Source organism: Hordeum vulgare, chromosome 3H (assembly GCF_904849725.1).
Source record: "Hordeum vulgare subsp. vulgare chromosome 3H, MorexV3_pseudomolecules_assembly, whole genome shotgun sequence".
In the NCBI taxonomy this organism is placed as follows: Eukaryota; Viridiplantae; Streptophyta; class Magnoliopsida; order Poales; family Poaceae; genus Hordeum; species Hordeum vulgare.
The window spans coordinates 501,047,658-501,119,746 of NC_058520.1; the positions used below are offsets into that span (position 1 = coordinate 501,047,658).

At 43.2% G+C, this 72,089-nt stretch overlaps 1 protein-coding gene across 1 annotated transcript; it reads left to right on the forward strand.

The window, feature by feature from the left end:
• Nucleotides 1-17,577: 17,577 nt before the first annotated feature.
• Nucleotides 17,578-27,819, forward strand: LOC123444507 (DExH-box ATP-dependent RNA helicase DExH6-like). The gene is made up of 15 exons (XM_045121237.1): nt 17,578-17,950; nt 19,022-19,112; nt 19,289-19,592; nt 19,721-19,795; nt 20,157-20,201; nt 21,401-21,491; nt 21,635-21,693; nt 22,198-22,350; nt 23,437-23,489; nt 23,576-23,609; nt 23,786-23,875; nt 23,959-24,957; nt 25,170-25,728; nt 26,283-26,782; nt 27,208-27,819. The coding sequence occupies exons 1-15, from the start codon at nt 17,593-17,595 to the stop codon at nt 27,601-27,603; spliced, it is 3,807 nt and encodes a 1,268-aa protein (XP_044977172.1). The 5' UTR covers nt 17,578-17,592; the 3' UTR covers nt 27,604-27,819.
• The last annotated feature ends 44,270 nt before the right edge of the window (nt 27,820-72,089 follow it).

The following is a 72,089-nucleotide window of genomic DNA, read 5'->3' on the forward strand; positions in this document are numbered from 1 at the left end:
TCACATGGTCTAATATTTTTTTATTGTACAATATAAACTTCCAACATGCGAACATCAAAGACATCCCAACTAGTAATAAGACATCATCGTTAGGATGCTTTGAGAAAGGAAACAAGTACTACAAGAACGAATCAAGAGATTCATGCCATGATGCAACCTGCAAAGAAAAGACACGGGCCTTTGCAAGAAAAGAATGCATGAAGTAGATACTTGTTACCGAGACAACATTGGATTGATGTAGTAGATAGTTGTTCTTTGATCATCCTAACTTGGCTCCAATAATCAGATGGTCTCAACACCTTCCTTATAGGTGAGCCGTGCATCCAATGCATCTCCAATTGTTCCTGGAACAACAAAACAAACAAAATGGTGCCCAAACTCATTGGGACCAAAGAGTTAGAAAACCAACAATACATAGGACAAACTCCACATACATATGTGCAAATAGATATGAATTTGAATTTCATGCACACGTTAGCCATTTTATGACAAGGTGGAGTTTCCCCTATATATTGGGTCAAAGAAAGAAAGCATGCCAAAGGAAATACATATAGTAAATATGCATGCTCAAGGCTTTCAAGAATCCAATCAACATATAGTTGATAAGATACCAAAAGACAAGGTATCAAGTGATAATAAGATAGCAGATGAAAAACTATCACTTGAGGGATATCAATTAAAATATACAACAAGGAATGAGATATCCATTGACACATGCCAAATAAAAAGGAAACAAGATACCAATTGAAGAAAAACAGACACGAGGTATTTAGTTTCCAAAAGAGAGTTAGGTTCCAACAAACCAAACCTCGACAAATTTTCATGATGGCACAAAGCATCATAAAGAGCAAGACTTGCCTCCCATCAACATACACTTGATGGGGATCAAAAGATTTTATGATGGGCGAATAAAGAGAGTGTTCTAAAGAAAATAGGATAGCTCCCCCAAGGGTTGTGCATTATATAGAATTTGCATTTAACTACAAAATGCACAAGATGGGATCATCACTTTCTCTATATCTATAAAAACACTAGACAAGTTAAAATAGATCCACAAGAGGCAAGGAAGACAAACGAAACACAAAATCCAATGTAAAGACGATTAGCAATTCCTACCACATGATGGGAATACCAATTGTCAGGGACAAGAAGTATTTTGGAAATGATACTCATTGGTAGATCGAAAATATATCCAAGATCATCTTTACCCATAAAATGCAAGCAAATGACACTTGTAGAGCAAACATGCCACCTAGGAACAAGATAATTTACAATATCAACACTAAGTGGCAATACCTCAAATGTACACATTCTCTAGGCTTGTAATATGCACATAGCATATTACTCCCCCATAGTGTGATAACCCAACAATATTAAAAAGTGGCAAACGAAAAACCAACAAGAGATAATTAATGGACCATTTAGAATTTGAATTTCTCATGAGTAAGACATACCACATAGAAACTAGATAATCTTGAAATATCAATACTAAGTGGTATTCCCCATGTATACACATTTATAGGATCGTGAGGTGTGCAAAGCACATCACTCCCCCATAATGAAATAATCCATTAATCTCTCACAAGAGTCAATCAAAGATACAAACAAGATGCAATAAGGCTCAATACAAGACTCACATGTACATGATATACAAACCAACATACACATACTTGGTTATTCAACATAAGCAACTTGGAAGCATAACATGTACAACCACATGCAAGGTACAAAACCCGCAGTCGAATCGACAATTTGATCGATGCGGGGGAGCGGAAAATGGTCTTTCGGGCAGACCTTATTGAGGTGCTTGAAGTCGATGCACATTCGGAGCGACTTGTCCTTCTTGGGAACCATGACAACATTGGCGAGCCACTCGGAGTGGTGAACCTCGCGAATGAAGTTGGCTGCCAAAAGCTTGGCTACCTCTTCTCCGATTGCCTTCCTCTTATGCGCGGCGGGCCGTCGCAGGCGTTCTCGGACAGGCCGAGCGGTGGGATCCACATGCAGTCGGTGCTCAGCCAACTTCCTGGGTACACCTGGCATGTCAGAGGGTTTCCATGCGAAGATGTCCCAGTTCTCACGGAGGAATTGGGTGAGCTCGGCTTCCTATTTAGGATCGAGGGTGGTGGAGATGTTCGTCGGGGCAGCAGTGTCGTCCGTCGGGTGGATGCTGACCTTCTTCATCTCTCGCGCCGACTGGAATGCAGACTCCGAAGCTGGCTTATTCGAACGCATCAAGTCAGCGGGGTCGACTGTTTTCTTGTACTCATCAAGCTCGAGGACGGCCATCTGCTGGTCGACGATTCTTGATCCCTGCTGCAGATACTCTTCGGCCCGCTGTCGATTGCCCGTGATGGTGATCACACCTTTCAGGCCTGGCATCTTCAGCTTCAGGTATATGTAACACGGACGGGCCATGAAATGCGCATACGCTGGGCGGCCCAGAATTGCGTGGTAAGCGCTCTGGAAGTCCACCACTTCGAACGTCAGCTTTTCCTTGCGGAAGTTCTTGTCGGGGCCGAAAACGACGTCCAACGCGATCTGGCCGAGTGACTTGGCCTTCCGTCCAGGGACGACTCCATGGAACTGCATGCTGCTCTCGGTGAGTTTGGACATCGGAATGCCCATCCCCTTGAGAGTGTCGGCGCACATGATGTTCAAGCCGCTGCCGCTGTCCATGAGGACTTTGCGTAGTCGGACTCCTTCCACCACCGGGTCGACGACCAGAGCCTGTCTCCCTGGGGTGGGTACGTGTGCTGGATGATCCGATTGGTCAAAGGTGATCGCAGTCTGAGACCATTTGAGGAACTTGGGGTTGGTAGGGGTGGCCATGTTCACCTCCCTGTTCACCAGCTTCAGTCGACTCTTGCTCTCAACGTCAGCAAAAATCATTAGTGTTGCATGGACTTGGGGGAACGGATCCTCCTTATCCTCCTCATCATGTTCATTGTCCTTTTCACTCGGTTGCCCTTCGCCGAACCCCTGGATCAGGAGGCGACACTGTCGAGTGGTATGCTTTGGATATATGGGGTTGCCCTCTTCATCCATCTTCGTATGAACCGGACTTGGCTGGTCCAGGATGGGATTATTGAACTGCTTCTTCTTGGGGGTGAACTGAGCCTTCCCTTTGCCCTTGAACTTGGCATTGGTTACGGCTGCAGCTTCTGCCTGCGGAGTGGACGGAGCTTTCTGCTTCTGTTTCCGAGTGTTACTCCCATCTCCATCGGCGAATGTTTTGTGCTTGCCGCTTCGGATGCGGTCCTGTTCTTCGCCATTTGCATAGCGTGCTGCTATCTCCATCATCTTGCTCATGGAGATGTCTCCTGTTCGGCCGAACTTCAGGTACAGATCCCTGTACCGCACGCCTGCCTTGAAGGCGCAGACTGCTTGATGCTCTATGACGTTCTCCACCGTGTGGTAGAGAGTTGTCCAACACTGAATAAAATCACGCAGGGGCTCATTCTGCTTCTGGACGCAGTGCTGGAGTTCCACGAGGCCAGCAGGGCGCTTGCACGTCCCTTCGAAGGTCCTGATGAACACTCGGGCCAGATCTGCCCAGCTGTAGATGCTTGAGGGGGCCAACTGGTTCAGCCACGCTCGCGCCGAGTCGTCGAGCATTAGAGGGAGGTGCTTCATGGCGACATGGTCGTCTCCTCCTCTGATCTGGACTGCCACCCGGTAATCATCCAGCCACGTTTCTGGCTTGGACTCTCCTGTAAACTTGCTAATTCCCGTCGCCAATCGGAAGTTGGGAGGGATGTCAGCCGATCGGATGGCTCGACTGAAACACTCGGGACCAGAAACGATGGTCCTGCTTCCACTCGGACGGTCAATATCATAACCATCGCGGTGGGCTCGGCCCCTGTCGACCCTCCGTTGGGCGATATGCCCTCTCGCGTCGGGCCTTAGGTCCTAAGTGTCACCGACTGAACGCCGATCATCATGATGTCGGGGCCCGTAGGGCCCACCCCGCGGAGGGGTGCGTGAACGGCGACGATCTTCAGGATTTATGGAACGGCTGCCTCCCCTGTGTCGCTGACGAGAACCAGGGCTGTGAACTGACGATGCGTATTCGCATGAACAGAACTATTGTAGATCATGCTGTGCGATTGGGTGACAACCGAATTCTGTTGCTGCGCCGTGTGCAACAGGGCACGGATTTTCTCGATCCCCCTGCCAGCTTCTGAATCAGTCGGCTGAAGGGAATCGGCTATCTTGGCAGCCGCAGCCAAGTTGAGGAGGGGTGTGCGGAACAACTCCACGTTGCTCCGCAGAGTGTGCCGACTGGCAGAACAGTGAGGCGGACGACGCGCGCCGGACGTTTCGCCGATTTCGTGCTCGTTCCGGCCAGCTTGACGGGGATCTTCATGGGAGTTGGCCATGTGTACTTCTGTTGCAGGCCCGCGGCCCGCGTACTCGGAAGGAAACTCAGTAGGAACCGAGTCCGAGCGCTGGGACGGCGGGGCAACCACAACCGACTCTAGAACCGCCACTTGTGAAGACGCGTTCTGGCGCGCCTGGGCGTGTTGCACCCAACGCTGGAGCCGCGGACGGCGGGACCGCTTGTTGCGGCGCGTGACGGCGGTGCAGGTCGACACCGGAGCCGACTGCTGGAGAAGAAGAATGTCGCGGGTGCTGGCACGGAAGTGCGTAGCCCCGCGGCGGGGAAGCGCCTCGACGTCGAGAGGGGCGTCCCGAAGCCATGCCGAATCGTCGACGATGAAGGAGAGAGCGCCGAATAAGATCTCGTGACCCATGCTCGAATCTCCACCGGATGACGTGACGAACTGATGTAGTCGCAAATTCGCAGGAAGTCGCTTAGACGCCGGCCCCATGGTGGGCGCCAACTGTCGTGGGTATAAGTGTGACAGTAGATGTGTAGGGTACGAAAAGGATGGGCAGAGCCTTAGCTACGGCGAGGTTGTATGAGTTCAGGCCTCTCTGCGGTGGAGGTAATAGCCCTACGTCTCAGTGCTCAGGGAGCTTGTTGTCGAGTGGAATATGGAATACAATGAGTTGCTAACACCTGCACCAGTGGGGGAGGGTGGCTTATATAGAGTGCGCTGCCCTCTACAACGGTGCGGTGCACAGGGGTGGAGTAGTGGCGAATAAATGCCTATGTTACAGGTAACGTACGTCTTTAATGCTAATAAAGGCACATGGAAATGTATGACCGTTTCCCTCCAGGGGGGTTACGATGCACAGAGTGGCATCCAGTCAATTAGTTTGATAAACTCCGAATGCTAATCTCCGACTGGATGGTCGAGGATCTGTTACCGACTAGATGAAGGGAACTCCTTAGTTCAGTCGAAACTGACTAAGGGCCTTGTCCCTTATGAGGGGTAGTCCTTGGGTTGGACCTACAGGGCAGGCCTATGACCCTATCCTAGGACTATGACCCCATCAGAGGCGACGGTTGCTCGACTTCGCGAGGTAGCTATTCAGGCAGTGGATGCAGCACTCCCGTATAACACCCATTATGACTTTGGGTTTCGCCAGGATCATCCATGGGAGTAAACCAAGCTAGGCCAAAAGCCTAAGCTTGGGGGAGTACGTTATCTCACCGACTTTACATTCATGCTTATGCTTTCACTTTGTTAGCCGGTGTTTACACTTTGCCACTGTATTATCCATGCTAGTTTCTTTTTGTTTTCTCGTTTTCTTGTTTTGTGTCCTTTTGAGAATACCCAAAAAGATTTTTCTTTCTTCTTTTGCTTGTTGGGAACTTTCCAGTGTAAATAGTTTTCTTTTTCTTTGTGTCAAGGTAGAAGATATTGGTTACAATGTTTATTGGTTCTTACATGCTTACCTGTTTAGCTTTCAAAGAACCATATTATTTTGTCTTCTCCTTTGTTTTTGCCTGCAGATTCAGCTTAGTCCAATGTGCTTATTACCGTTTTCGTCGTTCGATCGTGCAAATGAAAGGCAACAATGATGGTATATGATGAAGTGACTGAGACTGAAAAGCTGGTATGAACTCTATCTATTTTGTTTTTGTAAATATGACTAGCTTGTCGACCCGGATTTAGCTTTGTTGTGAAAGAACCATGTTTGTAATGACAACTTAGAGATCATAGTTTCTGATGCCATGCTTATTTAGCTGAGAGCTTATAATGGTTTGTCTTGAATGCCAACATAGATTTTGAGATGACTATGATGTAGTATGATAGGATGGTATTCTCCTTTGAATGTTTCAAGTGGCTTGACTTGGCGCATGTTCATGCATGTAGTTGGAACAAAATCAACATAGCCTCTATGATGTTCGTGTTCATTGTGATTTATATCTTGTTCATGCTTGCATTCAATGTTAGTCAAACTCATTGCATCTTGATGACTGTTGTCGCTCTCTAGTTGGTCGCTTCCCAGTCTTTTGATAGCCTTCACTTGTACTACGTGGGAATAGTGCTTGTGCATCCACTTCCATAAACCCAAAAGTTTTTCCATGAGAGTCCACCATACCTACCTATTTGCGGTATCTACCTGCCGTTCCAAGTAAATTTGCATGTGCCATTCTCTAAATCTTCAAGAAATAATCTGTTTTGCATGCCCGAACCGGTCATGTGGTGACAGAGGGCTATTGGTATCTTCCATGCTAGGAGTGTTATCCTCGACATGTGTTTATTCACAGTCATTCACCAGAAAGGGGACGGTATTTGGAGTGCCCAGTTCCACGCTTAAATCAAAAACATAACTGTAAAACAAAACTCCCCCCGGATTGATGTTAGTATGGACGGTACCCGAGGATTCGGCTAGCCGTGGAGTGTGATTGATTGGTGGTGGGGGAGTTAAAACTTTACTTTTCTGTTTGAGAACCGCCTATGGCATGAGTAGCATGGAAGATATTGAGAACTCTTGGTCATTGCGTTGACAATGAAAGCATGCCACCCAAAATTATTATCTCTGTTTTCAAAGCTTGAGCTCTGGCACCTCTGCAAATCAATGCTTCCCTCTGCGAAGGGTCTGTCTATTTATTTTCCTGTCGAGTCATCCTCCTCTTATATAAGCACCAATTAGAGAGCACCTCTGACATTTTTATGCTTTGCTTTTGGTTGATATTGAGTATGACTATGACTGGATCTTTGTTGCTATGAATTACAATTTTTAGTCAGCCTTGATCTTTGAAAGTGCTCTGCATTTATGTTTTGCGGTCTCACAAAGAGCTAGCGAGATACCAACTCTTCATATTGCTTCATGCTTGTTTTGATTGAAGTGTTGGTATTTGAAACTCATTATTATTTGCTCGTTAGCTGATTATGCCATTGATATTAGTTTACCGTCAGACCTTTGTGTCATTTGCTTATGTGGTTAACTTGTGATCTTGCTGAAATTCTGGTTATGAGTTAGACATAGTTGCAACAACAAGATCAAACAGATTTTGTCAAAGTTTTTCTTTCTCTCTCAGTTTGTCGACTGAGTTGCTTGGGGACAAGCAAGGTTTTAAGCTTGGGGGAGTTGATACGTCTCCATCGTATCTACTTTTCCAAACTCTTTTGCCCTTGTTTTGCACTCTAATTTGCATGATTTGAATGGAACTAACCTAGACTGACGCTGTTTTCAGCAGAATTGCCTTGGTGTTATTTTTGTGCAGAAATCAAAGTTCTCAAAACGTCCTGAAAATTTACGGGGAGCAGTTTTGGAAAATATCAAAAATATGTGCGCCAAGTTCCACCTAAGGGGGTGGGTCAGTGGGCCACAAGCCCCTGCTCCGCCACCACCACCCTAGTGGCGGTGGGCAGGCGTGTGGGGCCCATAGGCACCTGCCGCCCCCAACTCCGGCTCTATAAATTGTCTTTCGTCCCAGAAAAAATAAAAAGAGAAGTTTTCGTCGTGTTTTTGATACGGAGGCGCCGCCACCACCTGTTCTTCATCTGGATGGCAGATCTGGAGTCCGTATTGGGCTCCGGAGATGGGAAATCGTCGCCATCGTCATCATCAACCTTCTTCCCTCTCCAATTCCATGAAGCTCTTCGTCGTTCGTGAGTAATCTATTCGTAGGCTCGTTGGGCGGTGATGAGTAGGATGAGATCCATCATGTAATAGAGTTAGTTTTGATGGGGATTGATCCCTAGTATCCACTATGTTCTGAGATTGATGTTGCTACTACTTTTCTATGCTTAATGCTTGTCACTAGGGCCCGAGTGCCATGATTTCAGATATGAAATTATTATGTTGTCACCAATATATGTGTGTTTTAGATCCGATCTTGCAAGTTGTAGTTACCTACTATGTGTTATGATCCGGCAACCCCGGAGTGACAATAACCAGAACCACTCCCAGTGATGACCATAGTTTGAGGAGTTCATGTGTTCACCAAGTGCTAATGCATTGGTCCGGTTCTTTATTAAAAGGAGAACCTTAATATCTCGTAGTTTCCTTTTGGACCCCGCTGCCACAGGAGGGATGGACAATAGATGTCATGCAAGTTCTTTTCCCTAAGCAAGTATGACGACACACGGAATGCATGCCTACATCACATTGACGAACGGGAGCTAGCCACATATCTCTCCGTGTTATAGCTGTTTATGATGAATATCATCCAAACAAATCACCGACCCATTGCCTACGAGTTTGTACTACTGTTGCTACTGCTGTTAATTGTCTTGTTTTGTTGTTGCTGCTACTACTGTTGCTACTGCTTCTACTTGTCTTGCTCTGCTGCTACTGTTGCTACTACTGTCGCTTGCTACTGTTGCTACTTGCTATTGCTGTCACTATTGTTGTTTCTTGCCACTGCTATTGCTCGTTACACTACCGTTACTCGCTACTTTGCTGTTACTACTGTGCTTGCAGATACTAATCTTTCAGGTGTGCTTGAATTTGACACATTCAGTTGCTAATACTTGAGAGTATACTCTCACCTCCCAACGTGCAAACCAACAAATTGGGTTGAATACTCTACCCTCGAAAACTACTGCGAACCCACGTGATGGTGGGCCGTCAACAACATTCTTCTAGTTTCCTTACTCGGGAGTGCTATCAGCATTCTTCTGGTGCCGTTGCAGGAGAAGGTTTGTTGTTATAAGCATTCGTCTAGCTAACGCCAGAGATTGCGCGATCAATCACCATGATAGGTATTGCGTGTGCGTAGGAAATTTTTTGTTTTCCGTACCACGTTCCCCAACAGTGGCATCATGAGATAGGTTCATGCATAGACGTCATCTCGAGTAGAACAGAAAAGTTTTTGTGGGCGGTGATGTGCGATTTGCTGCACTCCTTAGTATTTTCTTGATTCCGCGGTATTGTTGGATCGAAGCGGCTCGGACCGACATTACTCGTATGCTTACGAGAGACTGGTTTCATCGCTACGAGCAACCTTGTTGCTCAAAGATGACCGGCGAGTGTCGGTTTCTCCAACTTTAGTTGAATTGGATTTGACCGAGGAGGTCCTTGGAGAGAGGTTAATAGCAATTCATACATCCCCGTTGTGGTGTTTGCGTAAGTAAGATGCGATCCTACTAGTACCCATGGCCACCACGTAAAACATGCAACAACAATTAGAGGATGTCTAACTTGTTTTTGCACGGTATGCTTGTGATGTGATATGGCCGATGATGTGATGTGATATATTGGATGTATGAGATGATCAAGTTGTAATAGTTAATATCGACTTGCACGTCGATGGTACGACAGCCGACATGAGCCATAGGGTTGTCTTTAAACTAATGTTTGTGCTTGCAGATGCGTTTACTATATTGCTAGGACGTATCTTTAGTAGTAATAGCATGAGTAGCACGACAACCCCGATGGCGACACGTTGATGGATATCATGGTGTGGCGTCGGTGACAAGAAGATCGTGCCGGTGCTTTGGTGATGGAGATCAAGAAGCACATGATGATGGCCATATCATGTCACTTATGAATTGCATGTGATGTTAATCCTTTCATGCACCTTATTTTGCTTAGAACGACGGTAGCATTATGAGGTGATCTCTCACTAAATTTTCAAGACGAAATTGTGTTCTCCCCGATTGTGCACCGGTGCTACAGTTCGTCGTTTCGAGACACCACGTCATGATCGGGTGTGATAGACTCAACGTTCACATACAACGGGTGCAAAACAGTTGCACACGCGGAACACTCGGGTTAAGCTTGACGAGCCTAGCATGTGCACACATGTCCTCGGAACACATGAGACCGAAAGGTCGATCATGAATCATATAGTTGATATGATTAGCATAGGGATGCTTACCACTGAAACTATACTCAACTCACGTGATGATCGGACTTGAGCTAGTGGAATTGGATCATGAACCACTCAGATGACTAGAGAGATGTACTTTTTGAGTGGGAGTTTAGCAAGTAATTTGATTAGTTAAACTCTAATTATCTTGAACATAGTCTAAGTCCACTTTGAAAATATTTGTGTTGTAGATCAATGGCCCACGCGACAGTCACCGTGAATTTTAATACGTTCCTAGAGAAAGCTAAGTTGAAAGATGATGGAAGCAACTTTGTAGACTGGGCTCGTAATCTTAAGTTGCTCCTGCAAGCTGGGAATAAGGATTATGTCCTTAATGCTACGCTAGGAGATGAACCACCCGCCGTGGCTGACCAAGATGCTAAGAACGCTTGGTTAGCACGCAAGGAGGACTACTCAGTAGTTCAATGTGCAGTCTTGTATGGCTTAGAGCCGGGACTTCAACGTTGCTTTGAGCATCATGGAGCATATGAGATGTTCCAGGAGTTGAAGTTTATCTTTCATAAGAACGCCCGGATAGAGAGGTATGAGACCTCCGATAAATTATATGCTTGCAAGATGGGGAAGAACTCGTCTGTCAGTGAACATGTGCTAAAAATGTCTGGGTACTCAAACCGTCTAGCTGAGCTGGGGATTGAACTCCCGCAAGAGGCTATCACTGACAGAATTCTTCAATCACTGCCACCAAGCTATAAGAGCTTTGTGTTGAACTATAACATGCAAGGGATGAACAAGTCACCCGGCGAGTTATTCGCGATGCTGAAAGTCGCAGAGTCAGAACTCTGTAAATAGCATCAAGTGTTGATGGTGAATAAGACCACTAGTTTAAAGAGAAACGACAAAGGAAAGAAGGGTAATTCAAAGAAGAGTGGCAAGCCTGTTGCCAATCCGACGAAGAAGACCAAAGCTGGACCTAAGCCTGAAACGGAGTGCTATTATTGCAAGGGTATGGGTCACTGGAAGCGCAACTGCCCCAAGTATCTGGCTGATAAGAAGGCGGCCAAGGAAAAATCAGGTATATTCGATATACATGTTATTGATGTGTACTTAACTAGCTCTCGTAGTAGTGCCTGGGTATTCGATACCGGTTCTGTTGCTCATATTTGCAACTCGAAACAGGAACTACGGAATAAGCGAAGGCTGGCGAAGGATGAAGTGACGATGCTCGTGGGAAATGGTTCCAAGGTTGATGCAATCGTCGTCGGCACAGTTTCACTTCAGTTACCATCAGGATTAGTTATGAACTTAAATAAATGTTATTTAGTGCATGCGTTAAGCATGAACATTATATCTGGATCTTGTTTATTGCGAGACGGTTACTCGTTTAAGTCAGAGAATAATGGTTGTTCTATTTCTATGGGTAATATCTTTTACGGTCATGCACCCAATGTCAGAGGATTGTTCATATTGAATCTTGATAGTGATAATACACATATACATAACATTGAGACCAAAAGAGTTAGAGTTAACAATGATAGCGCTATGTTTTTATGGCACTACTGCTTAGGTCATATTGGTGTAAAGCGCATGAAGAAACTCCATACCGATGGGCTTTTTGAGTCACTTGATTTTGAATCACTTGACACTTGCGAACCATGCCTCATGGGCAAGATGACTAAGACTCCGTTCTCCGGAACAATGGAGCGTGCAAGTGACTTGTTGGAAATCATACATACCGATGTGTGTGGTCCGATAAGTGTGGAGGCAGCGGCGGATATCGTTATTTTCTCACCTTCACTGACGATTTGAGTAGATATGGTTATGTGTACTTGATGAAGCACAAGTCTGAAACATTTGAAAAGTTCAAACAATTTCAGAGTGAAGTCGAAAATCATCGTAACAAGAAGATCAAGTTCTTACGGTCTGATCGTGGGGGTGAATATTTGAGTTTCAAGTTTGGTGCTCACTTAAGACAATGTGGAATTGTTTCACAGTTGACTCCGCCTGGAACACCACAACGTAATGGTGTGTCCGAACGTCAAAATCGTACTTTATTAGAGATGGTGCGATATATGATGTCTCTTACCATTTGCCGTTATCATTTTGGGGTTATGCATTAGAAACAACTGCATTCACTTTAAATAGGGCACCATCGAAATCCGTCGAGACGACACCATATCAGCTGTGTTATGGCAAAAGACCAAAGTTGTCGTTTCTTAAAGTTTGGGGATGTGATGGTTATGTCAAAAAGCTTCAGCCTGAAAAGCTGGAACCCAAAGTGGAAAAGTGTGTCTTCATAGGTTACCCAAAAGAGACAGTTGGGTATACCTTCTATCTCAAATCCGAGGGCAAAGTGTTTGTTGCTAAGAACGAAGCTTTTTTCGAGAAGGAGTTTCTCTCGAGAGAAATGAGTGGGAGGAAGATAGAACTTGATGAGGTTGTCGAACCTCTCATCCCTCTAGATGGTATCGCAGAGCAATGGAAACCCCTGTCGTTGCGACGCCGGTTGAGGAGGAAGTTAATGATGATGATCATCAAACTCCGGATCAAGTTCCTATTGGACCTCACAGGTCAACGAGATCGCGTACTGCTCCAGAGTGGTACGGTAATCCCATCTTATTAATTATGTTGTTGGACAACAATGAGCCTGCGAATTATGAAGAAGCAATGGTGGGCCCGAATTCCAACAAATGGCTGGAGGCCATGAAGTCCGAGATAGGATCTATGTATGAAAACAAAGTGTGGACTTTGGAAGTACTACCTGAAGGCCACAAGGCTATTCAGAACAAATGGATCTTTAAGAAGAAGACGGACGCTGAAGGTAATGTGACCATTTATAAAGCTCGACTTGTGGCAAAGGGTTTTTCACAAGTTCAAGGAATTGACTATGATGAGACATTCTCACCCGTAGCGATGCTTAAGTCCGTCCGAATCATGTTAGCAATAGTTGCATTTTTCGATTATGAAATCTGACAGATGGATGTCAAAACGGCGTTCCTTAACGGTTTCCTTAAGGAAGAGTTGTATATGATGCAACCCGAAGGTTTTGTCGATCCTAAAAATGCTAACAAAGTGTGCAAGCTCTAGAGATCCATTTATGGACTGGTGCAAGCATCTCGGAGTTGGAATAAATACTTTGATGAGGTGATCAAAGCATTTGGGTTTATACAGGTGGTTGGAGAATCCTGTATTTACAAGAAAGTGAGTGGGAGCTCTGTGGCGTTCCTAATACTATATGTGGATGACATATTACTGATTGGAAACGACGTGGAGCTTTTAGAGAGCATAAAGGATTACTTGAATAAAAGTTTCACTATGAAGGACCCAGGAGAAGCTGCTTACATTCTAGGCATAAAGATCTACACGGATAGATCAAAACGTGTGATAGGACTTTGGCAAAGCACATACCTTGATAAAGTTTTGAAGAGGTTCAAAATGGAACAGTCCAAGAAGGGGTTCTTACCAGTTTTACAAGGTACGAGATTAAGTAAGACTCAGTGCCCAGGAACTGATAAAGATAGAGAGCATATGAGTACCGTCCTCTATGTTTCAGCCATAGGTTCTATCATGTATGCAATGTTGTGCACTAGACCGGACGTTAGCCTGACCATAAGTATGGCAGGCAGGTTCCGGAGTAATCCAGGAGTGGATCACTGGACGGCGGTCAAGAATATCCTGAAGTACCTGAAAAGGACTAACGAGATGTTTCTCGTATATGGAGGTGACAAAGAGCTCGCCGTAAAAGGTTACGTCGATGCAAGCTTTGACACAGATCCAGACGACTCTAAGTCGCAGACCGGATACGTATTTATTTTTAATGGGGGTGCGGTAAGCTGGTGCAGTTCCAAGCAAAGCGTCGTAGCTGATTCTACATGTGAAGCGGAGTACATGGCTACCTCGGAGGCAGCTAAGGAAGGTGTTTGGATGAAGCAGTTCATGACGGATCTTGGAGTGGTGCCGAGCGCAGTGAATCCAATAACCCTGTTTTGTGACAACACGGGTGTCATTGCCTTAGCAAAGGAACCACGGTTTCACAAGAAGACGAGACACATCAAACGACGCTTCAACCTCATCCGCGACTACGTCGAGGAGGAGGACGTGAATATCTGCAAAGTGCACACGGATCTGAATGTGGCAGACCCGCTGACTAAACCTCTTCCACGGGCAAAGCATGATCAACACCAGAACTGTATGGGTGTTAGATTTATTACAATGTAATTCGCATGACGATGTGAGGACTAGATTATTGACTCTAGTGCAAGTGGGAGACTGTTGGAATTATGCCCTAGAGGCAATGATAAATAAGTTATTATTATAATTCCTGTATTAAGATAATCGTTTATTATCCATGCTATAATTGTATTGAATGAAGACTTATATACATGTGTGGATACATAGACAAAACACTGTCCCTAGCAAGCCTCTAGTTGGCTAGCCACTTGATCAAGGATAATCAAGGTCTTGTGACTATGTACAAGGTGTTGTTGCTTGATAACTGGATCACATCATTGGCACCGTAGGAATGCCTTGTGTGTATCAAACGTCACAGCGTAACTGGATGACTATAAAGATGCTCTACACGTATCTCCGAAGGTGTCCGTTGAGTTAGTATGGATCAAGACTGGGATTTGTCACTCCGTGTGACGGAGAGGTATCTCGGGGCCCACTCGGTAATACAACATCACACACAAGCCTTGCAAGCAATGTGACTTAGTGTAAGTCATGTGATATTGTATTACAGAACGAGTAAAGAGACTTGCCGGTAAACGAGATTGAAATAGGTATGCGGATACTGACGATCGAATCTCGGGCAAGTAACATACCGAAGGACAAAGGGAATGACATACGGGATTATATGAATCCTTGGCACTGAGGTTCAATTGATAAGATCTTCGTAGAATATGTAGGATCCAATATGGGCATCCAGGTCCCGCTATTGGATATTGACCGAGGAGTCCCTCGGGTCATGTCTACATAGTTCTCGAACCCGCATGGTCTGCACACTTAAGGTTCGGCGATGTTTTATGCGTATTTGAGTTATATGGTTGGTTACCGAATGTTGTTCGGAGTCCCGGATGAGACCACAGACGTCACGAGGGTTCCCGGAATGGTCCGGAAACGAAGATTGATATATAGGACGACCTCATTTGATTACCGGAAAGTTTTCTGACATTACCGGGAATGTACGGGGAGTGACGAATGGGTTCTGGATGTTCACCGGGGGGGGGGGGCAGCCCACCCGGTGGAAGCCCATAGGCCTTAGGGGTGCCGCACCAACCCTTAGTGGGCTGGTGGGATAGCCCAAGAGGCCCTACGCGCACGAATCGAAGAAAAAAAAGAAAAAAAGGGAAGTGGAAAGGTGGAGAAGGACTCCACCTTCCAATCCTAGTTGGACTAGGATTGGAGGAGGAGGACTCCTCCCCTTGATTCGTCCGACCCCTTGGGGCTCCCTTGAGCCACAAGGCAAGGCCCCCCCTCCCTCCTATATATACTGAGGTATTAGGGCTGATTTGAGACAACTTTGCCATGGCAGCCCGACCACATACCTCCACGATTTTTCCTCTAGATCGTATTTATGCGGAGCTCGGGCGAAGCCCTGCTGGGATAGATCACCACCAACCTTCGGAGCGCCATCACGCTGTCGGAGAACTCATCCACCTCTCCGTCTCTCTTGCTGGATCAAGAAGGCCGAGATCATCGTCGCGCTGTACGTGTCGTCCGTTCGGCACTAGATCGGAGCGGATCGTGGGACGGATCGCGAGACGGTTCGTGGGACGGTTCGCGGGACGGATCGAGGGACGTGAGGACGTTCCACTACATCAACCGCGTTTCTAATGCTTCCTGCTGTGCGATCTACAAGGGTACGTAGATCAGAAATCCCCTCTCGTAGATGGACATCACCATGATAGGTATTGCGTGTGCGTAGGAAATTTTCTGTTTCCCGTACCACGTTCCCCAACACAACCTCCCACCTACAAATGAAGTTTGACTTAGGATAATGCTAGGACTTCCGTTATTTTGAAACAAAGGCAGTAACTCATAATTTACTAGTCAATTTTTAGATGGAAAATGATTGTTTTAAATTGGATGAAATTCCCCTCGCGTCAACCGCCTCCGCAAGGCGGCGCGTGTCCCGTGTGGGTCTGCCCACCGTTGTCCTCAACCATCCCTTATCTCTTCCCCGTGAAGCCCGTTCACAGATTTTCCTCGCGTGAGCTGCTTTTCCTCTTTCCTTCTTTCCTCTGCTCTGCTCGCTTCCTCCACACATCGCTCGCCGACATTAGTCCATGCCACCAAACCATCACCGCTGTTGCCCCAACCCCGACACCATGCCATGAGGGTGTGCTGCCGCCACTGCACTCGTCGCACAACTTGCTCTTTGCAGGAGCGGTGCCGCTACAAAACTGGTTACCGCGCCAATAGCTATGTCACATCCATCGTCGTCGCGAGCAATGGAGCGTCCTCGTCGGTGACACCTACTTCAAAGCAACACATGGAAGGAGCCACGTGCTGCGTGCCGACGGTCTGCAAACGACTCTTCAATAGGGCGCGCGGGCATTGTCGCGACGGAGGCGGCACACTCAGCCTTGTGCTTCTAGCAAGTGACGGTGCTGCAGCCAGCGGGCTCACCGGCTTTGTGCTAAAGCATCATCGGGGCTGCAATGGAGCCTTGTCGACGCTCGCGGGGTCGTTAGGCTGCAATGGAGCTTCACCAGTGCTGCATAGGCCCCCGTTGGTGCTACAATGGAGATTTGTTGACGCCGTAGGTGCTGCGTTGCAGCTTTTGTCTCGTTGCTGGGGTTGAAGTGGAGCTTCATCGATGTCGTCGGTGTTGCGTTGTAGCTTCGCTAGCATCGTCAGGTCTCGTCGCCGAGGATTGCAATGGAGCTTCGCTGCGCCATCGGGTCGGAGGTTGCAATGGAGCTCCGCTGGGGTCACGATGATGTTGTTATCTTTTCTTTTGCAGCGTGGTGGATACGGGAGAAAGGAGGAAGAAGACAGCTACGTTCGGTCGTTTGGTCTGACCGAACGTCATGCATGCGCCTAATCAGACGGCTAGGCAGAAAGATGTTTTCTTAGGATCAATAGGCTGATTCGTAGCAGCCACCATTTAAGATTGAAATTTGACTTAAAATTCGGAAGGGATTCATCAACAGAACGGAAGAAGTTCAACCTCTTCAACTCACTCGGCGGTAACACGGCACCACAGGTCCCACGCGAATATTCTCCTGTTATACTCGCAGTTTTTTTTTTTTTACGGCCTTTGTGTACTCGCAGTTTTTCTCCACCTGAGGGGAGGTACTCGTAGTTGCTTGTAAAGATCTCCGCCGCTTCCATGAGAACGTAAGCAGTTGGGGCCTGGCAGCAATGGCTGCTTGAAAGCCTTTGAACAACCCGGGCACGTGGCCCGCCTCAGACCTCTACCCACCGCGGCCCGGTCCTCATCGGCAAGAATGGCCCACATATCGGTCCATCAAACTCCAAGCCTGCACCAGCACCGCCCGCCCCTCGCACAAATCGCACCGCCACCACGTTGCCCTAGAAGGTTTCCCCCCGGTCCACCCCAGCAGCACACAAAGGGCAAAGCGACCGCAGCGGGAAGCCGCCAGAGCGGGACCCGAACCGGCCGCCGCGCCGCCGCCCCACCGAACGCAGCCGCCGCGCCGCCCCCGTCCCCGCTCCGCGACGACGGGATGGGGCGAAAGGGGCCCAAGGATAAGCTCACCGCCAGCGCCCTGGCCGCCATGAGCGAGGAGACGAGGGTCCGCATCACGACGGTGCTTGAGGACTTCCGCGCCTCCGACGCCCACGGTTCGCGCCATTCGCCTTCCCGTCGCATTGGACGTTCCCGTTCCTGTAGGCGCCTAGCGTGCTCTCTCCTTGTTTCGGTGCGATTCCGTTGTGCGCTGCGGATACGGCACGCTCCGTGGCCAGTGGGGGCTAGGGTTTCAAGCCCTTCGAGCTTATGATTGGGGGCTGCTCATCTTATCATAGTATCGCCAATCTAGTTCCGCAGCCGTTATTCTGGGCACTCGTCCTTCTTTTGTTGCGCGCCCGTTGCTTCGACTTGTTTTGCTAGCTCTGTGGTGTACTTGATGGCCAATGTCACCAGCGTTTCTAGCTTCACTGCTGGTCCAGAGTGTGGCAGCATTAAACTGTTTAATGCTGCCACAGTGCCTATCCTGACTGTGGTTAATCGGTCATAAGGAAGGTGAATGCTCAATCAGTCTTCTTTGTTGCCACTACATGTGCTATTTGTAGCAATACTAGTTTTACAGTTTCCTTCTAGATAAGTTAGTCTGTTTTCTAGCAAAAATAGCCTCTCATAGGTCACGTGGTGACATCATTGACTTAAAAAGGAACCTGGTAGTGTTTTTTCGTTGATTTGCAGTGTCCCATCTTTTTTTCTTTTGAGAAACATTCCAGATTATTGTTGAAAATCTATGCCCACTACTAGGCTGGTAACATAAAATTGCCTAACTGGGTAACAGGGTTTGATATTAGTTGGTTGTAAATATATAAGTCGGGGTTATGCTTTCATAAGGTAGTTGCAGAAGCTTAAATGGTCTTCACGATCTTCTTTTAATCATCTGTAGAGCCGTTGCTCGCTACCTTATTGCTACACCAAGGTGTGCATGCCAAGCTTATGATATGTTATGACTACCATGTGTTCTGATTTTCATTTCATGTTCTGGACCCCATTTCAGTTTTATCACAGCCCCCCCATATTTTCTGTTATGGATCTCCTTAATTGTATTATTTGCCACCTCTACCACTGGTATCTTCTGTTTATTTTATTGTATTGTCCTTCATTGAAGCATTCATGGTATTCTTTTCTGTGTTATACTCTGAGCAGAGAAGCTACACATTTTTAATTTGCAGAGTACACATTCGAACCTGGTCTTACCAATCAAGAACGGGCCGCAGTCCATTCTATGTGTAGAAGGATGGGCATGTCATCAAAGAGTAAAGGGTGAGTTATTTCTTAACTATAATGGATGCATTTTGCAGACTTCTTTCGGTGAAGTGCTAATCGATAACTATGTTTGATCTATCTTCTCTTCATTAATCTTCATGCTGACATATATTTGCAGTATCGACTTTACTTTTTACCTGGTGTTTGTTCTGAATTCTATTCATTAACCGTAGGAATGGGGAACGGCGATGCCTTTCTGTTTACAAAACTAAAAACACGCAGGGGGCTGGTAAAGAAGAAGGCCCTAGCAAACTTGGACTTTCTGAAGAAGCAAGAGAAATTTTGCTAGATCTGTTTACACACTATCCTCCTGATGATGCTGAATTGAATGGTGACGCTGTCAAGAATCCTGGCGATAAGGCTGTTAAAATTCGATGGAAGACAGATAATGCCTTTTCAAGGCCAGCTATGCAGAAACATGATATAGCAAAGAAGGCCGAGATGCTTACGTCTAAATTAAATGGACAGTTGAGGAAGGTTGTATATTCTTGCTTGACATGTTCCTTTTTTCACCATTTGATTTTGCCAGTCCCGGAATTCTTCCCTTATACCTGGCATATGTGGTATTTTTGAGTTGGTGCTGAAAGTTGCACACATGTATACAGATCGGTGAAAACAGATCCAAACTTCCGATTGCATCCTTCAAAGATCACCTTTCTTCTACCCTAGAAAATCACCAGGTATTGTTCTTTGTGCAAAACTATGCAAGACTGCAAAACTACTGAAAGAGATAATTCAATTTGGAAATGAGGTTGCTCTAAACTAGCTTTAGTATGATGCCTGGGTCAAGTTGGTTGCTGGTTATGTCAAGAGAGCCTAGAATTTATTTATTTTTACTCCAAAATTGCCGAGAATCTGCCAGTGTCTTGTACCACAGCTTCCGTTATTATAGTAACAACTGTCAGAAAAAGCAGTGGTTATTTATTCCGTCATTTTCCTGTCTATTTATCTAATTTGATCCATCCATTACTATGCTTAGCTAAATGGATATCCCCCCTGGCATCTGGTGATGCAATTTGATCTTCTTTTATTTCCTATCAGGTGGTTCTTATTTCTGGAGAAACAGGCTGCGGTAAAACTACCCAGGTCCAAGTTGTTCATATTCTTTCCTGCATTTAATTCAGAATTTCTACTTATTATTGTTGGTTTGTTTGTTTAGTTCATTCCCTATTTTTTTTAATTCAATCTTATTGTTCTATGCCCGTCTCAACAAATGTGTACTCTGTGTGCTTGTGCAAATATCTCATAGTTTAGAGCATCTCTAGCAGACCCCTTAAACCGCGGAACTGAAAACACGTTGTTTTCAGTTCACGGAAAACGCATTTTAAGGGTCGCTTTGAGCTGCGGCCGAACAGACCCCTTAAACCTAAACTGTAAAACCGTATATTCACTTATATTTTTTCCCCACGTCTTCTTCTTCCTCTCGCCCGTGTCCACCGTCAGCTAGCTCGCTCCTACGAAGCCGGCGGACAGCGCACGAAGCGGCCAAATACGGAGCCGCCGGCGTCCAGGACGGCTTGCACGAAACTTCGTCGCCGTAGCTGCTCAAATCGCCGTAGCTAGGTCCTTCATAGCTGCTCGAGTTTCTGGCGAGATCCGGCGAGTTCCGTTGCGAGCTAGCTAGCTAGCTCCTTCGTCGCCGTAGCTAGCTCCTCCATAGCTGCTCGAGTTTCCGGCGTGATCCGGCGAGTTCCGTTGCGGAAGGTCATCGGAGCCCGTGTGCGCACGGCGGAATTCCCTTGTCGTGTAGCGTTGACCGGTTTTCAGTTCGCCCTCAGTTTTGCCTCCAAATCTGTAAATAAAGGGGTTGTGGGGGTGGATTCTCAGGGGCCTGTAAAAAGTTACAGGATTCACCACTTTTACGGGCTCTATTCTGGGTGATTTTTGACACCGCGGAACTGAAAACGTCATTTTTTACGGGTTTGACCACCTTTAAGGGGTCTGCTAGAGATGCTCTTAGATATCTGCAGTTCTTGATGAAGAATTGAGTGGCCTTATGCCACTCAAAGGATGCGTTTTATTTCCTATAATTGTTAAAAACCAGTCCCTGCTAATCCATGTCCTTAGTGCAGTCTTTAGTCGTAGATAATGTATTTTGTCTGAGGTAAGACTGTAAGAGGCTATTGAAACTTGGTTCGCATTCATATGATAACATCTCCATACTAAAAGACTGGTTAAGGTCAAACTTGTTTTTGTGCATACGAATGATTGAGAAAAAATCTTGATTGTGATTTGTGTTTTTTTCATTCTTTTTCTGTCTCATTTATCTTCCCGTTCTTACTTAGGTTCCGCAATATATCTTAGATCATGTGTGGGGCAAGCATGAATCATGTAAGATCATTTGTACTCAACCGCGGCGGATATCAGCTATGTCAGGTAATTTTACCATTAGTTATGTCGTAGGCCATTGATCATTTCCTGTTCTTGCTATTAGTGATGTCATAGTTCATTGCTTCTAATTCTTTGCCCTTTATCTGTTGGTTTGATGTAAATTATGCTCTGTTCTGTGTCTTATACAGTTGCCGAACGAATCTCTGTTGAAAGAGGAGAGACTGTTGGTGAGACAGTTGGGTACAAGGTATATTATTTTCTTTCAAAATTTCACTTTAGTCCATTTGTGGGTCGAATTTGCTAAACTGTAGCCATTTCAAAGCACTCCCAGTTTTGTTTTCGGATTGCCCCTGAGACTAAACTTTGATCATTAATTCACACTGCAATGCAAATACAATTTTACTATTATGATAATTTTTTATAATGTAAAAGTACTTTTAAATATGAATTTAGATAGGTTTACCTTGTGGTCATCAGATGTATTTTTTATTGGACCATTTGATGGCTTAACCGCCCAAGTTGGATAATTTCACCCCACAAATAAATCCAGGTCCTTCTATTTTTTTACCAAACAATGGGGCTTTGGTGAACATCATTTTCTTTTCATTCAAGTACTTATTTTCTTGGGAATTTTATGTCTTCTCTTTAATGTATATATACATCTCATCCATTTTTTGCTTTTTAATAAAATGCAATATATGTTGATATGGGCCTTTTTTTGGTCTTGTTCTATTGTTTATTTTGATTATAGATACGTTTGGAGTCGAAGGGAGGGAAGAATTCGTCAATCATGTTCTGCACAAATGGTGTTCTCTTGAGGGTGTTGATAGGCAGAGTAACTAACATTTCAAATAGGAAACGCCCGTCTGATGATGTAATGATGGGGATAACACACATTATTGTGGTAATATTTTGTTCTTAAACTTTAAAAAATCTTGGTTATACCATTGTGTTTTGAGGTGGGACATGTTCTTGTTATGTTATGCTGCATGGAGAGGTTTGATGTTGGTAAATACTCTCTCCGTTCACAAATATAAGATGTTCTACTTTAATGTGTTTGTTCACTCATTTCAGTTCGTATGTAGTCCATATTGAAATATCCAAAATATCTTATATTTGTGAATGGAGGGAGTATAACGGTAAAGCTGTACAGATTACCAAGGTATTTTCTAGGGTATAAGACGGAAATGTAACCAAGCCAACATCCCTGTACTCTATGAAATTCCAAACTCTAAGCAGATCTAGATCAACAAAGATTTTTTACACCTAAAGCTTACATGTCATCATTGTCATGTTATAATGCTACTTGTATTTTTTTGGAATTCGCTTGACCGTATTGATTGCAACACTTCCCTAGTAGTACCTACAATTTTGGGATGCGATATCACCAAAGATTTTAGCCATGGACAGGGGCGCGTGGATGTTAGCTATCCATGTGCAAGAACCATGACTTGGTTTTGATATCTTATGGGTTTCAAATCTAGCCTACCCCAACTTGTTTGGTACTGAAAGGCTTTGTTGTTGTTGATGATGATGATGATATCATGTGGGGAACAGCAGTGGGAAAAAGTTCGCTTTTCACCAAAGATTATGCTATTTCCGAAACACTTCATATTTTGTAGTATCCTGTTACACCCTTCCATATGTACCACATATTATTATATTTTATGGTATTATAAAGGAAGGAGTATCTCTATGGAGCCTCCTTGTCAGTCCAAGGCAAGTTCGTGGTAAATTAACCATGAAACAACTTGTTTGTGAGCTTCAGATATAATTTGGTCAGTGTTTGGCTTGTCCTAATATATGAATTTGTACTAACTTTCTATCGTTGATAGCAAACCTGCAACATTGTTGCAGAACTGCAGCTTGCGCACATATTGCACTTAGCCATTTCATTAGATTAATACTTTGCTAGAATCATTTTAGATGTATATGTTGGGCTTTCTGTTGTTCTATATTGCATTAGAATTAATACTCGCTTTGTTTCCAGGATGAAATCCATGAAAGGGATAGGTTTTCCGATTTGACTCTGGCTATCTTAAGGTATTTTTAGAACAAAATTTATGCATATGTTGCATAAATAGCACATTGTAATCCACTGATCATATTTCCCGACCTATTATGTGTAGAGATTTGCTGCCGATGTATCCTCATCTTCATTTGGTAAGAATTATCTTCTTTGTAATTTATTATTCTCGTTAGTAAAGTAGGTCCATGTTATACAACTCAAGTATTGACAAGATATTAGAAAATCCAACTCACCATTGCCATATCTCGAATACTAAATTTTTTCTGGGCATGTTTCCTTAGTCACAAGAATTTTCTGATGCAATTAACAGGTGCTCATGAGTGCAACGATTGATGCTGAACGGTTTTCACAATATTTCAACGGATGCCCGGTCATTCAAGTCCCAGGCCATACCTATCCTGTTAGTAACACTCTACATTTGCATTATGTGCCTGTAGATCTTTAATTAGCTGAAAGCTTTGTTGACAACTACATTGTTGACAGGTCAAATCTTTCTATTTGGAGGATGTGCTTTCTATTCTGCAATCTGTAGGCGATAATCATCTTAATACTGAAACGAAAGACCTGGGGCTTGACAGTGTGCTAACCGATGATTACAAAAGCTCAATGGATGAAGCAATTAGCATAGCTTTAGTCAATGATGAATTTGATCCTCTCATTGAGCTTATTTCTATAGAGCAGAACCCAGAAATCTTCAACTACAAACATTCAGAGACTGGTGTGACACCTTTGATGGTTTTTGCCAGGAAGGGTCAGCTTGGGGATATCTGTATGCTTCTATCATTTGGTGTGGATTGTTCTGCACGGGATCATGATGGAAAATCTGCGTTAGATTGGGCACAGCAAGAGAATCAGGAAGAGGCTTGTGAAGTTATTAAGAAACATATGGATTGTAGTCCTGCAAAATTACCTGAAGAAAACGAGCTGCTTAAGAAATACCTGGCAACTATGAACACAGAACACATTGATACTGTGCTGATAGAACGCTTGCTTAGAAAAATATGCACCGACTCCAAAGAAGGAGCTATCTTGGTCTTCCTTCCTGGTTGGGAAGATATAAATCAAACACGGGAGAGGTTACTTGCTTCTTCCTTTCAGGATTCTTCAAAATTTCTTGTACTATCACTCCATTCCATGATCCCATCTTTAGAGCAGAAGAAGGTTTTCAAACGTGCACCATCAGGGGTTCGTAAAATTATTCTCTCAACCAACATAGCGGAGACTGCAGTAACAATTGATGATGTTGTATTTGTCATAGATAGTGGGAGGATGAAAGAGAAAAACTATGATCCGTACAATAATGTGTCTACGCTTCATGCTTCTTGGGTATGTCGAGCTAGTGCAAGACAGCGTGAAGGACGTGCCGGTCGTTGTCAGCCAGGAACTTGCTATCATCTTTACTCTAGATTTCGAGCAGCTTCATTGCCAGAATTCCAAATTCCTGAAATTAAGAGGATGCCTATTGAAGAACTGTGTTTGCAGGTACAGTCCTAGCTAATACTTCTGTTGTTCCTAATGTTTAAAGTAAACGCAATGCTCCTCAGTATTACAGCTGGCAGCAATGAGATTATCATGCTGTACCAGTAGCTATTTTTATTCTTTCAATCTTTGCAGTGCAGGTCAGATTGCTTGATCCAAAAAGATTATCATGTTATCTCTGAAAACTGATTGCTGTTTCAATTTTTGTGGTGCAGGTCAAACTGCTTGATCCAAACTGTAAAATAGCAGACTTTTTAAAGAAGACCTTGGATCCTCCAGTTACAGAGACTGTAAAAAATGCTATTACTGTGCTTCAGGATCTTGGTGCTTTAACACAAAATGAACAATTGACAGATTTGGGTGAAAAGTTAGGTTCTCTTCCGGTCCATCCATCTACAAGCAAGATGCTCCTGTTTGGTATACTGATGAACTGCCTTGATCCTGCATTGACATTGGCATGTGCAGCAGGCTATAGAGATCCTTTCTTCCTTCCTATGGCTCCGGATGAGAGAAAAAAAGCTGCTGCAGCCAAGGTTGAGCTTGCTTCATTATATGGAGGATATAGTGACCAGCTTGCTGTTGTAGCAGCATTTGATTGTTGGACACGTGCCAAAGAGAAAGGACAAGAAGCTTTGTTTTGTTCAAAGTATTTTGTCGCTTCAAACACCATGGATATGTTGTCTAGTATGAGGAAACAGCTTCAGAGTGAACTAGCTCAAAGAGGATTTCTTCCTGCTGATACATCTGCCTGCAGCTTGAATGCTAAAGTTCCAGGTACTGAAGTTTATATGAAAACAGGAGTTCTGAAACACTGTATATGATGTGGTTCCCTTGTGTCCTTTTCCTGCTTTGCAATATAAGTGGTCATAAGTACAAGGATATACTCCCTCCGTCCCATAATATAAGAGCGATGTTGACACTAGTTTTTGTCACAAAAACGCTATTATATTATGGGACGGAATCTTGTAGGAATTACTTTATTTAAACATAGGGATCACATCCTTGTAAATTGTGGTAATTCCATCATGCAAACCATGATTGCACATTAATTTGAATAAGATAATGTCAGTCAGTACTATTGTATATGCGTGATTTAGTTACCTTGTTCTCTTGAGTTTAAAGTTGTTGCTTATGCCAATCACAAGTTTAATGCATTAGAGAATTTTGCATTGTATTTCAGGTCAATCTTGTTCTAATTTAGAAGCAATTTGTTACATTCATTTTCGTTTGTAGTAAAGCTATTTTTAATGCATGCACTGGTTTCTATGGTCATTTCCTTATCATGTTTAAATAAATTAAATTTGACGGTTTTCTTGCAACTTTGGTAGGTATCGTTAGCGCTGTCCTTGTGGCTGGCGCTTACCCAATGGTAGGACGATTGCTCCCTCCTCTAAAAAATGCTAGAAGAGCAGTCGTGGAAACAGCAAGTGGTGCCAAAGTTCGACTACATCCTCATTCTTCCAACTTTAACTTGTCATTTAATAAATCCTCCGGGAATCCACTAATGATATTTGATGAAATCACTCGAGGTGATGGTGGAATGTATGTAAAGAACTGTTCAGTTGTTGGACCATATACTTTACTTCTGCATGCTACGGAAATAGCTGTTGCTCCACCTGATGATGTAAGTGATGAAGAGGATGAAGGTTCAAGTGGGGATGAAGCGGGGAAAGGCACTCTGGGACAACAAAAGAAAGAGATTATGTCTTCTCCTGATAACACTGTTTCAGTTGTTGTTGATCGGTGGCTCCGATTTGATGCTACTGCTCTGGATGTTGCTCAGATATACTGCCTAAGAGAACGCCTAGCATCTGCTATTCTTTTCAAAGTAAGATTCAATTACCTTTTTATCGCAGTTTTCTATTTTAATCGGGAAAAAATGCACTATAATTTGCTCTGGCTTGCATCTGATATTCCATAATGTTTCATGCATCATGTGCCAGGCATATTATCAAACTTATGTTGAATCCATTCTGCACAGCTTTTCCCTCTTCTGGTCTGTACAATTGTTTAAATAATACGTCTCTCATTTTGCTTGTAATGCAGAATCTTTACGACGAAATATGTAGCTATACAATTGAGAACACTTATGGACCAGTGTTCAGTAGGCATAGTTTTTCCTCATTCTGTTTGCTTGGTCTCATTAGGATAGAGCCTGTAGATCATGTTGTCACCTTCCCTTCAAACTATCAAGAGGCATACGAAGTTTGTTACTACTTTGTCTTCTTTCTGATGAAAGGATGTTTTGTGCAGGTGAAACATCCACAGGATGTTCTCCCGCCTGCTCTTGGAGCAACGATGTATGCGATTGCTTGTATCCTAACGTATGATGGTTTGCCTGGTAATTTGACAACAAACCATGGTTCAGGTGAGAGTTCAACAGGTGCTAACGGATCAGCTCAGGCAAGGAAAGTTGGTTTTATTCCGCCTGGCGATTTCCTTATGTCATTGCTATCAGACGTACCGACCGATGCACCTCATTATCAGAAGTCATCTAATAATCATCCAGGGGGTGGTTCAGGGCATAATAGGTCATCGAGGGCCCCCGCTGGTAGATTTAATCAGTCGCAGCGTCCTGGGCGCAAGAACTCTGGACCAGGGAGCTCAGCACCACAATCTTTCAAAAGACAGCGGGATGCTGCACGGTGACCAGCCATCCGGTTATGTGCAGAGGGCAGTTAGGATTTTATAGTATGTGTTGAGGACATGTATGAAAAATGTAGGTGTCTGTACTTTTCCTGTCATTACACGAGCAAACAGCTGGGGGCAACATTTCACCGTGGTGCTGTTTGTTCAGTTCTTCCAATCAAATCTGAAAATTAGGTCCATGCAGTTCAATACAAAAACAGACGAATATTTTGTTTATTCTTGGGAACGAGGTCTGTTAGCTGCTTAGCAGGTCGTTTTTGGCCTGCTACTGGATTATTTTGGTTGCCATTTTATCAATGTTTGATTGTTTTTGTGATCGAGTTCTTATATACCTAGGCCACTGGACACAAGCACAGAGAATGTACATGTACCCTCCTCCCTGGAAGTGCTTAATTCTTCACATGTACACTGCATACTGTTTTCGATTTCCTTTAGGGTCTGTTTTCAGATTTTAGATAAGCATAGAATGGTGGAGCTGTAGCGATGTGATGCGGTGGATGGGCACCGTCTGGCCCTACGTCGTCTCTGTGATAGCGTCGTGCATCCGGCTGGCACGCGAGCGGATATACGTTGTTGGAGTGATAAACGTGTAGCGGTCATGCGGTGAGGCAGGGAAGAGAAGATACAGGAAGGCTTACGTGTAGCACGTGCCGATCCGGATCACGTGGGGTCCTACGTGCCCGTACGGCCGATAGGATGCCAACGTGGTAGCACGTGGAGTTTAGTGAGGCTTTATGGCGTCCGCACAGCTGGAGGATGCTGACAAACATTTCGGTTTCATTGGTTTTTTCAGACAATAACTCGATCCAATGTTTATATGTACAAAAGATAGATCATCGAGTTCCTAATCTGAAGACATGCTTAGTTGAATTATGAGTATCGAAGTTTGAGTTCTTAAACTCATGCACAAAACCCCTCGTGGCTACCTTTGCACCGCGGCGTCTCGGCTTGACATCGGTGGCGATTCCTTGACGACATCTCATTTTGCGGGGACACAAGAACCAATGTTCGACACAAAGCATTTAATTTTCATAGGTATCATCAATAAAATCACTTTATGTAATGAAACATGTACAATAATGCTATCTTATAATTGCCATATAAGATAAAGACGTCAATATTTGGGAATCGATTGCTAGGGAGGGAGCTCCAGAGACCCTAGCTGTTCACATGGACGAGTTGCTCCCAGCAAACGCCCTCCCTCCCCGATTGTTGCAGGGAGAGGGCCAGGATGACCACCACTGCCCGAAGGTTTAGTACACTACTTTATAAAAAATGTCATGAAAAATGGTTTTGCTTTATTTTGTATTCCCTCCGTACTTAAATATAAGTCTTTTAAAACATTTCACTAGGTGTCTACATACGGAGCAAAATGAGTGAATCTATACTTTAAAGTATGTCTATATACATCCGTATGTAGTTCATTAGTGAAACCTCTAGAAAGACTTATATTTAGGAACGGAGGGAGTATATTGTGCAAAGATTAATAAAAAAAATGCTTCCATCGCCACCTCCAAGGCCTCCTATGGCTCGTTGGAAGACGCTGGCTGGGGTGCAGATTTCCAGGAAGGGTGGCCTCTCACTGCAACAAATAAAGCGTCCTGGGGCAATTGTTATTGCTGTGCCGGCGGCCAAAGTTGGAGAAAAATTGGTCTGCCGCACGCTAGGAATAACCGGAGATGGAAAATATGTGACGGGAGCAACTTTGGACGAGTTCACTTCCAAGTTCAAGGACCAACTCGCTCTAGAGGTGATCATGGCCATGCAGGGAATTTTTTCATCTTGATGACGCGGCTGTCAACGGAGTGGAGGACGCCCTGCTTGATCATGAGGGCGAGGGAGCACTGGAGCTTGCTCAGCTAGGAAATGCAGTGCTACAGGATATTTGAAGCTTCTTGTCTGCATGCACGTGTCTTCCCGATGCAAATGTTATCTCAGCTACTTAGTGCATCATCTGTGTCTTGTAGTGTTCGAACTAGTACTACATCGACCTATTGCCTCTCTGGCATGGTCCGTATCTGTGCAACTGACATTTGCTTCAGGGTCACGTTCGTATATTGAAAACCAACCACGCTTGCAAAGATGATTTCTTTGCCGTGCTCACCTCCCACAAGCCTCCCAACGGGATCGCCTGGCTGGCCCTGGGGGATTTCAACCAAATTGTTCGCGCTCGCGACAAAAACAAAAGAATTATTAATCAGGATAGGATCAATCGCTTCAGGGTTGCGTTACAATCTTGTGAGCTTAAGAAAATCCATTTACGAAAAAACGCTTCACTTGGAGTAATGAGCGGACAACCCAACACTTTGCAATACCGGCTCCTTTTTGCAATGTGGAGTGGGATTCGCCCTTCAACACCCATCTGCTACATGCTTTGTCATCTTCCTTATCCGACCAGAGAAATGACATCTTCATTTTTGCAATGTAAATAATACACCCCCCGCAGAGAAACATCATTACAGTAACAGTTATCTTGTGAAGCGCGCGTTGCTACAGCTGGGTCTGCGTCTGCGGCAAGCAGTTTAGTCCGTTGCCACTGTTGGAAGAAACATCACACACCCCCGCAGTAAAGAATTGCTCCTGGTCCTAGTCCGTTGCCTGAATTGTTTTGTGCTGGTCCAAGGAAGAAGCGGAACGGCTGTTCCCCATTGGATGCGTGTATGACCAAGGGCAAGGAGGGAGGGACTACCTGGGTTGCATTATTGCTCCTATATAAACTTTAAACTAGTCGGCGTCCGGCGCTGTCGTCAGTCCCCACCCCATTAGTCTTGGGTCAACTGTCAACTCCAAAGCGAGCCCGTTATACCGCACTCTCAATATTTATTTATCAATGGATGGATCTATGGGCCCAGGAGCTTCCACACGAGCAGTTTGCTCCCGAGATGCGGTCAAACAAGACGTCGCGAGCCGGGCGTCAGGCCCCAAGGAGGGGGTGGAGAGCATGACAGAGCGCAGGGCGTGGCACCGAGTCACGCGGTGCAGACGATGTGCGGGGGTGGGTGCTTGATTGTGTCGAGGCGTACCAGACCCGGTGGGGGTGGGGGTGGGGGCGTGTCGTGTGGTACGGCTGACGGAGGACGCCCGCATCAGCGAGGCCTACCACCGGGCGCGTGACGCCGCGCCTCCCGTCACTGCGCGACTTCAGGCGCCCCCCACTCCCTCGCCGATGTCACCCCGTGCCATCACCACTCACGGGTCCCGCCCGCCCCGCATCCCCGGCCAAGTGGACGGACCAAGGGAGTATTTTATAGTACGTACTACTCCCGGCTACTTTACGACGTTCATCTAAAAAAAAAGTTACTTTACGACGCCTCAACTCAATTATCTGTGGGTACGGCACACAGGAGAAACGAGGCGATAATGACAACGCGGTCGCCCCATCTGCACGGCCGCTCTCCTCTCCTCTCCTCTCCTCTCCTCGGCCCGGTGCCTGCCGACACGACACACGAGCGAGGCGTGTGCTGCGATCAGGATGCCAGCCAGCCAGCCAACAAAGATCGCGAGCGAGCTTCCACCGTCGCTTCTCCGCGTCGTGGCTGGCGCCGGCCTCCCGCTGCTCAACTCTGCAGGATTCCGAGGACCAGCGGCGACTCATGCATGCATGGTTTGGTAGGAAGAGAGTACGAGGCTGTATCTTCCTTCCCCTTTGCCCTCTCGTCGTCATCGAAAATCTGCGTGAGGCTTGCCTCCTGCTGCACGGCTCTTGGATGTGAACGTGCTACAATCTTCTCAGTTGTCAGATTTATTTGCTTATACAAAGGGGAAAAAAATTAGGGGAAAGTTCGGCGTCCTTGAGGCTGATTTTCCCGTCGTGTCATATCGGCATATCTCTGGGCGGGCGGCTTGGGGGACACGCACCCCATCCGAATATCATCTTCGGTGTTACTACAGGAGATGTGACCCCGCTTTGATGGCCTAGGACGTTTGGGAGGACGCCACTCGCGCCTCTCTCGATCGTCTTGGCCGTAGCCTTTTTCCTCTCCTAGCCAAGGCACATCGTGGTGGCAGTGGCATCGTTTTTCAACCGTAGATATCAAGTCCACGACCAGCATCTGCGTCCTAGTAGTAGCAGTAGACCTTGAGGATTAGCATCACTCTGTGATACAAGAGCGAATCCATCGTTAGACATGTGGTGAAGACGATGCAAATTTTTTTGTTACAGAATATCAAGACATTTTAAACAGGAGGGCAGCTACGTGTCCGCCGACGGATTCACAAAGATCCGTCGCCTAGCGGCTAGCGAGCTGTTGAAGCTGACAATTTTACTTTGCAGCACATGTCTTGTTGCAGAGACATTTGCAACGTAGACCATGCTACGGCTTTTTTTGTGCAACATGGACCGTGTCAGATTTGTTTTTGTAACATGAGCCGTGTTGTAGATTTGTTGACAACTTGAATCATGTTACTAGATTTTTTGCATCATGAATCGTGTTATCGAATTTGTTTTTACATCATGGATAGTCTTACAGGATCTAGCTCTTGATCTGTCTGCAACAAAGGAATAGTGGCATAACCTTTTTTTCAATAATAAACCAATTGCAAAACATGGATACGGAGGGATTGGTTCCCGACGGAGCCCATCCAACGAACATGGAGACAGTGAACGCTCATGTAAGATCGATTGATGAAAGGTAATCATTTTTCTTTAAGCATCTGCAAAAAATGGGCGAATATTTTTTGCTCGAACCATAGGAGAGAGTTGCATGTGTATTTATTATAGGGAACATAAAAAAGTTTAGAACGTGATACAATGCCAAAGACGGCACGGCCCACACCACGCCAGATCAGGCACAACAAACGCATCCCATGGACAAATAAGCTACACAAAGAGTCCTGCCATCTCTATTGGAGGGGTTAATTACATCGACGTAAACAGTGATTTTAGTTCAACTTAATGAGGAACTAGAAGGGTTAGACGCGCTTTGCTACGTCATTAAATTTGTTGTGTTTCTTTTAAAAAACATGTTTCAAAATATAAGGTGTACGCCGTTGGTGTTGTTGGGTTTCTTTAAAAACATTTAAAAAATATAAGGTGTATTTTTTTTTTGAAAAAATCAAACCTTTTAAATGTGGTCAAACTTGTAGAGAAATATATGAAAATCCATAATATGAAATCAGTATGATTAGATTCGTCATTAAATAAATTTCCATTTTTTTAATATTGTGGATGCCAACATTTTTTGCTTTGAATTCGATCAAGTGAAAGAAATTTGACTTTTCAAAAATCTAATGCCCCTTATATTTTGGAAATGATGGAATATTTAGTTTCCCTGGTGAGTGAGATGATGGAGTGTGTGTTATTTTTATTTACAATACAGTCGGTGTGCTTGAGACTGATTTCCCCGTGCCTACACTTTTCTAATATTGAGTTTGCTAAGTTACTACTAGTGATGTTGTTGTTATAATTGCAAGTAATACTATTACTACTGTTATTGTTACCACTATTACCAAAACTATCAAACTACTTTGCTACTAATACTTTCCCGCAGAAACATAATTTTCGAGGTGTGGTTGAATTGACAACTCAACTAGTGAGGCTTATAAATATTCTTTGTCTCCCGTGGTGTCGAATCAATAAATTTGGGTAAAATACTTTCCTCGAAAACTTTTGCAATTTCCTATACTTGTGGATCATCAAGAAATTTTTGTGGCGCCGTTGCGAGGGAGCATAGCTCTGTCTATTAAGCTCACTCAGGAATTAAATACATACTGATTACTATGAAGTATCTAAGAGACTCCAAGACCAAGATTATGCCCTCTAAGACGAGGGAAGGTAAGGAACTACCAACTAGTTGTGCACTTGATTCACCTTTTGTTTCAACTTTTGTTTCGAATCAACTTACGACACCTCCACCTACTATTCAATATGATGTTTCGTAAGTAATAAACACTGCTTCTGCTATATATGATACTCATGATGATGCTACTACTTTGCTTGATGAAATTGTGCCACTAGGTGAATTACTTGATGCTCATATTGCTAAAGCTAGAGAACTTGAAATTGGTGAAAATGTTGAATCACCTATTACACCTAGCACTCCTACTAGAACTAAAGTGTTCAATATACACGTGGGTTACACTAGAGATGGGGAGATTGCCAAGGTATTTCTTACTTGTAAGGATAAGGAGGATATTAGGAATTTAATTAATAAGCTTAAAGATAAGCCTATGAATGAAATGATGAAGTGTGATCTTAAATTTTCAACTTCTCCTATCTTGGTTACTAATAAGGATTATGAATTCTTGATCTTGAACTCATTACTTTGATATAATTCGATCCTTTTCATGGCTATGAATCTTAAACTGTTGTGGCACATACTATTATTATATTCGTAAGTTGTTTTCTTTCTCATTAAAGAGTGATGCTAAATATTGGTTTAATACTATTACTCCTTGTTGTGTGCGTAGTCCCCAGGATATGATCTACTACTTCTGTGCAAAATATTTTCCTGCCCATAAGAAATAAGCTGTCTTGCAGGAAATATATAACTTTGTACAACTTGAGGAAGAGCATCCGCCTCAAGCTTGGGGGAGGCTTCTCCATCTATTAAATGCTTTGCCTGATCATCCTCTTATAAAAATGAAATACTTGATATCTTTTATAATGGACCAACCGATGCTTCTAGGGACTATCTAGATAGTTGTGTTTTCACGGAAAGAACATTTGAACAAGCTCAGGAATTACTGAATAACTTATTAAAAATGCGTTGATTGGACACTTCCCGAGCCACCACCTAAAGACAACTCCAAAGAAAAGAGGTATTCTATTCCTTAGTCCAGAAGATATGCAAGAAGCAAAGAAATTATGAAAGAGAAATGTATCAAATCTGAAGATGTCAAGAATGTACCAACTATCGAAGAAATATATGGACTTGATATCCCGACGCAGGTAGTGGAGGTAAATTATCTTCACAGGTTTGATAAGGGTGACATTTCTTATAATAAATCTCCTAGTGAGTGTTTAGATGAATTTGATAACTTCAGTATTAAACAAGAAAATTTCAATATGCAAATAAGCGATCAATGAAACATGGTTCTATTATGATTGAATGCTTGGGTGATATAGTTATTAGAAATTCCAATGATATTAAGGGCTTAAGTAAACATTATTCTATGGCACACACCCATCTTGAAAAATTTCCAAATCACAAAATGATTTAATAAAGAAGATGATTGATAAAACAAATGATCATGTTGTTAGAGCAATGACTAGAGGAGGTAGAATGATTCAGGAACCTTTGTTTCCTTAGGGTCATCCTAAAAGAATCGAACATGATTCTTAGAGAGTTAATGATAGTGCACCTAGTTCACCTAAGAATAAAAAGAAAAGGAGTAAGAATAAGCCTTTGCATGCTTCTAGTGAACCAATCATAGAAAAACCTTATGAGAATCCTAATAATGTTTATATTTCTGATCTTGAGACATATTGTGGTGATGATCATCCATCTAGTGACACCGATAATGATGGTAATGTTGATGCTTCACCTAATGATAATAAAGAACCTGATAAGGATGTGGAAATATAACCTAAAATTGAGCTTGATGATCCACCTCCTAAAAATAAAAGATATGATAAATGAGACTTTGTTGCTAAGAAATATGGTAGAGAAAGAGAACCATGGGTACAATAATCCATGCCTTTGTTAAATATACCATTAGACTTGTGTGAAATATGCATTATTCCTTCCGAGGGTCAGTTGGGTGAAGCATGACCTAGTGAGTTTGAGGAATTTGTTCGTATCTTAACCGTGGGAGAATTTAGAGACGTTTCTAAAGCTAGAGCCACTAAATTGCATTTTCCTGTTGTGCATTACTTTGCTTTATTCATAGGAAAATATTTGACTGCTAGGCAGGAGGGTGGTACAGAGTGCCCCAACCTCGCCATTCCGTGTTATGCACTCTAGAATGACATAAACTATAGTTTGGGAGACATTATTGTGCGTTGTTTGCACACTAATAGGACGAGGGGTAGTATTCATGGTGGTATTTACGCTACCCGTCTTGCTCGATGCTTTAATATCGATATCCGTATAGACGACCATATGCTTCGTGAGATTTACCTTGACCATGCCTCTATGGTATCCCATCATTTTACCGATAAGCCTACTCCTACGAATAACTATCTTTATAACTTGGTATTCAGTGTGGAAACACGCAATACTATTTTTGTTTCCTGCCCTTGCTCTGTACCATGTTAATACTAGGCGAAGATAATTTATTACGCCTCACAACATCATTGCGTACAAGGATGCTTTGACACTTGTAGAGAACGAGGCACAATCATGGGACACTCAAGTGTCGCAGCCGAACCAGTTCCTTCCTGAACCTGATGGGTTTTAATAGTTGCCATGGACCAAGTTAGGCCAAAACTATAACCTTGAGGGAGTACGTATTCTCACCGACATTTCATTTCCATGTTCACACATTCATTGCACTTGTCGATGTTCATTGTTTTCCTTGCTTCGTTTTATTGTGTTTCTTTCGTGTGTTAGATTTTTTTTTGAAAATCCAAAAATATTTCTTGCTTTTTTTTATATATATTTCTTGTTTAGTTAGCTCGTAGTAGTAAAAGAAAACCTCAAAAGACTTCTCGTTTCTTTTGCTGTTTGTTGGGAGTTCTTCAGTGTAAATAGTTTTTCTCATTTTTTTCATTTTTCTTCCTTCTTTCGCTTTCTTCAGAAAAACTAAAAACTTCAAAAACATTTCAGTGTGTTTCTTCAGATTCCTTTTATTTTTTTGAGTTGTTGTAAGGAGAAGACTTCGTAATAATTGTCAAATGGCTCATATATGCTTTATCGTTGATCTAATGAAGGGCCAAATTTCCTTGTCTTATCCTTTGAGTGAAGTGTTTGCAGATTCCAACATAGTCCACGACACTCTTGCACTATTATAATTTTCACATCATTGAGTCGTGCAGGTGAAAGGCAATAATAATGATAATTTGATGAAGTGACTTTGGTGAAGAAAGGCTGGTATGAACTCTTGTTGTTTTTGTAAATATGTTTAACTGAGTAGTCCCGATTCAACATATTATGAGTAAACAAGTTTGTGATGACATTTAGAGATTATAATTGATCATGCCATGCGTAAGTAGGTTGGAGTGGATAATATGTTATCTTGTGTGTCAACATGCATTAAAATGGTTATGATGTAGTATATTAGGATGGTATCCTCGTCTAAAGAATTCGAGTGGTTTGCCTTGACACATGTTCACACATGTAGTTGATTCAAAAACAATGCAACCTTCATGATATTTATGTTCAGGGTGTTTATATCCTACTCATGCTCATGAATCAATATTCATTATTCTCAATGCATGGTTATGACCGTTGTCGCTCTCTAGTTGGTCTTTTCTCAACTTATGTGCTAGCCTTTGCTTATACTAAGCGGGAATCTTGCTTGTGCATCCAAACCCTAAAGGAAGTGTCCCGAAAGAGTACACTATATCTACCTATGTATGGTATTATCTTGTTGTTCCAAGTATATTTACATGTGCCAACTCTAAACCTTCAAATAAACATCTGTTTTGTGTTATGTGCCGCTCATGGAGCGATGCGGCAGCCAGTATCTTCCATGCTAAGTGTTCTCAACTCGCGACGAGTGTTTATTCGCTCATCAACTCTGAGGGGGATGGTAAAAAGGATGCCGAGTCTTGCTTAATGCAAAAAATAATACTAACCATCCCCTTAGAAAGTTGATTGTTTGGAGGGCACCCGTGAATTCGGCTAGCCAAGGATGTATTTGTATGGTGGAGGGGGAGTAAAAAAATCATTTCTGTCTGGGAGTTGCCATTAACGTGTTTAGCATTGAAGATATTGAAATATTTTTTTCATGATGTTGATAGGAAAATCACACCACTAGAAAACATATTCATCTATGTTTTAAGCTTTGACCTCTGGCACCTCTGCAAATCCCCGCGTTCCTCTGCAAAGGGACTTTATTATAATTTTATGTGATTTACTTTTATTGTTGAGTCATCGCCTTCTCATTCAAAGCACCAATTCAGAGAGAGTTATTTTCATCCTTAGTTTAATGTTTGGTGTGAGTATGAATGGATCTATTCTACCATGAATTAAAATCTTTAGTCGCTGCTTGAACTTCGGAGGTGTTCTGCATTTATTTTTTGCAGTATCAGAAAGGTCTAGGGAGATACCATTCTATCATATTGTATCATGATTTTTTGACAAAGTGTTGGCATTTTAGATATAATATTATTGCCTACTAGTTGATTATGCCATTGGTATGAGTATTTACATGTATACTTCATGATCTTTGGTGAAAACTTGACTTCATGATCTTTGGTGAAAACTTGTTTACTAATTAAGCTTATATACATGAATAGAAACAAAAAAGTCCGTGAAATTCTTTCTTTATCACTTTCAGTTTATCAACTCAATTGCTTGAGGACAATCAATGAGTTAGCTTGGGGGAGTTGATATGTCTCAAACATATCCAATTTTCCAAACACTTTTGATCTTGTTTTGGACGCTAATTTGCATTATATGAATGAAACTAACCGAGACTAACGTTGTTTTTAGCAGAACTACCTTTGTCTTGTTTTTTCTGCAGAAATAAATGTTCTTGGATTTGGACGAAACTTGGTGAGGTTTTTTTATTGAATACATAAAAAATAGTGGAGTCAACACCTGCTAGAGGGGTGTCATGATACATCTCCAACATATCTATAATTTACGATTGTTTCATGATATTATATTATCAATCTTGAGTACTTTATATGCAATAATATGCTATTTGATATCATTTTTGGGAACTAACCTATTAACCCAATGGCTAGTGCGAGTTCCTGTTTTTTGCGTGATTTTGACTTTTGTAGGAAAACCAATACCAAAGAGAGTCCAAACACAATGAAACTTGTTGGTGATTTTTTCTAGAAGATTTTGGACCTATAAAGCTTTGGAAGGAGGCCATAACTTGTTTTGGAAGATCTTGCTCCAAGCATTACTCTGTTTGCTGGAAGATCTTGCTCCAAGCATTACTCTGTTTGCCATGAATTTAATACCTAGAGAGGCAAGCATAAAAGCGCTCTCAAAGTGGAGTAATAGTAGTAGATGTTGGATCGTTTCGGTCTACTTGTTTATGGATGTGATGCCTATATACACATAATCATTGCCATGAATAACATGTCAGAACTATGCACTATTCTGTCGATTGTCGAAAATTAATTTGTTTACCCATCATGTGCTATGTTCAAGAGAGAAGCCTCTAATGAAAACTATGCCTCCGGGGTCTACTTAATCCTATGGACAAAAAGAAAAAAAACCTTGTTCTGATTTTATTTTTATATATTTGCTTTTGATATTTATATTATCTATCTATTATAATTAATCCTTGCAAGTAATGAGTTCAGGGGGCTTGACAACCCTCTTTCCCGAGAGGTTGCTTGATTCTCCTATTGGTTCGATAACCTCAGTTCTCACTAAAGGAAATACTTATCTCTACTATACTGCGTCATCTCTCCTCTTCACGGAGAAACCCAACGCAGTTTACACGTAGCAGGAAGAATTTCTGGCGACATTGCTGGGAGACATCATCAAATTCTCATTAGGTTCCTTCACACAAATTGTAATTCACTTGTTCTAATTTTTATTTTCTTGCTTGAAATTATCAAAAACACAAAAATGTTTGTGTTTTCTTGTTTACTTGTCTTGGTTGAAGTTGCTATCATGTCTGAATCTCAAAAACTTAACGATGTTCGTGCCACTAGTGTTGAACCTTTTGATCATCAAACTTCACTAATTAGCGTAAGTATTAAAAGGATATTTGATGAATTAGACAAAGAAAAACTTGATAATCTTGTCGATGACTACCCGTCTAAAGAGGAACCCACTATTATGCATACAAAGAAATTTCTTATAGGCAGTGGTAATGTTATTGGGGAAAGTGTGACTCAAGATTTTTTTCACTTGTGCTGGCTCGTTGCCCTTGATAGGAGGATCCATTATTACTAGTACCACCAACTATGCGGATGCTATATCATTGCTTATAGTTGAACCGGAGAGACAATTTGTGCACATGCATCCCCGTATACAATGGTTGTTTCTAGAATTTTTGAATATTTGTGATCCTTCAACTAAACGCCCAGCTACCATATTTCTTGTCCACGAGTTCAGCTATATCATAAAGGAAGATTGGGAAATATTTCTTTGCTATAGAATTAATGGTGAATGCCAACCTATAGAAGGAATTCTCTATGACCAAGAAGAGATAAGGAAAATAAGATCAACAAATTATGCTGCTTATGATGAGAATCTTAGGAAATAGGTCCCACCCAGTGTATTAGTTGATAAAACTTCCAAACACAATGTTCAATTTTTTATAATAAATCTTGGCTTACATCTTGTACTTGAGAAAGAATCAATCAAGTACCTCTATAGGGACTTAGAAAATGATGAACTATCTATTACCTATAAGGGGCCTAAGGAGAAGCCTCTTCCTCGTGAAATTTATCTCATGGATCCTTGTGTTGTGAAATGTAGCCCCTTCAACTACTTTTTCTATACTTAGAAAGCTTGCGTCTGAAAGGACGGAATTTGAGATGAGAAAAGTGGATTGCCCTTAGGATTATAACACTTGATACTATGCATTATGCCTAGCTAGGGGCATAAAACAATAACGTAGTTGGGAGCCAACCCAATAGTTATCTTAAATTTTTGCATTTAATTTATATTTTGGTGTGATTACATGATTATTGCTATTGTAATGATTGTGTTTTTATTTTTTAAGCAGTGTTTGTGTGAAGTAAAGCCTTTAGGATGATTTGGAGGATATTAGAATTGATCCCGTGCAAAAACAACAACTTTTACGTCGACTGCAGAATTTCTTTGACTTTACTCAAATGTATTTTTGATCTAAATTATTTACACAGTATTGACATACAATTTTTCAAGTTTTTCCTAATTTTTCAGAATTTTCGGATGTACAGAAGTATGATTTTGGTTATGAATATTACATATTGTTCTGTTTTAGACAAATTCTGTTTTTTCCTTGCATAGTTTGCTTGTTTTGATGATGCTATGGATTATATAGTGAGGTATAAGTGATGGAGAAGTTAGAATACGATAACTTATGAAATAATTAAATATGAATCAATTTACAATAGTACCTAAAGTTTATGATTTACCTATTATACTAACGAATCTCACGAGGTTTCTATTGACTTTTGTGTGCTAAAGTTTTAAGTTTTGGGTGAGACCATGATGGATGAAGGAATAAGGAGTGACAAGACCCTAAGCATGGGGATTCCCAAGGCACCCCAAGGTAATATTCAAGGAAGACCCAAGCATCTAAGCTTGGGGATGCCCCGAATGGCATATCCTCTTTTGTCTCCATTCTATCAGTATGTCACCTGGAACTATATTTGTACTCATCACATGATATGAGTTTTGCTTGGAGCGTTGTGTATTATAGTTTTCTTTTCTTTTAGTTTGCCACAATCATTGTTTGCTGGATGCACTTTTTGAGAAGGACACATGTTCATCATAGTTTGTTAGAATACTCTATATGCTTCACTTATATCTGTTGAGCTAGGCAGATGCTCTAGTGCTTCACTTATATCTTGTTAGAGCACGGCGGTGTCAAATTTTAGAGAAACATTATACTCTCATGCTTCACTTAAATATTTTTGAGAGTCTAAAGGAATAGGAACAGTAATGTGTATGTGTTATAAGACTAGTCCAAAAAGGATAGGTATTCAAGGAGGATATAATAAAAACTTTCACGTGGCTCACATACGAGAGATGTGTGGGGTAATTATATCGATGTAATAATATGAAAGGACATGGGTTTGTGATCATTGATTAGTAAGAGTATCGTATTAAAGCTTGTTATTTACTTGTCATCTAAATATTGGTCATGGCATGTTGATGAGATGTCAGCATTCTTATGTCTGATTGACACCTATTGTGTTGTTTGAATGGGGGGCGCGCGGTGGTTAACTCCTACCATACTCCTCCCTACGAGCATGCGGTAGTAATTTGCTTTGAGAGAGATAATAAGGCTTTACAATAAGTATATGAGTTCTTTATGACTAGTGTGAATCCATGGATATACGTACACTCATGTTTCCGCATCTTGGTAGCCTCTTCGGTACTGTGCATTGCCCATTCTCACCTCGAGAGTTGGTGCAACATTCGCGGGTGAACCCAAACCCCGTGACATGATACACTCTATCACACATGAGCTAACTTATATATTCCTCAAAACAACCACCATACCTACCTATCATGGCATTTCCATAGCCATTTCGAGATATAATGTCATGCAACTTCCACCATTCCGTCACATGACTTGTGTGTTCATCATCATATTGCTTTGCATGATCGTATAGTTGACATAGTATTTTTGGCACAACCACTGTTCATCAGTATCTACATGTTATGCTAGATCATTGCACATCCCGGTACATTGTGAGAGGCATTCATATAGATTCATCCTGCATAGTTTATTTTATCAAGTTGTAAGTAAATAAAAGTGTGATGATCATCATTATTAGAGCATTGTCCCAGTGAGGAAAGGATGATGGAGACTATGATTCCCCACAATTCAGGATGAGAATCCGGATGAAAAATGAAAAAAATAAAAAAATAAAAAAGATGGGGGCGGAGGAAAAAAGAGAAAGCCCACCATGGAAAAAATGAGAGAAAAGAGAGAAGGGGCAATAGCTACTATATTTTTTACCACACTTGTGCTTGAGTAGCACCATGTTCTTCATATAGAGAGTCTGACAAGTTGTCACTTTCATATGGTAGTGGGAATTTTATGTTATGGAACTTGGCTCGTACATTCCAATGACAGACTTCCTCAAATGCCCAAGGTCTTCATGAGCATGCAAGTTGGATGCACACCCACTTAGCCTCATTTGAGCTTTCATGCACTTATATCTCTAGTGCATCTGTTGCATGGCAATCCCTACTCCTCGCGTTGATATTGATTGATTGGCATCTCCATAGCCCGTTGGTCCGCCTAGTCGGTGCGAGACTTTCTTACACTTTTGACTTCTTTGATCTTTACCACCATACTCTATTCAACCCATATGATATATCCATAGTTCATGCTCATGTATGGCGTGGAGTTGAAAATGCTAGGTACGATCTAGTTTCTTGGTTTGGCACCGCGGTGCTCATGATTTATACTTATGCAGTGAAGATGGGGTCATGCCATGCTAATATGATAAAATGAGTAGGGAATAACATTATTTAAGAGCGCATATTATGAATATTAATAATTTTGCTTCTTATGTTCCATGATATTATTATGTTGATATCAAATTTTCATCGTTTCTCAATGATCGTACCTAAAATATATTACATATTGGGTAGCATGCCACATCAAAAATTATGTTTCTATCATTTACCTACTCGAGGACGAGCAAGAATTAAGCTTGGGGATGGTGATATGTTTCCAGTGTATCTATAATTTTTGTTTCTTTCATGCTATTATATTATCAATCTTGGATGCTTTATATGCAATAATATGATACTTATATAATTTTTGGGAACTAACCTATTTACCGACCGAGTGCGAGTTCCTTTTTTGCGTGTTTTTGACTTTTCTAGAAAATAAATACCAAATAGAGTCCAAACATGGTAAAACTCTTTTGGTGATTTTTTCTGGAAGATTTTGGACCCACGAAGCTTTGGTAGGAGGCCATATGCCACACGAGGTGGCGACAAGCATGCAGGGCATGCCCTGGGGGTAGGGCTTGCCTAGCAGGCTTGTAGGCCCCTCGCAAAGCCCCCTGACCTAATTCCACTTCTATAAATTATGAAATATTTCGAAAACATTTGAGAGCCACCAGATATACTTTTTTCGCCGCCGCAAGTCTCTCTTATGTTGTGATCCCATATGTAGACCTTTTCGGTGCCCTATTGGAGGGGGAATCGATCACGGAGGCCATCTACATCAACCTTGATGCCTCCATGATGATGTGTGGGTACTCCACTGATACGTATCCAACATATCTATTTTTTTTATTGTTCCATGCTATTATATTATCATTCTTGGATATTTTTGGGTATTTATGCACCAACTTATATTATCTTTTAGCACTAACCTATTGACCAAGTGCCTAGTGCGAGTTGTTGTTTTCTGCGTGTTTTCAGCTTTTGAGGTTTATAGTACCAAACAAAGTCCTATTGCCATGAAACTTTTTGGTGATTTTTTCTAGACCAAAAGAAGGCATGGAAGCTTCGGGAGGAGTCCTAAAGCCTCATGAGAGGAGCACCACACAACTGGGCGTGTCCAGGGGATGTGTGTGGTCGCGCCCTGTTGCCTCGTGCTCCCCTGGGCCGCCTCCCTATTTGTCCCATAAATTCACATTAATCCCAAACACCCTAGGGAGCACCCTGAAACACTTTTTCCACTGCTGCAAGTCTCTGTTCCGCCGTGAGGCCACCTGGAGCCCTTTTTCGGTGCCCTGCCAGAGGGGGAATCGATCACGGAGGACCTGTACATCAATCTCACTGTTCCCATGGTGATGTGTGAGTATTTCACCACAGACCTATGGGTCCGTAGTTCATACCTAGATGGATATCTCTCTCTCTTGATCTTCAATACAATGATCATCACATCTTCGCTTTGATCTATCAGATGTAATTCTTTTGTGCGACGCGTTTGTTGGGATCTGATGAATTGTGGGTTTATGTTCAGATTATTCATGATAAATATTTGATTCTTCTCCGAATTCTAAATATGATTCTTATGTGCATGATCATCATAGCTTCGTAATTCTCTCTGGTCTATTGATTTGCTTTGGCCAAGTAGAATGATCTTTTGTCAGTGAGAGAGGTGCATTGTGTGGGTTCAATCTGACGGGTTTCTATATCCCAATGACAGAAGGATACAAGACACATATTTGTATTGTTGCGAGTAAGGATAAAATGTTGGGGTTAATTCATATTAATTGAGTTCTCTTTATCTACATCATGTCATCGTTCTCCAAGCATTACTCTGTTTTACTTAATACTCTAGATGCATGCTGGATAACGGTCGATGGGTGGAGTAATACTAATAGGTGCATGCAGGAGTCAACCTATTTTCTTATGGACGTGATGCCTATATACACATGATCATTGTTGTGAATATCACATGACTATGCGCTTTTCTATCAATTGCCCAACAATAATTTGTTTACCCATCGCATGCTTGCTTTCATGAGAGATGCCACTAGGGAACACTATGGCCCCCGGGTCTATTCCCTTATAAATTTACAAACGCTAAAATTTCCTCGCTGCCTTCTTTTACTTTTTGTTTACTTTTCACTTTGCAACTTACAACCGCACTACTTACTTGCTTGCAAATAACGAGACAAGGGGATTGACAACCCTCTCGCCCGCGTTGGGTGCAAGTGTTTGTTTCTTTTGTGTGAAGTTTCTCCAGACGAGGGTTGGTTGTTACTCCTATTGGTTCAATGAATCTTGGTTCTCTACTGAGGGAAATACTTACCTATATTGTGCTACATCACCCGTTACTCTTCATGGAAAACCCAACTCATATCACAAGCACCATCCACCTGCGGGCCATAACATCCACTGGATGCATCTCTCTCATGAGCATAGTAGCAATGGGTTCACAAATTATTGTTGGGCAATTGATAGAAGAGCAAATAATTATGTCGTTATTCATGGCATGATCAATATATAGGCATTACGTTCGTGACAAATAGACTGACTCATGCCTGCATCTACTACTATTACTCCACCAATCGACCGATTCCTGCGTGCATCTATGGTAATTAAGTTCATACGAATAGAGTAACACCTTAAGCAAGATGGCATAATGTAGAAAAAGTAATACCAAATAATATGTTCAGACACCGTCTTCTTATCCTTGGTAGCAAAAATACAAATACGTGCCTCACTACTCCTCGTGTCACAAAATGAGGACACCACAAGATTGAACCTACTATTATGCACCACTCCCTCTCATGATATACTCATCTACTTGGCAAAAGCAAATTATAGATCGGAAAGCATACATAGCTATGTGAAATCACATTTAACAAATCTCAGATTGGATCAATTGCTTTCAGTGAATAATCTAAACATATACTCGCAATTCATCGGATCCCATCAAACGCACCGCAAATATTACATCGTATAAGTCTCCGAAGAAACCATTGTATTGAAGATCAAACGAGAGAGAGAGAGAGAGATAGAGCCATCTAACTATTGCTATGGACCCATAGGTCGTGCAGGAAGTACTTACAAATCATGTGGGAGGCAACAAGGTTGATGAAGATGGCCTCCATGACCGGTTCCCCCTCTGACAGGGTACCTAGAAGGCCTCCATATGGGCTCAGACAAGGACAGAGACTTTGTAGGATCCAAAGTATGTCTAGAGGGAGGGGGTGATTAGACTACTTGACAATATAAAAACTTATCCTTTTCCCAATTTTAGTTGTGAGCCAGTTTTAGCAAATATGACTAGTCAAGTTCACCCACACATGCATATCTAAGAGTGTAGTAGTGGAAAGTAAAGAATGCAAATGTAATATTGAGGGCAAGGTAGGAAGATCAAACGCAAAGGTTGACACGTAATTTTTGGCGTGGTTCTGATAGGTGGTTCTATCATACGTCTATGTTAGTGGAGACTTCAATCCATGGAGGGTAACGGCTGCGAGAGTCCACGTAGGGCTCCACCCACAAGGGTGTATGAAGAAGCGGCCTTGTCTATTCCACCATGGCTTACATCCACACATGACTAGTCTCACTCACGGTAGATATTCACGAACTAGGCGATCTGCTTTCCCTTACAAACTTATTGGTTCAACTTCACAACATGAAGTAGGAGGCTCCCAAGCGACACCTAACCAATCTAGGAGGCACCACCCTCCAAAAGTTAATAGATGCGGTAGAACGATGAACTCCTTGCTCTTGTGCTTAAAAAGACAGTCTCCCCAACACTCAAACACTCTCCCACAGATTTGGCATGGGCACGAGAGATTGATTTTGTGGAAAGCAACTTGGGGAGGCTAGAGATCTAGTTTCAAATGGTTGGATTGGAATCTCTTGATCTCAACACATCAGTAGGTGGCTCTCTCTCATAAAAATGGATATGGAAAGTGTAAGTGTGTTCTGAGTGCTTCTTGTATGTATGAGAGGACGTGGAGGGGTATATATAGGCATCCCCAATATCCAACCGTTACAACATTATTTCCCAACTTGGTGACACCGAAATGAATCTCGGTGGTACCGAGTTGCACTAAATGTGGCAACTTTTGAATTCTCGGTGAGACCAATATATGAATCTCGATGGTAGCGATAGGATGACCTAGAGCAGTTCCCAAATCTCGGTGAGACTGATTCCAATATCGGAAATTCCGATTCTTCGAATTTGCTCAACAGAATGTTGGTCACTGATCTCGGTGGCACCGATATGAAAGTTGGTGGTACCGAGATGGTAGGGTCTGGCATAGGATCTATCTTGTGGAGAATCGGTAGGGTTGAGTGGAAAAAGTTGGTGGCACCGATTTTGCTAGTTTGGCTTTGGACACATATATTTTGTGGGAGAATGAGTGAATATTTTTGGTGGTTACGTCTAAGCACCTGAGCAACCAATTCATCATAATACCTCACCCTCTTTTAATAGTATTGGCTTTCCTATGGACTCAAAAGTGATTTCTCACAAATGTAAAATATAGAGTCTTCTTGCTTGAAGCTTGAGCCAATCCTATTCCTTTCCTTCATCAAGGGGTTTCTCCTCACAATCCTATGGCCAATGCATATTTGAACTTTTCTGAAATATACTTGGATAAGATCATTAGTCCAATGATGCATATGTTGTGATCAATTATCAAAACCACCTCAGGGAGCAATTATGCTTTCAATCTCCCCTTTTTGGTAATTGATGACAACATATAGATCAAAGCTTCGACAGAAGATATAATCAATGATTAGTATCGATGTTTTGAGAAGTATGTGAAAAACAAGAGCTCCCCCTAAATTTGTGCATTATTTAAGAATTTGCGTTTGAATGCAAATGCACAATAGATTACGATCATGGGTCACTCTTCCATGTCACATACAACTTGTCGGTGCGCATAAACAATATGAATGAATAGTAATGCATATAGCACCAAACAAGAAAGTGAATCCTCATCATGTGGATAGCTCAAAGGTAATAACGTGGTAGCATCAAACAATCAAAGTTTATGATCTAGCACTTCTCCCAAAAGATAAAGTCATCAAGAAGATCAAATGTTTTGAAAAACCAAATGAGAGCAAATAAAAAAGCAAAGCTCTCTCTCTCTCTCAACCCTATTTGATCTATACACTTCCCCCTTTGGCAATAAGTTATCAAGAAGTTCAAAGGTCTAGAACTTATCGTCTCTCTGGGCTCGATCTCCTCCAGTAGGTGATGATAGAGTGGACAGGAGAGCGTCTACGAAGGCTTCTGCAGATGTCCCTGGAGCTGCAAGTGTTGACACTTGAGGTGAAGGAGCTGGGGATGAAGCTAAAGGTGCTGATGCTTGAGCTGATGAAGTTGGTATTGCTTCCGGAACTAGCACAACTACTCACCTAGACTGGGTGCTGAACTGAGTAGTAGTGGGAATAGGCGACTCTTCATCATCACTGCTCGAGCATGATATATGCAATGAATCAACTTCATGCTGGAGCTGCTGAATAGTGGTAGTCAACTCCGTCACCTTAACATCCAGGTCATGGAACTTTGTTTCCACAATCCTGTCAAGACTCTTCTGGTTCAGCAAAGTCTCAGAATTTTTTTTCTCCATCCCTTGGATGGTGCTGACTAGGAATGACATCTTCTCATCTCTGGTTCTAAGCTGTGGAGCTGGAGCTAGAGCATTCCTAGCTGCCTCTACCTCTGCTACCTCTGTTGCCTCTCGAGATGTAGCTGAGCTGGGATGGATTGAGTCCATCACAACTTCATTATCTTCAAACTCGGGCTGAAGTGAGGTGGGAACGATCAAGTAGATACGCATGCTTGCCAATCTTGGCATTGGCGAGCATCTGAATATATGGAGCATATCCACACGATCTCTTCTGATCCGTATCAGTCCTCATGATAGTCTCACCTATCAAGTCCATCACTCTCAACCAGGTGTGGGTGTCTAAATGATGCATCATATTGATGGAATAACCTCTTATCATCTTATCATCTCCTGACTTGGGCATCAGGGTGTGTCTCATTATGGTGTTCGTAGTAGGTATTCTGCTTGCAAAAAGTAGACAAAGCCAAACTTGTGTGTCTACACATACTTATGGGGCACTGGATTATACATGTTTGACATGGAGTTTTGATTCATCTTGGGTTCTGAATACACAACCCTTTACGATGATAGTGGCCCACTCATCAATTCTCCCTCTTGTGTCTTTGGGGCACCAATGATAGTGGCCCACTCATCAATTCTGGCTTCATATCTACGACCTTCTATCATCCATACAATCCTTCCATCATAATAGAAATGAGCGGTTGAATAGAATTGCATGATCATCTCATCGTTCCAAGCAGTCATCTCTCTGCCAACGAAATATTCAATGTCAACTAGCCCGAAGTTTTCTCTCACATGGGGAAAGTAATGTTTATTGGCCTTGATATATTCCCAAACAACATATCTCATGTCACTAACTGCAGGACTCTTGTCAAGCAACACAATCTCATATAAATCTTGTTGCTCCTTTATGTGAAAGCGAGGATCAATAGTAGTTCTCCTTCTGACAACATAAGGATCATCTAACTTCCACTGTCCCAATCCTTGATCCCTTCTCTTATTCATATCCTCGGCAACCGGATGAGCAACATTATGCACTGTCATATGAGATCTCAACTTCGTTAGCAGAGGTACATCCTCTTCTTCCTGTGCAGCAAATTCTCTAGAAGGAGAGCTTTTGTTCTTCTGTGCTGCAGAAATCTCCTTGGTAGTCCTCTTGAGAGCTACAAGCTTCTTAGGATCCGAAGGCTTCTTTGGAGCTGAAGGCTTCTTTGGCATAGCGTCAACCATAAGCATCTTCTTCTTTGAAGGAGGGACCTCAGCTGGAATTTCTTCCTCCTCATCATCAGCAGCATATGCTGGGTCTTCATACATAGAAGTTTGCCTTCCAACAACATGCACAACTCTCTTTCTGGCTCTTTTCTGACGTGGCTTCTTAGCAAGCCTAGCTTCTAGAGCTTTCATATCAGCAGGTCTGGCATACTCCTTCCTCACAGTCTTCTTGACTGTGGTCTTCTCTTTTTGCTTCTGGGGAACGGTTTCCTGTGGGATAAAGTCAACATCTTATTCATATGAATTTAACTTCCTCCTGGACCGTGTAGCTGCCTTGGACAAGCCTGGGAGCTAGGTGTTCCTGGGTCAGAAGGTGTACTCTCTGGACTAGTGCCCGAGTCCATGTCCGCACTAGGCTCACTAAAGTTGTTCTGACTATCCTCTGATCCTGATATTTTGTCAAACATCCAAGCACACAAGCAGACAAGCAGACCCTCTGAAATGATATAGAAAAGCTTGAAAGGATGAGCATCACAAAATTTAGAGGTTTTGCAAAATTTGAACTCTGAAAAGTTAGGTTTAACATTCAGTAAAAAGGAATTTTGGTTCCACCGAGTCAAAAATTTCAAAGCCACCGAGACTATCGTTCTCACTAATAGAAACTTGGCACCCTTTTCGGTTTCACCAAAAACGAGAACTCGGTTTCACATAGACTGTTCTTAGTAACCCTAAAACAAAATCAGTACGACCACCTTTTCTGAATAGGTGACACCGAGATTCAATCTTGCGGACGGCTAACCCTAAGATTTCCATTGTTCTCTAATCTACGAGGTTTTTTCTTCTGGTTGGGATGATTGCAGAGGTGGACATAGTTCCTCAAAGCCTATTTGCGCAAGAATCAGAATTGGGAGCGCAAAAAGGGAGCAGATCAAACCCTAGCTTGGTGACGGATCCTCTACGGCGGTAATGATGGTGAAGATTCCCGTCGACGACAAAGACTCTAGTGGCGAGGGCGCATGGGAGATTCAAGGCGTTGTCGAGAGTACTTGGGCACGACAGTGAGGAGGTGCGGGAGGCGATGTTTGAAGAAGTTTTTCAACCGTCGGTTCCACGGGATATATATATCTCCTAGCTGTGGGTGAAACCGAGATGGGATTTTCGGTGCCACCGAGTTCCGTAACTATCAGCACACATTGAAACTTGGTGAGGCCGAAAAAGACAACTCAGTGGTACGGAGATAAGAAAACCTAATCAACCCTAGGCTTCGGTGGGACCGAGATTTTGAGGTTGGTCACACCGAGATGCACTTTCGGAGGTTTTGGAATTCAGCCCTTGTCGAGACATATCTCCGAGTGCTCCTCACATAGAGTGTCCCTAAAGTGTTTGCTCAATTTTTTTGATGTAGCATGAATAGAATTTGAGACGAGAAAGCATAGATAGCTAGAAAGAGGTACTTAGGCATTCTTGTATACCTAAGTGGCCAAAAAAAGATAGAAAGCCAAATAACAACAATTGGATATCCTTGAATGAGTAAAGTATGCATACCAACATGCTCACACAGTAAAATGTCAAATAAAACATGCTGAACATGCACAAACACTCTAGCATCTATCAAGCACTTTGGCGATGACGAAGTCATCTATATATGAGTATATTGACTTAGGAGCCAAGTAAGAATACTAGATCGTAGGTCATATTCATTGATTAAGCACAAGTGGGGTTACCACTTTTACATAAAGCATTAATGTTTCACATCTTTAGGAGATGCTTATACTCAAGTTTTAGAGTGAAGCTCCCCCTTGATGTGACATCTCCCTAATAGGGATAAACTAACCTTGGGTTTTGTCTTAGAAGACTTCAAGTAGGTGTAGTAGTGGTGGATGCCCATTGTTGATGAAGATCATCTTGAGTTGGGAGCAATCCTTGTTGTTTCTTACTCTTTTCACCTACATGGGTTAGTCCCAAAGCACAAGGAACATATTCAAGGATATCTATGGACATGGAATGAAATACATGTGAGATGATGTCCAAAGATACATTCTTCCCTTGTCCCTTGCTTACCTTTGAGGGAATGTGTGTGTGACAGCCCGATGCCGATGCCCCAGAAGATTCCCCTTTTCTTTCCGTTTTTGTCGGGTGTTTTTTTATTTATTTCTTGCATCATCATCGCATCATGCGCATCATCCGCATTGCATCGACATCTCCGTTGCTGCTAGTTTTCAAAACTGCATCCGTAATTAGTTGCCGGTTCCCTCCGTTTTGTCGTTGACCGTTTGAGGCCTACCACACAGGCACGCACCCGCGACATCGTTAAACTTTGTCGCCCGGTTGCTATTTTCCTTCTCATCCTCGCCTAGCCCCTCTACACAGTGCATAGACCCTACACGCAGCCTAGTCTGAAAACCTCCCGAAACCTAAACCGGTTGATCGTGACCGTTCGGTCCGTATCAACCCCGTTATACCGCAAATCGTCATCGGTTTGTTTATTGGACTCTCCTAACCTATTTAACCGCGATCGTCTGATTATGATCGGAGGGTTTCGATAGCCCAACCTGTCATATCTGCTATATATATAGTGAATGAGACCTAGTTCAATCCCTAAAATGCTCCCCCTTGTCCCACCCGCGCGCCGCCACCCCTGTCCAGTCTCCACGAACCTCGGTTTCATCCCTAACCCAACAAGCCAGCATCCTCGCGATTCCATCCGTTCCCCTGTCCGTGGGACGCGTCCAACCACCACAAGCTCCCGCGTCCGCGCGCCCGAACCCAGCCAGCGGTCGATCCAGTGTAGATTGAGGCTGCTACCTCCTCTCGCGCCCGAGCATGGGAGCAAGGGCGGCTCGTCCTCCCGTGCAACTCAGCGCCACCAGCGACCAAACCCACGTTGCAGGTCATCCCCGTCGCGCCCTCTCCTTCCCCCCCCTCTCTCTCTCCCAGTTCGTCTTTCTCCGTTCCTGCAGGGTCTCCATGGTTGCCCCGAGCCTATCTTCGACACCGTCGGCCCGCACCGCACCAAGCAGCCGTAGCATCGACCCCGTCCGCCCTAAGAACCTATAGGCTGGAGCCCTCTTCTCCTCCCCTCTCCCCCGTTTTCCCTTTTTTCCTCTCTAATCTCCGTCGTATCTTTGTTTGTGTGAACTGCACGTGCAGCCACGACCCCGCCGGGATCCTGCCGTCTGCTGCCCGGAATGGAACCCCGTGGCCCAGATATGTTCATCCCCGCCTCCGCCTCCTCCAGATCCGGTAAGGACCGGCCAGAGCTTGAGCTCCTACGCACGTTGACCTGCTTCCCCCAAACATGGCTGTACAAAGAGCTTTTGCTGATTTAGTTCAGTTCTGTCAAAACAGCGCGGGGGTATGATACACCTAGCATAAGCATTCGTTTTGTTCTCAAGTATCACTGTAGCCCAGTGGTTGTCGTCGTATGGACAACAACTCCAATATTGCCCTGTTTTTGTTTCTTTTGTACCGTGCGGTGAGACTTGTTATCCTATGTTAGTCCTCTCAAGTTTCACACAAACAAGCCTAGCCTGGTTGGCCATCAAGGCCGGCCTCCACACATGAGGTCTTGGGTTCAAATCCACCAGGTTGCGTTTTTTTAATGTTGCTTCTATTTTTTTTTGCACACACACACATAGCCCCTTGGGCTTATTAAATTATGGGCTGTTGCACTAGGTTGCAATTCGGCCCATAGCTTTTTTTGTCGCTGTCTATGATTTTGCTATTAACTAGCGAATTTGCTAGATTTCAGAAAAATAGCATGTTTTTCAACCGTCCGTAATTTTCAAACCGTGCACCAGATCGGAATAATTTATATATGGAACTCGACTAGAATTTTGCGTAGATTAATATTTTCCGACTCTCATGCATGATTAAAACTGTTAAGCTTGATGTTTGCATCGTCTTGTGTGTCGTTACGTGCTAATACCGTTTTATCCGTAACTTTTGTTCCGTAGCTCCGTTGGAGATTATCTATATATGTAAATGGACTCGAACGAGGAGTAGAATCACGTGAACCACTTTGTTTTGCCGTTGAACAAACATAAAATGTGATTAGGAAAATCTGGACAGAATTAGAATTTAACGCGTGGGGTCATTTCGGAGAGCTATAAGTTGTTTTCGGCCTTTTTAAAAATGCCTAGATAGGTAGTTAATTTGTGCTTCACCCCTTGCCATGTTAATGACATTCTAATTTTGCCATGTTAATAAATAGGAGTGAACTAAATAATTAAGCATGGAGTTTCATCAATATGCAACTCGTTGCATATTGAGCTTCACTTAACGTGTAGTGTTTGCGTGATGTGAATTACCCTGACATCCTTGCATTATTGAAGTGATCATGCATCATATTAGGTTGTTCTTCATGTGGTGCATTTGTCGTGGTGAATATTTGTGTTGATGCTTGTTTCCGGTTTGCTCCGTCTCGATAGAGTTCCGCAAGCGTGTCGGAATGTGAGGACCCGTTCGACTACGTTGGTTCATCTGCTTCTCGGAGTTGTTCTTCTTCCAAGCGGGATCTCAGGCAAGATGACCATTTCCCCAGATACCATTACTATAATTACCATGCTAGTTTTACCGTTTCCACCGTTTACGTCTCGTTGCCTACCACGTGTTATATATAAGCCTCTCAACAAAGCCATGGGACCTTCAACTGTTCTACCTAGCAAACCACTGATTGGCTATGTTACTGCTTGCTTAACCATGTTGTTAGCGTTGCTAGTTGTGGGTGCAGTTGCTTCCATGTGATAACATGGGTTCCTCGTTATATCACCATATTAATGTTATTTAAATTTAATGCACCTATATACTTGGTAAAAGGTGGAAGGCTCAGCCTTTCTAGCCAGGTGTTTTGTTCCACCTTTGCCCCCTTAGTTTCGGCTACCGGTGTTATGTTCCATAATTGAGCGCTCCTAGCACGATCGGGTTTGTTATGGGGACCCCCTTGATAATTCGTTTTAGATTAAAGCTGGTCTAGCAAGGCCCAACTTTGGTACTACATTTGCCTAATAACTAATGAACCGCATAGGGAGTAATTAACCCGAGGAAATTTAATCAACCCCCGGGCGAGTGCTCCTCATGAGTGTTGGTCCACCCACCTAGCAGTCGGCGGTGCCACCTCGGGGCAACTCGAGCGTTTGGTTACTGTCCACTATGCATAGAGGGTTTGTCTTGAGAACGAGATACGCGGCTCCTATCGGGTTCGTCGACACATCGGGTGGCCTTGCTGGATTAGTTTTTACCTTTGACGAAATATCTTGTGCATCGGGATTCCGGTGATGCTTTGGGTAATCTCAGAGTTGAGGTTTTCCACTAAGGAGTCCGACGAGATCGCGAGTGTCGTGATCGAGGATTTCTATGCGGCTTGTGGTAATTTGTGATGGACTAGTTGGAGCGCCCTTGCAGGGTTAAATCTTTTCGGAAAGCCGTGCCTGCGGTTATGTGGCAACATGGAAACTTTGTTTAACACTGGTTCTAGATAACTTGAAGTTAACTTAATTAAAATATGCCAACTGTGTGCGTAACCGTGACTGTCTCTTTCGTGAGTTCCTTCTCCGATCGAGGACACGGTGGGGTTATGTCTGACGTAGGTAGGTGTTCAGGATCATTCATTTGATCATCAGTAGTTCACGTTCGTTATGCGTAGATCATCCCCCTCTTTATTCTTGTAATTGTAAGTTAGTCCCCTCACAATATGCTTAGTCGCTGCTGCAACCTCACCACTTAACGTTGCATCACCTAATAAGCTTTGCTAGTCTTGATACCTTTGGAAATGAGATTGCTGAGTCCCCTGTGGCTCATAGATTACTACAACACCAGTTGCAGGTACATGTAAAGGTTACTTGATGCGAGCGCGTTGATTGTTCATTTGGAGTTTCTTCTTCTTCTTCTTCATCGATCTATGATGGGTTCCAGGCCGTCAGCGTGGGATAGCAAGGATGGACGTCGTTCTTCTTTTCTCGTTTGTTTCCGTCCATAGTCGGACCCTGCTCTTCATCATGATGTTTATGTATTGTACTGCTGTGACTCTGATGTAGCTTGTGGCGAGTGTAAGCCAATTCTATATATATATCTCTTCTTTTCAGTACATGTACTTGTAACGATATCCATTCTTGCGACACAACAAGATGCGCTTCTATCCCTGACGAGGCCCTCGTGCCAAATTGAGGATAGGATCGCATCTTGGGCGTGACAAGTTGGTATCAGAGCAGTACCGACCTAGGACCCCCCTTGATTGATCGAACATGGTCGAGTCGAGTCTAGTGAAAAACTGCTTTGAGTCTAGTTATATATCGGAGAGTAGGATTCTTTTTCTCCTCTTCTATGCTCTAGTGAGGAATCTTGACGTAATATTTTAATTCTTTCCTCTTCTCACTCAAAAAAAATTAGGATCACGCAGATATTTTTGGAATCTATATGATGTCGATGTGACGGAGTTCTGTCTTGGTGCCTCCTGTCTGACTTGATTTCTTCCGGGGAGTTGAGCTTCAGGGGATTCTCGAGCACATCGTTATCATTCAGATTTCTTAGTATCTCAGAACGAAGGATGTTCGTAATTGCTTCAATACTGGTAGTGGCGATATAACCCCGATGTTCCTAGTACTGGTGCACATTGTTCGGGAGTACTGCCATACTTTGTATCGTTGTGAATACGAGGGTCTGTTGCAGATGAAGGTCCGAGATTCTGGTTGTGTGTTGACGGATGTGATAGAGGTGACGGGTTAGTATAGGAGTTGTATGAAATATTACTCCTTGTATCCATGTACCAGATTGCATGACTAGAAATTTCGGGAATTCTTAGGTGGGAATTCAAGTAGTTGCTTATAGGACAATCTTCCAACAAATGCATGATGTTAGGTTGGGATTCGACATCTAGTGGATTCGTTTGTTGACGGTCGACTTACAGCGGTTCACGTTGTGTCTTAAAGAGTCCTTGTAGCTTGCTACGACACGGGGACGCTTCGTATGTCGGGTGCACTGCCTTGCACTTGATGGCTTCTGTAAGGTTTGAGCCCGTGCGATCCTGTCCACGAAAATATCGAACGAAAATCTCTCTCATGAGTTTTTTCTGGCTAATAGAAAGCCGCGTCCTTTGTTTTTGTTGGAATATTGTAATTCAAGTTGCTTCGATGTGAAGTGGTGATTTCAGATCTTTCCTAAGTAGTGTTCTCATATTCATATGAGAGTGCTATTCCTTTTCCTTAATCAATTGTCTTGTCAATTCTTGTCAACCGGAGTTGTTATATCAATTCTTTTCAACCGGTGTGCTTCTCTTCAACTGAATTCAATCCTCTCCAATTTTTGCAGATCATTCTCACAATTCTTTCCAGAGTTGTCTCATCTGTCTCAAGTTGTCTTTGTTTTTCCCCTCCCTCCCACCCTTTTCTTCAATGATTCAATTTTCATCCAAGAGTTTTCTTTTCATTGTGCTTCCTCTGTGTGTTCTTTTCTCTCTTACCTGGTGATTCATTGTGAAGATTCTCACGAGATTCGTGTCACATTTGTTCATTCTTGTCTTCTTACCGGTGAATTTAATTCAGTTGTCCGTGTTCATCATATCCTTTACATCCTTGTAAATTATTTCCCATGTTGAAGATTCTTATCAGCCTATCCTGTCATTCATTCATCTCTTTTTTATCCGGTGTGTTGAAGATATCTCAGAGTTTCTTGTTTCAGATCTTTAATTATTTCGAGGTGCTCAACCTCATCTAGTTTTCTTTGTACCGGTGCAATATCTCTCTTCTAAGCAATCTTTTCTAACGGTGGTTTCTTTGACTGGGCCCATGACCCACAGGTTTTTCCCAACATCTTATATGTCTCTTCTAATTTTCCGGAATCGCTAATTCTTTTCCACTATGACGTAAGTATGAATTTCATCAGTCATATTCCTTCTCAAAGACCTATTAGATTTAATTCTCATATTTGGCTCAACCTTTCTTTCTTCATTATTCCGGAGTGCCTCAGTTATTCTTGGTGGTGTTCTCCTCCTCTTTTTCATCTTGGAAGACCGAAGGGGTGTTTCTCTCGAATCTTGGTTCATTCTCTTGAGGATTCATCATTTCAGCTTGGTGTCGTCATCTTATTTGTTCCAATCATGAGTATCCCTTCCTTGCTATCCGGTGCATTTCTGAGTTGTTTTTATTTCTCGTTCCTCCGAAGGCCATCATTTCACAAGACTTCTTCGTTCTCAGCTTTCAGCTTTCGTTCTCTAATTCTTCTCAATTGTTATCTCTTCATTCGTCTCTCGGTTATTCCGGCGCCTTGTTCAAGTTTTCTCTCAGGTGGCTCATGATCTCTTCATTCTCATGTATCTACATTAATTCTTGGTTTTCTCATTCAATTGTGAATTCTTACCGGTGCTTCCTTCAATTATGCTTCAAGTGGTGCTTACCTATCTCTCTCTTCAAGTTTCTTTCAAGAATAATAAGTTGTATACTAAATCCTTGCTTCTCATCAATTAAACTTGATGAAGGATAAGCATAACATAATTCTTATTCTTGTTCATAGTAATCTGAATTCTTCTTCCGAAGCGGCTCATGATGTCAATTCATTCTCAAAGTGTTCTTCAAGATTCTTGTTGGAGAACTTCAAGCATTCTTTCCCTTGAATTTCAGTGCATTTGTTCTTCCTTTATCCTTTGAGGTGGTATTATAGCATTCTTGTTAGTGTAGGAGCCTCGAAGAGTTTTCCTTTCAAGAATGAGATAATTAAATCCACCAATTCTTTGATCATGAGATATTTCAACCCATGATTTCTTCATTGAGTTATCTTGGTTTAGACTTCACCTAAAGCTTGTCTAAGGATGTTGCTATTATGGTAATTATCATTTATCCAAGTTCTCAATGTATCCTCTTGGTGAAAGAAGTGTTCATATCTTGTTGCTCCCAATCAATCATTGTTTCTGTTAGTGGCCGGTTGTCACATCTTTAGTTTGAAAAGGTGTCCATAAGCCCACTACTATCTTGTTCTTTTCGTTGTTGTTTTCCAACAACTCCGTTCAAGTCTTCATGCAAGGATGCTTGCCAAGTTCATTTGCGATGATAGTTGTCATTCTTTTCTTCATTCTCTTCTTCCGCTTGAGCTAGTTCATATTCTCTTGTTCCGGAGGCATTGTGATGTTGCTCTTTTGGGTCCATTATGTTGTTCTATCAAGATTGTGGTGTTCCCTTGTTCTATTTAGTTGTTTGTTATGAATATTGTCTAATTATCTCTTCTTATCGAAATTTTTTGTCCCATTTTCCTACCGAAGTGCTGCCGAAATTTTCCGTGAATTCTTGCTTGTTTCTCATATCATTCCTCATCTCTTTGCAACTTTCAAGGATTGTTGGTGTCACTCGTTTGTCAAAGAAGCGACTAAGTTTTTAGCGCTTGTTCTTTCTCATACTCTCCCCCTTTCATTCTTGGATCTCGGGGCGAGATCCTCTTGTAGTGTAGGAGAGTTGTGACATCCCGATGCCGACGCCCCAGAAGATTCCCCTTTTCTTTCCTTTTTCGTCGGGTGTTTATTTTTTTTATTTGTCGCATCATCATCGCATCAAGCGCATCATCCGCATTGCATCGACATCTCCGTTGCCGCCAGTTTTCAAAACTGCATCCGTAATTAGTTGTCGGTTCCCTCCGTTTTGTCGTTGACCGTTTGAGGCCTACCACACAGGCACGCACCCGCGACATCGTTAAAATCTATCGCTCAGTTGCTGTTTTCCCTCTCATCCTTGCCTAGACCGTCTCCACTTTGCATAGACCCTACACGCAGCCTAGTCCGAAAACCTCCCGAAACCCGAACCGGTTGATCGTGACCGTTCGGTCCGTATCAACCCCGTTATACCGCAAATCATCATCGGTTTGTTTATTGGACTCTCCTAACCTATTTAACCGCGATCGTCCGATTATGATCGGAGGGTTTCGATAGCCCAACCTGTCATATCTGCAATATATATATAGTGAATGAGACCTAGTTCAATCCCTAAAATGCTCCCCCTTGTCCCACCCGCGCGCCGCCACCCCTGTCCAGTCTCCACGCACTCTCTCTCTCTCTCTCTCTCTCAGTTCGTCTTTCTCCGTTCCTGCAGGGTCTCCATGGTTGCCCCGAGCCCATCTTCGACCCCGTCGGCCCGCACCGCACCAAGCAGCAGCAGCATCGACCCCGTCCGCCGTAAGAACCTGCAGGCCTATCACGCCCAAGATGCGACCCTATCCTCAATTTGGCACGAGGGCCTCATCAGGGACAGAAGCGCATCTCGTCGTGTCGCAAGAATGGATATCGTTACAAGTACATTTACTGAAAAGAAGAGATACATAAGAGTTGGCTTACACTCGCCACAAGCTACATCAGAGTCACATCAGTACATTACATAATCATCAAGAGTAAGAGCAGGGTCCGACTATGGACGAAAACAAACGACAAAAGAAGAACGACGTCCATCCTTGCTATCCCAGGCTGCCGGCCTGGAACCCATCCTAGATCGATGAAGAAGAAGAAGAAGCAACTCCAAATGAACAATCAACGCGCTCGCGTCAATTACCTTTACCTGTACCTGCAACTGGTGTTGTAGTAATCTGTGAGCCACAGGGGACTCAGCAATCTCATTTCCAAAGGTATCAAGACTAGCAAAGCTTAATGGGTAAGGTATGGTTAAGTGGTGAGGTTGCAGCAGCGGCTAAGCATATATTTGGTGGCTAACTTACGAGTACAAGAAAAAATAAGAGGGGGGAAGATCTACGCATAACGGACGTGACTACTGATGATCAAATGAATGATCCTGAACACCTACCTACGTCAGGCATAACCCCACCGTGTCCTCGATCGGAGAAGGAACTCACGAAAGAGATAGTCACGGTTACGCACACAGTTGGCAAGTTTTAATTAAGTTAATTAACTTCAAGTTGTCTAGAACCAGTGTTAAACAAAGCTTCCACGTTGCCACATAACCGCGGGCACGGCTTTCCAAAAAGATTTAACCCTGCAGGGGTGCTCCAACTAGTCCATCACAAATTACCACAAGCCGCATAGAAATCCTCAATCACGAAGCTCGCGATCTCGTCGGATTCCCTAGTGGAAAACCTCAACTCTGAGATTACCCAAAGCATCACCGGAATCCCGATGCACAAGATATTTCGTCAAAGGTAAAACTAATCCAGCAAGGCCGACCGGCGTGTCGACGATCCCGATAGGAGCCGCGTATCTCCTTCTCAGGACACGACGGATAAGAGACGCGTACAAGTGCCAAACCTCGAGTTTCCTCATGGTGGCCCCGCACAGTGCTCTGTTTTGGACCAACACTCATGAGGAGCACTGGCCCGGGGGTTGATTAAATTATCCTCGGGGTCCGGAAAGTCCCTATGCAAGTTTATTAGGTGATTAGGCAAATATAGTACCAATGTTGGGCCTTGCCAGACCAGCTTTAATCTAAAACGAATTATCAAGGGGGTCCCCATAACAACCCCGATCGTGTTAGGAGCGCTCATTTATGGAACATAACACCGGTAGCCGGAAACTAAGGGGGCAAAGGTGGAACAAAACACCAGGCTAGAAAGGCCGAACCTTCCACCTTTTACCAAGTATATAGGTGCATTACATTAAATAGCATTTAAATATGGTGATATAACAAGGAACCCATGCTTTCACATGGAAGCAACTACACCTGCAAGTAGCAACGCTATCAACAGGGTTAAGCAAGCAGTAACATAGACAATCAGTGGTTTGCTAGGTTGAACAGGTTGAAGGTTTCATGGCATTGTTGAGAGGCTAATATTTAACATGTGGTAGGCAACGAGACATAAACGGTAGCAACGGTAAAACTAGCATGGCAATGATAGTAATGGTATCTGGGGAAATGGTCATCTTGCGTTAGATCCCGCTTGAAAGAAGAATGCCTCCGTGAAGCAGACGAACCGACGTAGTCGAACGGGTCCTCACAATCCGACACGCTTGCGGAACTCTATCGAGACGGAGGCAAACGGAAACACAAATCAACACACGGAATTCACCACACGATGCACAACGCATATGATGCATGAGCAGTTGAATACATGCAAGACACGGCATGAAAATTCCCGACAAACAATCACTACACATTAAGTGAAGTTCAATATGCAACAAGTTGCATATTGACAAAACTCCACGTTTAATTATTTAGTTCACTCCCGATTAGGTACACGGCAATATTAAATGTGGTTAAACATGGCAAGAGGTGAAGCGTAAATTAAACTACCTATCTAGACATTTTAAATGAGGTCGAGAATGTCATATAGCACCTCCGTAATGACCTCACAAGTTAATTTATAATTCTGTCCAGATCTAAACTGATGCATTTAATTGGTTGTTAAATAGCAAAACAAATAGGTTCACGTGATTCTACGCGTCATTTCAAGCAAACTACACATAGAGATAATCTCCAACGGAGCTACGGATCACAAGTTACAAGCACCGCAAGATATGATGGCATGTATGCAATATGTGTGCAACGGCGGTCACGAGCACTTCAAAACAAACAACCAGCAAGAGAAAATGAAACTGCACGAGATTCTAAGCAAGTTTCATGTAGGACAGATCACAACGGAGCTACGGATCAAAAACTACGAGCAAAACAAGAAATCACTACAACCTGCCAAAATCAGCCACATAACATTTTCTACGCCCCACAACTACGGCTACACAACTCCGATTTGCTCAAGCAAGGCATGGCACGGAAGAGGGCAAGAAGTACTACTACAAACAACTGACAACAACTATCATGGCAGCAAGGAACACTAGGAAAAGAAGATACAACATGGCATCCCACACACTATTTCAGACTTAGTGACAATTACACCTCATGAAAATGCAGTTTTCGATCTGAAGCCATAATGACAGCAGCAAAACCTATAGCTACAGGACTCCAAATGGCATGAAACTACACATCATGCTAGAGAAACACAAGGGGTACAACTAACTCCATTGGACCAACCTCAAAAGAGCTACAGATCACAAGATACAAGCAAGACAAGACAACAACAAAATATATCAGATTCCAGACTTAGAAATATTTCAGCACCTCCAAATCAGCACTATTTCTAGCAACTTGAGAGCAAGCAAACCACACCTAAACATGCATATCTATTGCAACTAAAAATACCAGGGGCTAGTCTAAACACCCAAGATCAACTCTCTAGTTGACAACTCCGTCAAACAAAGAACGGAATAAATCCTACGAATTAAACAAAAGGGCATCACGGCAAAATATCGCGCGAACTAACTTACTCAAAAGCTAAAACTAATTGCACAGAAAAATCCCATGGATTTTTCTACCCCGAAAGCATATAAAATATGTGGGGTTGCGCAACGAAAATAATACCACACGTAAATGCGAGAAAATAACCTATACACGGGAAAATAAACTACCGACAATTCCCTACACGCAAAAATACAAATGACCGCTCTAAAAAACATGGAAAAAGGGTCCCTAAAACATGGGCATTTATCTAAGGCATACGAGCAACCCGATCTTGCACGAAAAATAAATACGGGTCGAAACCTATTAGGACAGCATGCTTATCTAGGCAAACGGCATGCTAAACGACGTCAAACAAATGTGCAAGTTATAAAATTGGATTCTACGCGAAAAGTTACACGAGATACATATGCTACTCGTCGCAATCCGATATACGGTTAAAAAGTTACGTACGTATTAAAATACGGTATATTCCGTGAAATTTAATAAATCCCTGGTTAAAAGGAAAACAAATACCCGGGCCGAATCTATCTATGGGTCTAAACACACAAACGGTGCAACTTACTAAAACGTGCTGTGGGCGGGGAATAGGGAGGCTCACCAGAGGGCCACACGGGCCGGTTGGTGGAGAGGGGTTGAGGCAGGCCTGTTGGAGGAGGCCGGTGGGCCGGCTCTGCATCGGGCCCATGCGGGCGATGCGCGGCAGGGCCGGGGCGACGCGGGGCCCAGGAGGGAGGCGAGCGCTGCGCTCGGTGCGGCCGAGGTCGTCGTCCTCCCGGGCGGAATGCTGGCGGCGGTGGCGGGGATCCCGGCGAGGTGGGCTACAGCAGGCGACAAAGGGTGGCGAGGCACCGGCGGGACCAGGCCGAGGGCTCAATCCCGGTCAGATCCAGGGGACGACGGGGCACCCGGCAGCGGTTCTCCAAGGTGGCGGCTCTACAAGTCTCGGCCGACGGGGAAACAAGGAGCACGACGGCGCGGGCTGAGCTGTTGTTGCGGCGCGGGAGGCGGGGCGGCGGCCGACGGCAGGGACGACTCCAACGCACGGGAGCACGGGGCTCTCGACCGGGAGGAGCTCGACAAAAGCAGGGCGGCGACCGAGCGGGAGGCTGCCATGGGAGGAGCGGCCATGGAGCTCGGGGTCGGGCCTAGATGGGCTTCCCAGGGCCCGATCTGGGTCCTGACGGGCCTGCGGCTGGAGGAGGAGGTGGGAGAGAAGCTGAGTGGCGGCTGGCTAGGTTAGGGCACGGAAAACGAGGAGAGGGAGGAAAGACTCCTATTTATAGAAAACAGGCTAGGTTTAGCGGGTAACTGGGGGGGGGGGTTCGACCCTCCGATCGCGATCGTACGGTCCGATCGGAGAGGCGGGTTAGCGTTTGCTGTGAAGAGTAGTTATCCGGAGACGAGATGGAAAACGGGCGGCGCGGCAACGAGTTTTAAAACATCGAGAAACGTCCGACGAGTAACCGAAGACGGTGCCACTACGGTCGACCGTTCGGGTACCAGACGGACTCCGATCGCGACGAAATTCGACATGCGGCCTACCTGTATATAGATAAAACCGCACGACAAATTCCAGCTCAATCGGAGAAAGTTTTATACACGCTTTAAAAACAGAGTTACGACGGTGCCGCGGGCGCGTGCGTGTGCGGTCAGGCTCGGAACGAACAACGACGTTAACCGGCAACTAACAACGGATGCAACGGAGATGCCCATGCAATGCAGATGATGCGAATGATGCGATGATGATGCGACAAAATAAAACAGACACACGACAAAAACGAAAAAGGAAAGGGAATCTTCTGGAACGTCGGCATCGGGCTGTCACAAGGCCGGAGCCCTCTTCTCCTCCTCTCTCCCCCATTTTCCCTTTTCCCTCTCTAATCTCCCTCGTGTCTATGTTTGTGTGAACTTCAGGTGCAGCCACGACCCCGCCGGGATGCTGCCGTCTGCTGCCCGGAATGGAACCCCGCGGCCCATATCTGTTCATCCCCGCCTCTGCATCCTCCAGATCCGGTAAGGACCGGCCGGAGCTTGAGCTGCTACGCACGTTGACCTGCTTCCCCCGAACATGGCTGTATAGAGAGCTTTTGTCGATTTAGTTCAGTTCTGTCAAAATAGCGCGGGGGTATGATACACCTAGCACAAGCATTCGTTTTGTTCTCAAGTATCACTGTAGCCCAGTGGTTGTCGTCGTATGGACAACAACTCCAATATTGCCCTGTTTTTGTTTCATTTGCACCGTGCGATGAGACTTGTTATCCTATGTTAGTCCTCTCAAGTTTCACACAGACACGCCTAGCCAGGTTGGCCATCAAGGCTGGCCTCCACACATGAGGTCTTGGGTTCAGTTGCGTTTTTTTAATGTTGCTTCTAATTTTTTTTGCACACACACACATAGCCCCTCGGGCTTATTCAATTATGGGCTGTTGCACTAGGTTGCAATTCGGCCCATAGCTTTTTTTGTCGCTACCTATGATTTTGCTATTAACAAGCGAATTTGCTAGATTTCAGAAAAATAGCATGTTTTTCAACCGTCCATAATTTTCAAACCGTGCACCGGATCCGAATAATTTATATATGGAACTCGACTAGAATTTCATGTATATTAATATTTTCTGACTTTCATGCATGATTAAAACTGTTAAGCTTGATGGTTGCATCGTCTTGCGTGTCGTGACGTGCTAATACCGTTTTATCCATAACTTTTGTCCGTAGATCCGTTGGAGATGATCGATATATGTAAATTGACTAGAACGAGGAGTAGAATCACGTGAACCACTTTGTTTTGCCGTAAAACAAATATAAAATGTGATTCGGAAAATCTGGACAGAATTAGAATTTAACGCGTGGGGTCATTTCGAAGTGCTATAAGTTGTTTCTGGCCTTTTTTAAAATGCCTAGATAGGTAGTTAATTTGTGCTTCACCCCTTGCCATGTTAATGACATTCTAATTTTGCCATGTTAATAAACATGAGTGAACTAAATATTTAAGGATGGAGTTTCGTCAATATAATGTGTAGTGTTTGTGTGATGTGAATTACCATGACATGCCTTGCATTATTGAACTGATCATGCATCATATTAGGTTGTGCTTCATGTGGTGCATTTGCCGTAGTGAATATCTGTGTTGATGCTTGTTTCTGATTTGCTCCGCCTCGATAGAGTTTCGCAAGCGTGTCGGAATGTGAGGACCCGTTCGACTACGTTGGTTCGTCTGCTTCTCGGAGTTGTTCTTCTTCCAAGCGGGATCTCAGGCAAGATGACCATTTCCCCAGATACCATTACTATCATTGCCATGCTAGTTTTACCGTTTCTACCGTTTACGTCTCGTTGCCTACCACATGTTATATATAAGCCTCTCGATAATGCCATGAAGCCTTCAACTGTTCTACCTAGCAAACCACTCATTGGCTATGTTACTGCTTGCTTAACCATGTTGTTAGCGTTGCTAGTTGCAGGTGCAGTTGCTTCCATGTGATAACATGGGTTCCTTGTTATATCACCATATTAATGTTATTTAAATTTAATGCACCTATATACTTGGTAAAAGGTGGAAGGCTCGGCTTTTATAGCCTGGTGTTTTGTTCCACCTTTGCCCCCTTAGTTTCGGCTACCGGTGTTATGTTCCGTAATTGAGCGCTCCTAACACGATCGGGGTTCTTATGGGGACCCCCTTGATAATTCGTTTTAGATTAAAGCTGGTCTGGCAAGGCCCAACTTTGGTACTACATTTGCCTAATAACTAATGAACCGCATAGGGAGTAATTAACCCGAGGAAATTTAATCAACCCCCGGGCCAGTGCTCCTCATGAGTGTTGGTCCACCCACCTAGCAGTCGGCAGTGCCACCTCGGGGCAACTCGAGCGTTTGGTTACTGTCCACTATGCATAGTCGGTGTGTCCTGAGAATGAGATACGTGGCTCCTATCGGGTTCATCGACACACCGAGTGGCCTTGGTGGATTAGTTTTACCTTTGACGAAATATCTTGTGCATCGGGATTTCGATGATGCTTTGGGTAATCTAAGAGTTGAGGTTTTCCACTAAGGAGTCCGACGCGATCGCGAGTGTCGTGATCAAGGATTTCTATGCGTTTTGTGGTAATTTGTGATGGACTAGTTGGAGCATGATGTCAGCTGTGCTTCCCCGGCAACGGCGCCAGAAATACATATGATGTCAGCTGTGCTTCCCTGGCTACAGCGCCAAGAATAGTCGTGTCGACGGCACCAGGAATCCTTGTGCTGCGGCTACGCCTTAAGGGACTTCCTAGGCAAATATGCAAAGGATTTCCCCCGTGGCCTTGGAGCCTTGCATTGGTGTTCCCTCAAAGTAGAAAGGGTGATGTAGCACAACGGTGGTAAGTATTTCCCTCAGTTTGAGAACCAAGGTATCAATCCAGTGGAGGAGTATCACAATATCCTGCACAAACACAAAAAGCTTGCTCCCAACGCTATGAAGGGGTTGTCAATCCCTTATAGATTGTTCGCCAAGTGAGAACTGAAAGCAACAAAGTAACAAAGCAAACTAAAAGCGGAGGTGTAAACGATGTATGTGAATAGACCCGGGGGTCGTAGTGTTTACTAGTGGCTTCTCTCATGAAAGCAAGTAGACGGTGGGTGAACAAATTACTGTCGAGCAATTGATAGAACCGCGCAAAGTCGTGATGATATCTATGGCAATGATTATATCTATAAGCATCACGTCCAAAACAAGTAGACCGATACTTTCTGCATCTACTACTATTACTCCACACGTCGACCGCTATCCAACATGCATCTAGTGTATTAAGTCCAAAAGAACAGAGTAACGCCTTAAGCAAGATGACATGATGTAGATGGACAATCTCATATCAACGACAGAGCCCATCTTGTTACCCTTGATGGCAACTACTTAATGTGTGCCTTGCTCCCCTACTGTCATCGGGAAAGGTCACCACATGGTAGAACCCAAAACCAAGCACTTCTCCCATTGCAAGAATCATAGATCTAGTTGGCCAAACAAAACCCAAGACTTGGAGAGACTTACAAGGATATCAAATCATGCATATAAGAAATCAGCAAAGACTCAAATATATATCATAGATAATCTGATCACAAATCCACAATTCATCGGATCTCGACAAACATATCGCCAAAAAATATTACATCGGATATATCTCCATGAAGATCATGGAGAACTTTGCATTGAAGATCCAAGAGAGAGAAGAAGCCATCTAGCTACTAACTACGGACCCGTAGGTCTGAAGTGAACTACTCACGACTCATTGGAGGGGCGATGATGATGATGAAGAAGCCCTCCAGCTCCAAAGTCCCCTCCGACAAGGCGCCGGGAAGGGTCTCCAGATGAGATCTCGTGGAAACGGAAGCTTGCGGCGGCGGAAAAATATTTTCGCGGCTCCCCTCATTTTTGCTGTATTATAGGGAATATATAGGCCAAAGATCTAGGTCAGGGGGTGGCCAGGGAGGCCACAAGCCCTGCCACCGCCACCTCCCCCTAGTGGCGGAGTGGGGGCTTGTGGGCTCCCTGGAGCTCACCTGGCTTGGCCCACAGCCCCCCTGGTCTTCTTCCGTTCGGGAAAAAATCATTTCGGGGATTTTTTTTCCGTTTCGACTCCGTTCCAAAATCAGATCTGAAAAGAGCCAAAAACACAGAAAAAAACAGGAACTGACACTTGGCGCTGAATTAATAAGTTAGTCCCAAAAAAGATATAAAAGGTACATAAAACATCCAAAGATGACAAGATAACAACATCAAACCATCAAAAATTATAGATACGTTTGAGACGTATCAAGCATCCCCAAGCTTAACTCCTCATCGTCCTCGAGTAGGGAAGTGATAAAGAATGAATTTTTGATGCTTTCATGCTACCTAGCATAGATGTCCTTTGTAACTCCTCTTATGTGACGTGAATGTTCAGATCCATTAGATTCAAAACAATAGTTTGCTATTGACGTGGAAACAATAATAATTCAAGCAAACTAGCAAGGTAATCATGAACTTTCAAAATAACAAGGCCAAAAGAAAGTTATCCATACAAAAGCATATAGTCTGGCTATGCTCTATCATCAATGCACAACGAATTTAAATCATGCACAACCCCGGTATTGGCCAAGTAATTGTTTCACACCTTTACTTTCTCAAACCTTTTCAACTCTCACGCAATACTTGAGCTTGAGCCATGGTTATAGCACTATAGATGGTGTGGAATGTGGTGGATATTGCAAGACAAAAAAAGGAGAAGATAGTCACATTAACTAGGCATATCAATGAGCTGTGGAGATGCTCATCAATAGATATCAATGTGAATGAGTAGGGATTGCCATACAAATGATGCACTAGAGCTACGAGTATGTGAAAGCTCTTAAAGAAAACTAGTGGGTGTGCATCCAACTTGCTTGCTCACGAAGACCTAAGGCAATTTTGAGGAAGCCTATCATTGGAATATACAAGCCAAGTTATATAATGAAAATTTCCCACTAGCTATATGGTGGTGACAAAACGAGAGACTCTCAATCATGAAGATCATGGTGCTTAATATGCACAAGTGTGGAAAAAGTGGTAGCATTGTCCCTTCTCTCTTTTTCTCTCATTTTTTTGGTGGGCTCTTTGGCCTCCTTTTTTTTATTTTGGTGGGCTTCTTTGGCCTCTTTTATTTCCTCACACGGGACAATGATCCATTAATGATGATCATCACACTTTCAACTCAAAACTTAGAGCAACAATGACTCTATATGGAATGCCTTCGGTAGTGTACCGTGGCAATGATCTAGCATGGCATAGACATTAATGGAAACATCATGCTAGCTATCTTACAATCATGCAATGGCAATGTAGACGTGGTGGCACATGTCATGGTGGTATTTGCATGGCAATATATCTCGGAATGACTTGGAAAAATACATAGTAGGTAGGTATGCTGACTGTTTTGAGGGAGGCTAATGGTGGGTTTTGTGCACCGGCGAAAGTTGCACGACACTAAGAAGATAGTGATGGTGGCAGGTGAAAGTGCATCTAAACCATGGACTCAACATTAGCCATGAAGAACTCATATACTTGTTGCAAAAGTTCTATTAGTAATCGAAACAAAGCATTCAACGCATACTCATAGGGGAAGGGTTGGTAGGTATAAACCATCGCGCGATCCCGGCCGCCACACAAAGGATGACAATCAATATACTAATCATGCTCAGATTTCATCACATAGCGGTTCACCATACGTACATGCTACGGGAATCACTAAATTCAACACAAGTATTTCTAGATACACAACACCTTACTAGCATAACTTCAATATTACCACAACCATATCTCAAAACTAATTGAGATGAATCAAACTTCTCTAACTATTCAATGCACATGAAGGTGGAACTTTCGTATCCCTTTGGATAACTACCCCCTTTGAGACTACTTTCAAAGCATAGATCAACTACCAAGCCACGCACCGCTGTGCTCTAAAAGATATAAGTGAAGCACATAGAGCAAAAGTATCTAGCTCAAAAGATATAAGTGAAGCACATGTGAGCTGAATTGTCTACCAAAAGATATAAGAGAAGCTCGACAAAATCACGGTGAGTGCATGTCTCTCTCTCTCTAGGTGTGCAGCAAGGATGATTGTGACACAACAAAAATAAAAGGCTCCTACGATACAAGACGCTCCAAGCAAAAACACATAACATGTGGTGAATAAAAATATAGCCCCAAGTAACGTTACCGATGGATTGAAGATGAGAGAGGGGATGCCTTCCCCGGGAATCCCCAAGATTAGGCTTTTACGGCATCCTTGAATCTCTTGGGGTGCCTGGAGCATCCCCAAGCTTGAGCTCTTGCCACTCTTTTATCTCTTTGTCCATAAGAACTTCACCCAAAACTTGAAAACTTCACAACACGAAACTTAAACAGAAACTCATGATAACATTAGTATGAGAAAGCAAACCACCACTTCCTTAGGTAATGTAGGAAACTTAAATTCTACTTGTGCTGATGTTGGGTTACTTTATTTTCGATCTTACATGGCTAATACCCCCGATACTATCCATAGTTTCATCAAAATAAGCAACCACCACAATAAAAACAGAATCTGTTAACAGCAAACCAGTCTGTAGCAATCTGTATATTTCGTATACCTATGGTACTCCAAAAATTCTGAACAATTACGACATTCTGAAGAATTTTCCTAGCAATCAGCGGAAAAAAGAATCAACTCAAAAGCTCTTACAGAACAAAAATGAAAATTCTTTTCGTGAGCAGAAAGTTTCTGTCTTTTCCAGCATGACCAAACGATCATCCCCAAGACTAATCATAACGATTTTGGTTGGCACAAACGCAAAAAGAAACACAAAAGACACAATCATAACAGAATTATGAAAGTGTGGAAAACACAAAACAGAAAGAAAAAGGATGGATTCGTTGGGTTGCCTCCCAACAAGCGCTTTTGTTTAACGCCCTTAGCTAGGCAAAAGTGATGGAATCACGTATAGTCATCTTTGGTGCTCAAACCATGGGTAGCCCTCATCATAGATTCATAAGGCAATCTTATTTTCTTTCTAGGAAAGTGCTCCATGCCATTCTTTAAAGGAAATTGAAATCTAATATTCCCTTCCTTCATATCGATGATAGCACCAATAGTCCTTAGGAAAGGTCTACCAAGAATAATGGGACATGAAGTATTGCAATCTATGTCAAGTACAATGAAATCCACGGGTACATAGTTCTTATTTGGAACAATAAGAACATTATCGATCCTTCCCATGGGTTTCTTGACAGTAGAATCCGCAAGATGCAAATTAAGAGAACACTCTTCAATCTCATGAAAACCAAGAATATCACATAAAGACTTTGGAATCGCGGAAACACTAGCACCCAAATCACACAAAGCATTGCACTCATAGTTTTTGATCTTGATTTTGATAGTAGGTTCCCACTCATCATGAAGTTTGCTAGGTATAGAGACTTCTAGTTTGAGCTTCTCTTCAAGAGATTTCATCATAGCATCTACGATATGCGCGGTAAAGGCTTTGCTTTGGCTATAAGCATGTGGAGAGTTTGCAATGGATTGCATCAAAGAAATGCATTCAAACAAGGAGCAATTATCATAATTGAATTTCTTGAAATCCAAAGTGGGAGTTTCATTACTACCCAAAATTTTGACTTCTTCTACTCCACTCTCCACACCTTTATCATCAAGATAGGTGGACTCCGAATCATTGGGGCGTTTTCAACCAAAGTGGATTCATATCCAGCCCCTCCATAAATAGGTTTGACACGCGAAAACAAAGATTCAAGAGGAGACACACCAAGCACTTTAAGATCTTCG

Bases quoted from the DNA above. Each gene is read 5' to 3' on its own strand.
- LOC123444507 (XM_045121237.1), top strand. From the start codon at position 17,593: ATGGCCCACATATCGGTCCATCAAACTCCAAGCCTGCACCAGCACCGC. The intron at 17,951-19,021 runs GTTCGCGCCATT...TTTAATTTGCAG, and splicing joins CCGCGCCTCCGACGCCCACG to AGTACACATTCGAACCTGGT. The intron at 22,351-23,436 runs GTAATATTTTGT...CTTTGTTTCCAG, and splicing joins GGATAACACACATTATTGTG to GATGAAATCCATGAAAGGGA.